Below are 72,089 nucleotides of genomic sequence, written 5' to 3'. Positions count from 1 at the left end.
CGAGGATGCAGATTGGCTTATAATTTGTATTAAGGCTCTATGCACACTATATGGCTTCTCAACTATACAAGCCAATGCTAACAAAATCATGTTTCCTGAGAAGACAGCCGCTACTAGAATTTTTGCTTATGGCCCTGGGTTTTCCGCCTCTAGAGCAGGATTTTTTTGACATACTCTGCGTATACTCTAGCTACAAATAAAAACGATGTAAACACACTAGGTGGCTACAATAGAAGGAAATTTCTACGCTCCAGGAGAGCACTGACAAAGGATGATGATGTGAAAACTTTAGAATAGATGTACATACTCTGGATTACAATAGATAACTTTTTGTACAAAGTTATGAATACAACAGTTCTCTTTTTTGACACTGTTATGTGTCCGAAATGTCATTTTTCTACATTCTTTGTAGTTGTCTTCTGAAAACCCAATTGAATAACTCTGCAAAAGCATTGCGTCTTGTAGCCCCTCCACCTAGTCTTGTGCTCCGAAAGAATGATGTGCATGCTTGGTAATGTGACTTTTCCATCCCTTGGTTATTGTATGTTGCTAGGGGTTCATGCTCCTCAACAAAATATGGCCCATGTACATGGAGGATGTGCTGCATAACAAAATAAAATAAAATTAGCATGTCATTCCACTAAGTGTATGTCATTCCACTGAGTGTATCATGAATACAAAGGAGTCTTACTAAATAGTATGTGATATCTTTTTCTCCCCATGCTTCTTTGATTATTTGAATGAGATTTGCAATAGAAATTTTGTACTCTTGCGCATATGTAGCTAGTGTCTTCTGTTGTCTAAGAACATTTAAAAAGATGTCAAGATGCTTCCAAACCTCCATTCTAAGATTTGCTGGCCGCGGTGTACTGGCAACACTTGTCATGATCTCACACAATTCTTTCCAACAATCCCACATAACATTCACTTGTTTTTTACTATGGTTTCCTCAAAATCTTTTGGCTTTTGCACCTCCCATGGAGACATCTGCCAAGGCATCTTCTGTTTTCCCTGAAACTGTTGGATCTTTCCTTAAATGAACATAACCCCCATGAAAGTCCATTTGGATAACAATGCTTCACATTTATCAATACATTGATCTGCCAATGATGTTGGTTTAATAGGATATGCATAATCAAGATGCAATCTCAGAAGCTTGTTTAATTATTCTTATCTCTGCATACAAAGTGCATGTGTGAACATTCTTAAGAGAGATAGGAAGAATGGGATCCCAAATGTTTTCTTTATTCTTGAACTTACTCAGATCTATAGAGTCTCTCATTGGGACTCTCCTTGCTGGTCGCAAATTGCTCCACTCTTTGATCACATACCTTCCATACAATAAATGCAAGGATACTTAGCATTAGCCCGTTGCATATTCCAAGCATACATTTGATAGTCTTTAAGTCAGCACCCAAATGCCATTCCACTTTGAAATTGCCAACTCCATCAACTATGAACATATTTCTAGTACTTTGGGATTGAATGATATTAGGGATACCTATGTGGGAGAACAACCATTTAAGGGTTTGATGATTTTTAGTTGGCATCAGCCCACCAAAGCTCCATCTCTGAGACTAGATTTTATGTTTCCCTATTCATAATAGATATGCTCACTCTTTCCATCTTTTTTCCTTTTTGGATCTGTGCCTCACCCTGCTTCAATATGAACTTTAGCACACCACCACATTCTTCTACAATAATTTTATACATATGCACCATTGCAATTTATACTTTTCTATGATCCACCCATATATTGTTGAATGCATTATAAACAAATGTACTCTTTTTCTTTTGCTTCTCATAAGGCATTATCCCTTCAATATGTATGTACTCTCTAAAAATACTCAAATTTTTTTTGATTCATCACAGTCCTAGCAGTAGAAACTGAAAGGGATCTTAGCAAACCAAAAGCTCTTATTCTCTTGCATCTAAGATTTTGGAACTATAATCCAGAAAGAGATTGGTTACCTTTGCGACTAATACCCACAGTGTCACAAGTCTCTACTATTTCATCTGGTTTCACAATGGTCCTTAAGTCTCTTACCAACTCTTTGAGAGTAAGATCTCTCAAATTTGTATTCTCTGGAGATTGAAGAATTCTGACCAAGTCTGCCTTGTTTATGGTTTCCATGAGACGCTTGATTCTCTCCTAATTTTGATGGATATTAATACCTGAAATGTGAGAGACACATTTCTTTGCAAGGTTGAGTCTCCTCTTTCTAGCCCCACTACTTTCAGACAACTCACTTATATTCTTTAAAGTTCTCTTCCTCTCTCTGAATCCTCCTCAGTGGGGTTTCTTGCAAGTTTACTAGTTTCTCTTTCAAGGAGTGGTTCTCTGGGGTCATTGGGGATGCCCATGACTTAGAGAAAACTGGACTTGAGTATGGGTCAGTAATCATGATTGCTATCGATGTTAGTAGCTGTGAGTTGCTAACATTGCGTGATGGTGGATAACTAGTATAGTTTGAGAAAGTGTGAGCATGTGTTGCTCACATTGTGTGATGGTTGATAACTGGTATAGTTTGAGAAAGTGTGAGCATGTGTTGCTCATTAGCCAGGATGAATATGGCATGAATATAATACAATGGATCGAGATGGTTGATATCTTAATAATGATATCAAGCTTTTGGTATAAAGGGTATGCTTCTTACTAACTATTATTGTTTTTGGAAAAAAAAATATATAAAAATTAACAACATGCATACCTTATTGTTGATGGTTTTGGTAAGACTTGCTAAACATATTTTATTGGTAATGTATGATCTAATGTACCATGTGCACAACCCTACTGGTTTGTTGGAATTTTCTTTTGTCAAATTTCTAGACCAGGTTTTGCAAGCTACACAACTGAGGACAGTTGCTTTCTTAACCAGGGAGAAGTATTGTTATGTGAGTGAATTGTCTTAAGAATTTAATTATATTTATTCAATAAAAATTATAGTTAGAGATGAGAGTATATGCATTTCTCTAAATAATTAAAAAAATATAAAGAAAATAAATTTGTGATAAAAATAACATCTTTATGATAGAGATCCCCAAAAGTAGGTTAGCTTTTGCATGCAACCAAATTTAGCAAAATGGCCCTCGTCGCTAAGTTGCAGACCAGACTTATTACCATAATTTTAAGTACCAACTCAACTACATTTAACAAAAAACCAAAGAGATACAATGATTGCAAGTTACAGGCTTGTACTTGTACACAGGGAGCTAGGACAAGCTGAGACAAACAAACATCTACAGGGAGTATTAGTTCTATTATTGTTTTTCTTATATAGTTTAATTATAATTTTCATGAGTGAGTGAGAGAGAGAGAGAGAGAGAGAGAGAGATTAAACATGGTTTGTAAGAATTGCAAGTTCCTTGGATGAAGCTCTCTTTTCTTTCCATCTTCTATTTTCTCCTTTGATGAGAAGATGTATTGATTGTATCAAATTACTTCATACCTTAATAAATCATTGAAATTCTCATATGTGAGATCACGAGTCTTGCATATTAGGGGGCAGATTGGACCTAATGCTTTTGTCTTGTGTTCATAAATATTTATTCATTAAATTTTTTCGTTCAATTCTTCTTCTAAGGTTGATGTATTAACTTGTAGTTAACTTGTTTAAAGTAATTTATAAAATTTATTGAAAGCTTGTACTTGGGGAAAAGGTCCTATAATAGTATTACCACTTGTCATACTTGAATTACATGGTGCATCATTTGCATAAATAATTTATTACACTTTGACTGTGTGTAATTGTCTAGCATAGTCCACTTGTTTCACTTTGACCACATATATCCATCAAGCGTGGCACTACTTGTCACATTGCAAGACATCATACACCCGTCAAGCATGGTTTGAAGCTATACCAATAGCACTAGATAACTAGTATTTAATGCGAGGTAACCCATGATGCCAATTCACTAGCATGGCACACTAGCATCCAGGCATCTTCGTTCAACTAAAGGGTGGACATTATATAACACCTAGAGTCTAAGCTCTAGCATCGATTTTGAGAATTGGACACGTGTCTTCTAAGGAGAATGTATGGGTTAAGGTCATGAATGGCATAAGGACTCGACATATGTGCCCTCTAAAGAGAATATGGGTCGACGTTATGAATGGTATACAAGGCACACATGCAAGGCAAATTGAAAGGAAAATTAATGTTTTTTCTAATGCTTTTATTTTTTAGAAATTGATGTGCTTTTTGTCAAAACTTTTAGCTCAAGTAAGTAGTCGAAGTGCCTTTTAATAGATTTTGATTGAATAGTACCTATGTTGAGAGTTTTCATGTAAAAAAACTTCTAACATAAAGAAATGTAATAGTACGCTCTGAATCACTAGCCCTGGAAAAAAAGAGATCTCATCCACATGCTCCATGCACACTTGTGCTATCCATGTGTTCATAAATTCCCAATTGCCTTGTGCACCCTTGCACCTTCGATGTGCCTATTTTTGACCATTGACTACATTTTTCATCCATTCTACTAACCTTAGCCTTCATCCATTCTAATTTCATGACATCCTAAACTACATCTACCTTACTCCCGCATACATGTATCTTATACGTGACATAACGGGACCAAATTTTTTAACACCCCCCCTTGATGCCCAAATGGGCATCATCCCCAAAAGGTAATGTGACAGTTTTCCCCCTGTAAACGGAGACACACATATACATCACTTAGCCTACATCATCGGTGGACTAGGGGTGATTAGATCAACATGACATGACATCATGCACATGAACATATATAGCATCACATCCATACACATATAGGCACATCTTGACCAAAGGTTTTCCATCCCCAAGGTTGACATAAAACATCATCACACCCACACAAAAGGTGTTCTTGTGGAGCATCCTCGTGAGTTTCTTCCACCATTAAGTTGCTTTGTTTCTTCTCCTTTGACCAACATATCTTCTCGGTGGCCTACAATACTACTCGATGCTTATGTTTTGAGCAAGTTGTGATGCCTCCGTGCCGTCGGAATTGAAAGTGGGTCTAAACTTTTGTCTATAATATCGTTGGAATATTGGTCTAAAATATTATCTATAATTTGGTCAGAATGATTGTTGGAAACTACATCAAAATTTTGTTTTTTCCCAATTGTTTCTCCACTGGCCTTTTTGTAGCTAAATGATTATATACATACATACATATATATATATATATATATATATATATACATACATATATATATATATATATATATATATATATATATATACATACATACATATATATATATATATATGATCGTTTTGCAGATGAGAGAGTTGATAATGATCAACTATGATTTTGTAAACATGCAAATATTCTCATGACGTGTCCAACTTTCCTCTTTTTGTTGGTTTCATATATGCTTATACATATAAGCATATATATATATATATATATAAGCATATATATATATCCAAGCATCTAATCCCACTGATCTCTCCTTGATTCACTCCACCTCTTTTGCTTGATTCTCTCCACCTCTTCCCAGAATATCTCCACACCTCCTAAATCTCCTCATGCTACCCTTTATTCTCTCCCAGTAGATACTTCTCACCTTTTCACAGCTTCTCTCACATTTACAAATTCTCTTTTACATCCTCTTGCTAAGGGCTTGTTCCCGCACACACCCTATTCACTTGTATATTTCAACAGAGAGCACATCCATTCATTTGATGATGACCAGTCCTAGGATGACTCACCCACCACATTTTGTTTCACCCATTCTTTATGTATTTATATGCGCTTTGTACATAACTTTTGGTTATATATGCTACCTTTTTTTGTATATTCTCAGCTTCAGATCATATTCCCGATTTGATTGGATTGTATCCCCACCTTGATCGGATTATACACTTACATTTGTATATATAAAAGAGGATTTACATTTCTTAAAATTGTGTACAAATACAAAGTGTTAAGTTAGTGTGCTTACCGGTCATATAATCCTCCATGCTTGAGTAATATGATGTATGCTTGAGTAATGAGATGTATATTTGTGTTTGATCGATCCACAAGACAGAGAGTACTAATTAATTGATTTATGTATGTGTGAGAGCGCTTTGTGTGTGTGAGAGAGAGAGGGAGAGAGAGAGTGCTTTGTGTGCGTGAGAGAGAGGGAGAGAGAATTTTGTACGTGCGTGTGTGTGTGTGAGAGAGAGAGAGAGAGAGTATCTTGTGTGTGTGTGCGTTAGAGAGAGAGAGTGTGTGTGTCTTATGTGTGTGTGTGTGATATATATTATAATCTGTTGGAAAAAAAAGTATTAGTGTGGCTTAAAAGCAATGCATCTCATCGCTTAAACAATGCTACCCAAAATAAAATATTATATGTTGCATGAGAAACGTTTTATCGTGTATGCGATAAAAAACAAAGTCATTTATATGATGTATTTGTATCGCTACATTTATCGTTTAAGCGACGTCCCCCAGTAGTGAGACGACATATGCGATGCTCAATTTCCCCTTATAGCCATGGAAAAATCCATCACTATAGGAGGGGGGTTTGTCTGGTAGTGTTTGCATGAAGCTTATGAAGCTCATTCAACTTTTCATGAAGCTCATGCATAAAACTCATGAATTAGCTCATGTAATAGATCTAACATACATGCATGCATATTGTTAACTACTCTAGTAGACATGCCCTTCACGTGGCTACTATGCCCTTTTATAACTCATCTTTTTGTAACCACACAATGTGCTAATTGTAAATGAGACATGGGATGACCAAGCTTACGACATGTGTAACGCCGGTCATGAGAATTCGATGTACATAGAGCTAGTAAAACTAGGAAGACTAGTTTTGGGCCCCCACTTGTAATTGGGTGGCCGGACATTGTAAATATGAGCTCATGTATATAAGACATTTTATGAAATATGAAAATGGAAAATCCCATTTGTCTTAATTGAGTTTGCCTTCTCTCTCTCTCTCTCTCTCTCATTTGAGCTTATGGTTGCTTGCTTGCTTGTGTAATTGCTTGCTTGCTTTGATTGTTGGTGTATGTGAGTTGGAATGGTAGTGTTATCCCTTCTCTTCTCTTCTACCTTCTCATTGGTATCTACCATGTTCCATTTGCATACGATTGGCATGAGGTAGAGGTTGAGCTCTCCATAGCTCCTTCCCTCTTGCTCACTACCTAGCATTGGATCTCTACTTGGGTGACACAAGGAGAGTGTGGAGCGAGCCCCTAGCAGCTTCACATCGAAGAGTTAACCCTCATAGGATTGGCTAAGTGCCATTCACCAGATTCGACCCTTGCATGTATCTTTGTCTTCTCTTTTCTCTTGTGTATGCAAGGTAGTATGTTATTCCTTAACATTTTTGGCGTCACTGCCAAGGAAGTCATTTAGCTTAGGGTCCTTCACTTGATTGATTAGCTAGAGTCTTTGATAGGAGTGAAAATCCACTGGTAGATTAATTAACCTTGTTTTGTTTTGTGTTTTGATGATGATTACCCTAAGCTTTGGTTGTTGATCGAGTATTGGAGCATTTGAGCCTTCACCGAGAGTGGGAGAAGCATGTGAGTGCCCTTATGTTGCCCTTAACATCCAAGCAAATCTTAATTTTTTATGTTTTTATTTATGTTTAAATATTCGCTTAATCATCTAATTAATTTCATTTTCTTAGATTAAATCATGTATTATAGGCACCAATGAGAGCTACAGACTAGCTCTAGCTCCTTGTTAAAACAAAAACACAAAAAAAAATCCTAGGAAGATACCTGAATTAGCAGGAGAAGGAAGAAAATCCGAGGCAAAACAACATTCTGCCAAGTTGCTCTCTGAGAAGCGCACGTCCGTTCACTTCTCAGGCCACGGCTATGGCAAATCTGCCACGTCTGTTCCTTCCCTCTGCAACCTAAATCTAGTAAGATTTGCTACCCAGAACTAGCAGAGGCATTAAAAATAGATTAAATGCATTTAATTGGGCATAAAGTGCATTGAACTGCAATTAATTGGTCATAAAGTGCATTCAATCTAGAGTGATATTGTACTGATGACAGAGAATATCTAGGGAGGCTGTCAGACTTGCAACCATTAAACCCCAATCACTCCACCTCATTTTGTTAATATCACTACATTTCTTACGTATGTAGGTGATGGAGCTAATGGTCTATTTGGCTATTGTAGGAGGCTTTCTTTTGTTGCAGCTCAGGAATCGCATTCAAGAGTGCATTTTCGAGGCTTATGGCATGAGTTGCAGCAGCAACACAAGAAGGACATTGATAGGCTTGAAGAATGGTGAACAACTTGAAAACTCAGAATCAGGAGCTCCAGAAGAACAACTTGTTGCTTAAGCAGACCTTTGATATTGAACGGGACAAGATGAATGCAGCCAAACAAGGATGCACGAAACAAGCAACGACACCTTGCAAGCCTGAAGAAGCTTCCAGTAGGCTTTCGACAACGGAAAAGAAAGCGTCAGTCCCTAGAAACCTTGGCAACCCTAAGTGGAGCAAGAAAACGACGTGTACGAGCAACAAGGTAACTTCTATTCTTGCCATTGTTTTGCAGGCCATTCTGTTTTGTGAAACATGCTGATGTTATTTTGTATTTATGTTCCATGTAGAGATATTGCTGGGGATATGATGGGATATGAAGGTGGTGCTGAGGAATGTAGAGCTGCTAGAAGATCCCACATGCAAAATATCTAAGCAAATCCGAAACAAAATTTCTGGAGAGTTGCAAAATATGGTAAGCCCCATACAGATTATGGATGCATGTGATAGTGCTAGTGTCAATAGGAAGGGATATGAAGCCATTTACAGGGTGTTTACACTAGGTCATCGTGCTAAAGGACTTCTTCGACCCATGCTACCATACAGTGTAACCATGGCAAGAAAAAGTGCAAACTCAGACATTGCGAACATGTTAGGTGGCTACCGTCATGTGGAGGATGCTCTGCCTGTATGTACTACAAAGGTATTTGAATACAACAAGTACAACAATGTCTTTATTGATTTAAGGACCCTTCAAAGAGCTATGATTTCGTATTATGGTCTAAGCATTGAGGAGTGCCAAGGTCAAGCTGTGTTTGTGTTAAAGCTTGATGAGTGTCAAATTGTAAAAGGACGAAAATTAGAAAGAGTCAGCCTGCCTAACAATTATGAACAGGGCTATCAAAGGAAATCTGGAACAGGATGATAATCTTCTTGACTGTAGTGCACAAGCCTCAAATTCCAACACGGGAAGGAAATCTCAGGGAAAAGATTACTATGGAGTGCAATCAGAAAAGAATATATGGTGGTTGTCAGCATTTGAGCTTCCACAGGAGACGAATGATACATTGCGATGGTACCTTACCCGAACAGGCATCCCAAATGTCATATCATTGCAATCAAAAGGAGAGACTTTGCATGTGGAAGATGTAGGAACATTTACAGTTGAGTGGCACATGGCAGGGGATTTAAAGACATTGAAGTGTATGCTAGGATGCAAGCTAGGAGCAAATACTTTTTTTCCATGTATTTATTGCTGGCATTCAAAATCAGAGTATATTGAACGCGGCAAAGCTTCAGGCAAGGTTGCAGCCACCAAGACAACCAAATCTCATGCAAAGGGCAAGAAAAATGTACAACCACCTTCAATGAATACAATGCACAAAGATCCAAAGAAACCTATGCAGTGGGTTAATGGCATTATGAATTGTAATACCAATTGTCCGCCTAATCGCGATCAAGAAGATATCTCATGGAGCCCTATATTAGAGATTCCACTTTCCCGTGTTCATATTTGCATGCTTCATGCCAGATTATGCATAATGGACAAATTACTAAAGTTACATATCAATTATGCATGGAATATGGAGCCTGAACATCTTCGCAAACAACAACGAATGCATCAGTAAGCTGGAAGATGTCCTTTCAAGTGTGGGGCTTCATGGTGGTGCTGTAAAGTTAACTACGGATACTAAAAAGTCAGGACTGGGTCAGGATAATCCAAACAAAATATGCATGGGTGGGTCCAAAGCAAGACACCTTCTCTCAAATTACGAGGGGTCCAATAGTCACACAAAATATGAGATATGGAAGGCCATTTGTGAATGCACCACTTATCGTGGGAATAATGCAGAGCTTGGTCTCAAGCGTGCAAGGCTGTGGGAGTCACTTGATAAAATGATTCGATTGCTAGAAAAGGCTCCACTTGTTGCTGAGGAGATTACAAACTTAAAGACTGCAATACATACATTTACTCAACAAATGGTTGATGCATGAGGAGAAACACATATCACCCACTATATGGTATTTACCTTTCTATCTATTTACTGATATTAATCGCCAAATAGTAAAATTCTGATATGATCTTTGTTGCAGCACATTATATTTGCCCACGCACAGTTTTTTCTCGACCAATATGGTCCAATGGCGATTTGGAGCACCCAAGGAATGGAGCGCTCTCATTATCAAGCTAAGGCAGCATACTTTCAGAACACGTGACATGGTGGAGGTGGTAAGGAAAAAAGCAATGCCTTGCATGAGATGTTTAATTGGTTTTATCGCAGTTTAGGAGGTCGACGCCAACAGAAACCAAAAGGGCAGGTGTCATTACTACGAAAGGTTGTAAAAAATGTCAATCTGCAACGAGCAATTGCATGGTGAGCATCAAGTGCCATGCATGGGATGCGTGAGTGGTTCGGTGCGCGTAGGCGTATCGATCGAAAATGGGTTCCATATTAAAAAATTATAGCCTTTTTTAAGTTAAAGCTTTTTTTTTAATTCCTAGAGAATTTTTTTATCAATAAGTTTTTTTAAAAACTATATAAACCTGTAAAAGTCAGTTTTAAAAGTACATTTTCACGTTCATTCACTCGTGTAAGTCAATGGATGGCTAGAACTAAGCACACTGCACGCAAAACTGAGAACCCAAACGTACCGTCTGGTGCACACAATTTGATACAGGCAGTCGCCGTGGCACAGGCATTTCAACAACAAGTGCAAAAACGCATCAAAAAGAAGCATACAAGCATGGACAGAGAGGTAGAGACTCGACAAGAAGATGTACAGCCAGATGTGCTTTCAGGACTAGACAATATTGAGGATGTCTCCAAGCAGCCCGGAGACACCGGCTCATTTAGAGCCACGCGTACACCATTCCCCCGACCTCTCTCAGAGGCTGAGCAGCAGGAGCGTGTGCTGGAAGAGCAACAATGCCAGATTGATGAGGAGGCGGATAGAAGAAGAGAGCAACAGCAAGCCCTACTCCCTCAGCAGCTAGAAGAGGAGCTAAGGGTCGCATTTGAGGAAGACCGGGAAGCACTTCTCTATACTGAGCAAGAGCAGTATCAATAGACTACTGACTTCTATGAAGCAGAGGAAATAAGCCGTTGTGAGGAGCAGGATAGGCTCTTAGCACAAACACTACATGAGAAACTTGAGAGGCATCAGCCCCAGCCTCCACCTAAAAAACAAAGAATAAAGATTTGTGTCAAGAGAAAGAAGGAACATGTAAACAGGCAGCAAGAGGTGGAGATGGAAGAGGAGAAACAACGACAAGAAGAGGAGCAAAGGGAGAGGGAAAGACACGAGCAGGAGGAGCAAAGGGGGAGGGAAAGAGGGGAGCAGGTGGAGCAACAAAGAATTCAAGAAGCACGCAAATTAAAACAAGAACAAGAAAAGAAGAAGGCAGAAGCAAGTAAAAGAAGACTAAATCTAGATCCAGCCGAGCAAGAAAGGCGAAAGAAATTTAGAAATGATAACAACCATGGGAAGAGAGGTCACATCCACCACCACCCCCTGTAGAGCCAACAAGAAGAGAAGATGGAAACCGGGGACCGTGGCTCTGTGAGAAATCAGAAAGTACCAAAAGAGCATAGACCCCATCATGGCAAAGGCCCCTTTTGCAAGATTTGTAAAAGAAGTCATCGACAAGTACAATGACAGGGTCACTCGGGTACAGAGTACGGCACTCCAGGCCCTCCAAGAGGCGTCAGAAACAATTTTGGTCTCTCTATTTCAAGATTCGGTGTTGTGCCATGCTCACGCCAAAAGGGTGACCCTAAAGCCTGTTGACATGGCACTTGCACTACGTCTGCGCCAAGATAAAGCGCTCCATAAGGAAGGCTTTATTGGATAGGTTTAAGCTTTTATGTGGCGGCCTTTGTGCCTTTTGTAATCTCCAACATTGTAATACATTTTTTTGAATCTATAAGATATTGTAAATGACTCGTTAACCAATGTATTTATTTGTTTCAACTGTGTTATAAAAGCAGACATTTCATTTCATGTACTATGGTTTGAATGGGTAAAACTGTTGATCATGTATGAAGAGCTTTGGTCAAACAGGAACAAAATGAGATATTGTAAATGACTCGTTAACCAATGTATTTATTTGTTTCAACTATGTTATAAAAGCAGACATTTCATTTCATGTACTATGGTTTGAATGGGTAAAACTGTTGATCATGTATGAAGAGCTTTGGTCAAACAGGAACAAAATTTGTATTATTGATAAGGTGATTGTGAAAATTTGTATTATTGATAAGGAGATATTGTAAATGACTCGTTAACCAATGTATTTATTTGTTTCAACTATGTTATAAAAGCAGACATTTTATTTCATGTACTATGGTTTGAATGGGTAAAACTGTTGATCATGTATGAAGAGCTTTGGTCAAACAGGAACAAAATTTGTATTATTGATAAGGTGATTGTGAAAACCAATATGAAATTTGATTATTATCTTGTTATACATGGTATTATTGAACAAAGGATCCTTACATAGTGCAGAAACAAAATTAAATTGAATTTATTTTAGGACCAAAAAAGGCTTAAAGCTCAATAAGGCCTCAGAAAAGCTCAGGGACAAAAAAAAAGTCATTTGGGGCTCAAAATCACCTGGTGAAGTCTGGCAATAGATAGAACATTTTTTAAAAAATCAGAAGTTTTTCTCCTTTTTTTTATGTTTCTAGGTAGATTAATCATCAAAAAAGTGTACACAATGCATTAAAGTGTAGAAAAATGAAAAAATGATGCATGTGCGCTACGGCGTGAATTTAAGCCCTTTCTCACCTTTGAAAAGCTTAAATTCACGCCGTAGCGCACAGGCCTATTTTTTTCATTTTTGTACTCATTCATGTATTATGTACACTTTTTTGATGATTAATCTGCTTACAAATATCAAAAAATATAAAACATTTGATTTTTTTTAAATTGTTCAGATTTTGTACTGCCAGATTTCAACTGGATGTTAATTGACAATATCTGAACAAATATTTGATCATTATCAATGAAATTTCCTACACATTCACATGGCTACCCAATAGTTTATAGGGCACAGTGCTGACACAACAAATAAACAAGAGAAATGGTTGAGAATTCTTAAAAACATTACAATTAAAAAAGTATACATTTTGTATTGAATTCGTAGAAAGAAAATTACAAGTTCCTGAGAAGATTTCTGAGAGCTTCTTTATCTTGGTCACTCTGCGTGGCTTTCTCACCTAGGCTATTAGCTATAATACTAGGATTGGTTACACCTTTGGAGATTGATGTAGCACAATGGCTTAGCACATGGCCGGCGTAGTTGCCTGCAAATGTATACATAGCTGCCTCCCTCCTAATAAGTATACATTTGTTTGCATTATTTGCTAGCCCATCTTCAGTGAGAACCCCACTTAGAGCTTTACACTTGATGAGCTCTGCTTGTGCCTCCTCAGAGTACTCTAAATGGATTACTCGAATAAATGATGGAGAGAGGCTAGGAAGGTAATGAATCAGGGAGGTGTCTCGTCCATCGGATTGCACACGAACTCCACCTCCACGTGCAGCAAACTTGTCAAAAATATAAGCTTTCTACAAGAGAAAAAGTTTAGGTGTTAGTAACAACTCACTTATAAATATGAAGGCACGACTTTGATTTAACCCCACCTCAATGTCATCATCACATTGGCTTGTGCATGGGTTGCATATGTCTATACTGCTTCCACGCTGCTCAACTGATGTATCTACATGCAAGCGCTTATGTGGTTGAAATGCTTCTTGAGGGACACTTTCATACTCTACTGCTACATTTTCTATAGCAACAAGAGCATTGGAAACAGTTTCCTCAATTGTACGTTCTGTATCATAACCTTGGAATGCTAGCGCTTTGGTAAGATCATGGTCATCAAAATCAATCTGTACACCTGCAGTCTGTTGCTCAGGTGTGTCTTCTTTGCAGAAACCAGACCCAATTGCTAATATGCTTAGGGCCTCATCCTCCCTTAACCCCAAGGATTTACAAATGTCATCAAGGAAAAGAAATTCCTTGTTATCCATGATGATGGGATTCAAAGTGGTTACATCCAACTCAGGGATCTCTTCCACAATTGCATCCCCCTCGAGGTCATGATGAGGCTCTTCATGCTCAGTTGACCCTTGTTGGAGAAGCACCAAGGCCATGGATGCTTCAGCTTCTTCTGAGAAAACCTCTTCCACCTCGCCTTTGGATTCCTTCACAAGAGCTACTTCTTTACCCATTGCCTTTCCCTTCTTTTTTTCTGCATCCCTGGCTTCTTGCAAAAACAGTGCTAACGTCATATCCCATGAAAGGAAGGTAGTGCTGCCTACATTACCAACCTACAATTCATAAACGGTGTCATCATCTTTGACCCTGTAATTGCTAGATGTAAGCCCTTTCAAAAATCGGTTGAGCCTGAATCGGAACGACTTGTCACCATGGTACAGATGCCTGATTAAGTCCACTGGAACCCATTTAGTGGTGGACTCAGGCAATATCACGACATATTGTGCCACTACATCATTCATGTACTGGACCTGCTCTTGAAAAGCCTCTGCGTGAAGATCTATAGTTCTCTGCATATCAATCACCCCCTCAAAAATGGCGATGTTCTGACTTGCACCTACTGAGAGCCCAATTTTCTCAAGCTTGCACGTAGCGAGCTAGAGCTTGAAGCCATGGGGCGGGATATTGAAGGGAAATAGAAACTGCAAGATCTTAAGAATGAAATGAGCTTTATAGAGCAAAACCTATTCTTATAAAGCATTCCATTAAAACATTTAATAAATTTATAAAACATACTTAAAAATTTTAAAATTAACAAAATTAAAATCCAAATTGCAGTGAAATACAGAGGACATTGGGGCTATGGTGCAATCAAAATTTTTGTATTTAAAAGTACACCACTACAAATTATCGCCAAAAATTACTCAAAATGTTACCTAAGTCTGCAACTTAATAGTCTTTCAAGCTAAGGACCCTAGGGGGTTCCAATGACACACAGAGTGTATGTTTCTCTGACATGTGATGCATAGGTCGATTAGAAACAACAAACTTGAATTGGTTCCTTACATTAAAGGACATGACAATACGATCTCTCAACTGAGCAAAATTCCAATCATCATTAACTACCACTGTATGCTCCTCTCCTGGGTGAACTTCAATATGAAAGTCTACCTCCTCCCTAGCATAGAGATCAGAGTCCAAAGCTTCCCATTCATGATGCGAGCATTTCCACCTTCTAATTGGGTACACCATAGTTAGATTTTGCTTGCCTATCTGATACCTGCATCTTACCACCATTGACATTATCGCTGAGCACTTTATTGCATCCCCCTGATGTTCTGCCACCTTGGTGGTCCAATCGCCTTTTAGAAATGTATCTAGAGCTTCAAAGGCCCCATCTTTGCTTATCCACATTGTTGGGGTGCGATGGAACTTGCCTACTTTGAAAATAGCAATAAACACATGTAAAGGCATGAAAAGAGGTACACTTATCCTATGGGATCCATATGCAGCCTTTAGGCTTGACTGAATGTCATGGAAAATCTTGCGCTGAAAGCTCTCCATTGTGGTGGGGTCTGGAATGGGCCATTCCGAGCTATTTAGTGCAGGAGGAGAAATTGGCTCAAGTGCTCCAAACCTTCCCCTTTGTGGCACAACATATGTTGCAGCAATGAAAAATACTCCTCTATTTGCAAGTTCGGAACTTGTTTCCCCAGCATACATAAGCCTACCTAGATCAACATGACATGCTTCGAAGGTCCCTGTAAAACATTCTAGAGGCTGCCATTCCACACATGTTGAAGGGAAAACATCTGCATACAATAGAATACATTGGAGTTCTTGATATTCACATAGTCTTCATGCAAGAATTTCTCTAAAGCAAAGAAACTATAAATAAGTTCTGAAACTTACAGTTAGTTGGGAACCGTGGTGAGTTCTCATCTTCAAGATGTATTTGACTTGAGGTGTAAACATGTTGCACCTTTGCAAGTCGCTTTCCATCCTTGTTGCAAACTTTGAATTCTAAGATCCTTCCTTTCTAGTGATGGCTTGTGGAAGCCATATGCCTTCGAGGAACCTTGTGTGCACCCCTCAAACTGGGTTGCATTGTTATCCACATGAACTGCTTAAAAACGATAGGAATCCAATAACCTTCATCATCCTATACTTTGGAAATAGCCATGGACTCGATAGTGGATGATGGCCTGCGTACACACTGAAGAGCATAGATAGCCCAAATGAAAAGAAAGTGAATGTTAAGAATATGGCAAAAAAGAAAATACCTGCTCAGAGAGAGAGAGAGAGAGAGAGAGAGCTAGCTAAAGCTTCAAAGAAGATCGCTGCAAATCCATACACACACACACACACACACACACACACACACACATGCACATGCACGCACACACAGAAAGCTAAAGCTTCAAAAGAAAGCAAATGAGAGATTGCATTAGGTGCTTGCTTGTAGAGAGAGAGAGAGAGAGAGAGAGAGAGAGAGAGAGTCTGATAACAGAGCTTCCTTTAGAGAGAGAGAAGGGCTGATAACAGAGCTTCCTCTGAGTAGCTGGTAGCAAAGAGCTTTCCTCAAAAGAAAGCTAATGAGAGATTGCATTAGGTGCCTGCTTGCACACACACACACACACACACACACACACACACACACACACACAGAGTCTGATAACAAAGCTTCCTCTAGAGAGAGAGAGAGAGGCTGATAACAGAGCTTTCTCTGAGTAGCTAGTAGCAAAGAGCTTCCCTCAAGTTGGAGATGAAGATAGGGCTGCAAGTGAGGGTGTAGAGAGGGGTAGATGGGTAAAGTGTGTTAGTCTAAAAGGGAGGAGAGAGAAACACGCCCCTACTTTTGGAGGGAAGAGGGAAGTTAGGGGGGTAACTTTTTGAAACTTTTCCTTTATAAAAATATAAAAAGAAAAGATATTGAAGATTTTCTTTGCTGGCAGATCTCAAAAAGGTAAGATTCTACCTTTGACCACAAGATTTAGGTTCTTAATCAACCCAACATTTTTGTACACATGTATTTCTCCTATTGGCCTTCACACTAATCATCTCCTTAATCTCATGGCAGCTTAAAGGGCCCCCATAGACCTCAACCTTCCCCTAATGAAACACCAGTTCCATCCTCCAACTTTGAAGCGAACATCCGTTCCTTCTCTTCCTGAGAAGCGAACACCTGTTCCCATAGCATTCTAGAAGCGTATGCTCGTTGGCTCACAAGCGTATGACCGTTCCTTTAAAAAAACAACATTTTTCTCACAGGGTTTTGCACAACACTTCTATATTTTCATGCACCTACACTCGGGTAGGTTGGTGTGAATAACCCTCTCTTCGATGAAGTAAGCTCTCAAGAAGCCCCTTCGCAAAGTAAGATCGGACCCATTAGTAAATACTGCGTGGAGTCAAATGGTGCTCGTCTTTCACAATACTAGTGAGAGTGAAGACCTCCCCACCAGTAGTGGACAAGGGACCCCAGACCTTGAGGCAAGAGAGCCTCAACCACAATGTATGGATAGACCATTTGTCCAAGAACCAACTCTGATCTCTCCAACACATTCTCAACAAAGCCTTGCGTCAAGGCTTCACAATTTTATCATGGGAAACACACAGTCCAGAGATCTGCAACCCAGGATGAGAGATATGGATCAACTCCCAGACCTAGTGACCAATTTGGGGAGCCATACTTGCCTAGAAACCTTACCGGACCAACAACCAGGTCCATCTTTCCAAAGGGATGAGACATCATACCAAAGTAGGTGGGTATACCCAAGCCCATCGCAATGACCAATCCCACCCATCTATCAGTTGTACCCACCTCAAGGGGCACACCCAGTATATCAAACGGGACTACATGGGCCACAACCCAATCCTCCCAAAGGAGGGAAAAGACCTTTGATAGTCTATTATCCACCCGGACCCACTCCACAACCCATTCCCCAACCAGCACCACTAATATTGCAATGATAGCATTGACACCTGAAATGTTTAGACTAGCCATGGAAATAGGGAGGGGCATAGCTGCAGGTATCACTCCCCCTGTACCGACTCAACCCAGATCGGAATGAACCAAACCAACAAACATCTCTAAGTTGATCACAAAGTTGATGATACAGGTGACCCCATTACTCACCTAGAGATGTTTAATTAGATTTGCGAAGCATTTGGCCACATAGATTACCAGACTAAGATAAGTGCTTTTGGCTTCACCTTGGATAGCAAAGGTGGCCAATGGTTCATATCTTTGAAGATGAAAGATAAAGCTTCCTTCTTCGAAGCTTTAAAAGAAGTTTTCAAAGTGGGGCATTCTTGTCAAGGAACCCGATGCATTAGGACTTGTTTGGGGTCTTCTTGGGCCCTTTAATTTGCCCCAAGCCTAATGACAGTCATTAAGGAATGGTGCAATGGGAGAAGGCCATGTGGAGAAAAATGTTGGGTTTCCTTGCCCCTAATATGTAGGGGTCAAACTTGAATCATACGTTTTTTTTTAAAAGAAATTGGGCTGAAAATGCAAAATCTTTCAATAAAATCAGATTTCCCACCTTTTTTTAATAAAGACAGCTCAAACTGGCATAAATGACCCCACCTCAAAAAGTGGGCTAGGGCCAGAAACGCCCCCCCATCATTATCCCTCATTTAAAGCTACTTTTCCCTCTCCCCACTCCCTCTTCCTCTCTCTAAAACTAGCAATTCGGTTTTGAGTCTCTCTCTAACTAAAAGAATCTTTTTTGGCCTCCTCCCTCCCCATTCTGCCTTCCCCTTCCCTCCTAAAGTTAGATCTATCTTTCTGTGCCTTCTTGGCTATGGAAAGCTTGGAAAACAGTCCACTTTTTCCCCCATCAAGTCCATCCTCTCTTGCATGCACACATTCTTGCTAGCTTATACACATTCTTGACTCCTCTTGCCAGCTTATATGCTCTGCTAGCATTAGGTTGCAGAGATCTTCTTGGCTATGGAAAGCTTGGAAAATAGTCCTTTTTTCCCCATCAAGTCCATCCTCTCTTGCTTGCACACATTCTTCACTCTCCTCTTGCTAGCTTATACACATTCTTGACTCCTCTTGCCAGCTTATATGCTCTGCTAGCATTAGGTTGCAGAGATCTTCTCACACACCTACAACTTCATAACATTTAGCTTAGTCGGTTAGCCAAGCACAATGAGTCGTCGACCTCGTTCAAGGGTGGAGTCCTTTAGCAGCAGCAACGAACAAGACGACACTGGCTTGTGGGTTACAAGCACCTTTGCAAAAGGAATGTGGGTGACGATGCGTCTAAGCACAAGGGGAGCCCACAAAGTCTCTCGCAGATACATAGGGTTAAAGTCACACCATTGGAAGGGTCGCATAGTGGATCTCAAGCAGGGGGCTGACGGAAGCAAGTAGGTGATGATCCAACACGTCTACAAGGCATCGCAACTCCGTGTTGACAATGCCAATCACAAACGCTTTCCTGCAAATTGTAAGTTTTATTTGTGCTTCTTGTTTTATGGCTGCACTGAGACATGCTAATATCATTTCATGTTACGGAAGCTTGATTTTTTCAAGTGTGTTCTTGTAATGTTCTGTGCAGACATCTTTCCGTCGACATTTGTGGAATGGGAGCCTTTAGAGGCCCTTTCTGGAACCTTTGAGGTGCACCACTTTGAAATCGGCAAGCTACTATATACTGGTTGTTCAACATCAGAGCTTTTAGAACGCTCAGTTTTCTTCTTTCATGTAGAGTATATTGTACCCACGTCAAGAGATGGTTCTGGGACTCTACGGAGGCTCCCCACACCAAGTCTCACGGACCATGATTGGCCAAAGCCCGACAATACTTTGGTTGCACTAACCAGACGTCGGATTGAGATTGATGTGTTCAATGCAATGAAGTGCACCTATGGGTCACATCGTGCGACTCTCACGTTCTTCATGCCTTTACATTTGTTTGTGTTTTTGTTCAAGGAGGCTGATGTTCACCGGACTCCTACAATGTGGATTGCAAAGGGAGGCACAGTAATGAGTGCCTTTTTGCCACCTTCGTGGGATTTGAAGGTTATTCAACATCAGGGTGACAAGATAAAGTGCATGGTGGTGTCGGAGAAGATGGTCGTTCGGTACCAGCTTGGAAAGCAACAACTCTCTATTATCTTTCCTTACATGGAGGCGAATGGCAAGCACTCGATTCGGACATCAACGATGCAGAACAGCTTGATGTACATGTTAGCACGCAAGCTGATGTGTGGGATATCGTAGTAAATGCTGATTGGAATATGGCGAACCTAAGGGAGTACTTAGGCCTTAGGTTTGCACTGAAAGGTGACTTTTCATTTGTGATTGATAACACACCTCTACGTAAGAGGAAAGAGGCATCTTACTTTTGTAAAAGCATTCCCTTCCCCAGATGTATCCATATCAAGCAAGCTATGTAACAGATTTTGAGAGATTAAATCAAAACAATTTTGGCTACTCGCAATTTGCATTCAATTTTGTGCACTTTTAAGTTTTGTCGCGTGTTTTTATTTTTTTGGAGGTTTTAAGTGAGTTTTTAAACATAAAAAAAGTTTTAAAGACCTCTTTATAAGTCACTTTTGGCCACTTTGAGTTCATCTCCTCACTCTCGGCATCTTTGCGGTCCCCTCGCCTTCTTCGCTACTCAAGCATGGCCACCCCCGCCCAAGCTCTCCTATCTCAATTGCACAAGCTTGACCTCGGTCACTTGATCGAGAAGCTTGCACCCATCTTTCAGACATCTATTGACATGGAAGGCACCGCCGAACTCCATAATGACGTGTTTGGGGCGTTCACTAGCTACATGGACACATACATGGCTGAATATTGTGTCAACTTTGAAGACGAGGAGGGAACTTGGGTGCCTGTGGATCTTATCAAGCATACCTACAAAGCGGACAAAAATTTCAGGTTCAGGCTTGCAAGATTCCTCAAAGGCCTTAGTAGCGCATATCTAAGGGAGGAGGAAGAAGATAACCTGGTAGGTCTTGGAATGGGCAACATTGGCACAAGTTTTTTGAGGTGGGACATGACTCTTGCCCTCCTGATCTTGGAGGGAACAGAGAAAAGCAAGGGAAAGAGGAAGGCCACTCCTCCAAAGAAAGCCACACCTTATCTCTTGATCAAGGAAGCTGACCCAAAGGAGGAGATTGTCACCCCAGTGCAAGAAGCATCTCTTGCACTTGTGACTCTGGCGGAAGAGCCGCAAGCTGAGGCTGTGAAACGGGACATCGAAGGGGACGATGTCATGGATGAAGTTCCAGAGCTCGAAGTGCGAACTCTACACCCCATCATAGTAGAAGGTGTAGAGTTCTTATTTTTGGATGACATCGCCCATGTCCTTGGGCTGCACCAGGATGAAACTCTCTCAGTCATTGCTATGTACGCGGGCATGCGAGACACACAACAGCCGTCCAAAGATGATGACATCCACATTGACTTTAGTTCCGCAGATGTCACAAAGGTGCTTGCGCTCCCGGAAAATCATGCCTCAATAGAGTCCCTTGTGGCAGAGACTCTTGTACAAATATCCCAGTGCAAGGATTTCTACGAGAGTGTGCCAGAAACTAGCTTTGCCCCTCACAAGCCGCTTGCCATTTCGGATTCCGTCAGCCTCGGGAGCATCAATATTAGTGATGCAGACCTTGCGGATCATGATGATGCCACTGAGGTAGTACACCCAATTTCTTCCCTTCTTAATTTGTAATTTTTTGAAGTCAACTCATTCTTCTATCTACTTTGTAGACCGCAAGAGAAATGGACTGGTTCGCAAGCCGAAAGGGTGGAGCACGAAAGGAGGTGGAGGGGAAAGATGCTGCGCTATGGCACTACATCCCGAGCTTCAATGCCGAGATGCTTCGCGTAATCCACAACGACTTTTCAAATGATGCGCAAGCTGAATTTTTGAAGTGCAGAGCCCTAAGCGCCATCCTGTCTGAAGCCCCTATAGCCCAAAATGCCCATAAATGTATTCTTGTAAATAGGGAAGCAGCTATCTATAGCTTTGGTGATAAAGGTGCAGGGTCTTTCCTAGGATTTTGTGGCCTTAGCCTTGGACAAGGCATCACTGATGCCAAAGAGATAGCCGAACGCATTGGTGACAAACCATCAGTAAAGACCCTCACCCACGAGGCTTTCACCAAGCTCATCAAGCGAGTTGGCTAGATCCAATGTACTCATTTGCCTTCTGTGAAAATCAAACAATTAATGACATCAAGATGTTTTTCGAGCTGATTTTAAGTTTTATCTTCTTGATGTGTTTATATGTTGTTGTCGTGTCCTGTCATGATGTTTCAATCAATTTTTGTGAACGCTCGTCTGCCACCGCCCGTCCGACTTTGGCTCGACTCGACGGGCCGATTTCTCCCGCGTATGGCCCCAAAAGGGTATATCAGCTGTGCGGGGTGCGCCGGGGCCGAGGGGGGGGGCCGGTGGTCGCTCCGTGGAGCCTGTGTGCCACGGAGCGACTTTTGGCTGTTTGACCAGCCGGGGCCGGGGGGGGGGGGGGGGGGGCGGTGGTCGCTCCGTGGAGCCTGTGTGCCACGGAGTGACTTTTGGCTGTTTGACCAGGTCAAACAGCCAAAAGTCGCTCCGTGGCACACAGGCTCCACGGAGCGACCACCGGCCCCCCCCTCGGCCCCGGCGCACCCCGCACAGCTGATATACCCTTCTGGGGCCATACGCGGGAGAAATCGGCCCGTCGAGTCGAGCCAAAGTCGGACGGGCAGTGGCAGACGAGCGTTCACATGAGGTCGAATGTACATAGCGACAACAATTACATGCAAAAGACTACAATTACCTTGACAAGACAACAATCACTTGCAATAGAAAATAACTTTTTTGAAAATAGACATGGTTTTTCATTAATCAAATTGAGATTACAAAACACGGTTTGTTGCATTACAAAGGCTTCCCCTATCTAGTGAAAGAGAGCTTCCTCTCCACGGATACGCCTAGCTAGATGAAGATCAGATGGCTTCAAAGTGACACGTTTGCATGCACCATGCACAAAACCGCGTCTTGGAAAAGCGAAACCAAAATATCCTCGGCACCTTGTTGTTGCAGAGCGCCTAGTGCCGCCGCTTGCACACGATTGACATCCCGGCGCTGGTCGTGGATAATCTCTTTGATGAGACGCCCAAAAGGTGCCTTTGGAATAATTGGTGTGCAGGTCTTTTGATATTTGCGAATTTCTCTAAGGGCAACTGTCCCTGGTCTCCACCTTTGCTTCTTCTGCGTTGTTGGGGGCGGTGGTGCTTGCGTGTGGCGAGTCCAAGCTGGCGTGTCATTTTTAAACTTCTGTCGCTGCTCTTGGAAGTTATCGGAAGGGGGTTCTGTGCGTTTAGGAATGGTTTTCCCCTTCTTAGCCTTTGCAGGTGTTGGAGTTTTCTTTGCCTTTGCAGATGGAGTCTTCGGAGCTGCTCTCTGCTCTGCCTCCTTCCTTACTCGCTCCTCTTCATCTTTCCTGTCTTTTTCCTCACGAAGCCTCCGTGTGTTTGCTGCCCTGGCTTCTCGTTCAAGCTTCTGTCTCTTATTTTCTACTTCCTCAGCTGAGAGTTTTCTCTTTCCTTTACCAAGTGCACGAGCCAAGACTCTGTCTAGCATTGCATTGACAATCCTATTGCTCGGCAGGTGCTCCCTTTCTACTGTGTCTTCATTTCTCCTTTTTGTATATTCTGCTCGAAGACTTTGTATAGCCGCTTCCAAAATTGTGTCATCTTCGTATCCGGCCATTCGCAGGTCAGCAACAAATCCGTGAGCTTTTCTGTTAAGCCAATCCTCCTCCGCAGCAAAGAATGCTAATCTTCTCTTGTTGCTTGCGGCGGCCTGAGCTTCTTCTACAGCCTTCTTATCTGCCTCCGCCTTCCTAACTGCCTCGTCTTCTTCCTCCTTCTTGGCAGCCTCATCCTCCTGTGCTTTCTTTGCTGCCTCGTCCTCTTGAGTTCTGACGGTCTCTTCGGCTTCTTTTCTTGCTCTCTCAGCTACCTCCATGTCCTCTGCTTCTTTGTGTAATCTCTTCGCTTCTTGGCATTCTTGGGCTTCTTGGGCCTCGCACTCAAGCCTCACACGCTCAGCTTCCAGATCCACTTGGGCTTGTGGGTAAATGTTTGGGATTGCAGTTCTATGTGCCACCGGTAAGGGCCCAAGGTCTTTGAAAATGTCATCCTGCGTATTGGAGGGAGGATCATTTGGGGGCTCCATGTGCGTGAGATATTAGTGCACGAGCGAGAGAGAGAGAGAGAGAGAGAGAGAGAGAGAGAGAGAGAGAGAGAGAGAGAGAGAGAGAGAGAGCGCGCGAGAGAGTCAAGGGGAGAGGAAGAGAGAGAGCTCACAAGTCAAGACTTTTAAAAATGACTATAAAACTCACTGATATTTATAGGGGGCCAAAATTACAAAAAAGTCAATTTACAAAATGAACGCGCCAAAAAGTGGCGAACAAGAATTATTGGGTGGGTAACCACACACGGCCATTTCTTAGTCGACCACTGTGCCATTGCCTCGCTCTTTCACGTGCCATTGACGCATTGCACCCTTCTCTTTCGCCTTGCACCTAACACCTTCATGATTTTGCGCCTCAAAGACAAATTTCTGGCTCGCTTTTGGGCCTTTCTCCCAGTAAGTGCACGGTAAAACCAATTGAACATTTCTTGAAACGCATTGCTGCGAACCTTGCCATCGCCATGACCCGTGTTCTTAAAATAGGCCACCTTGGCTTGGTAATGTGATCGTTCCATGCCTTGGTTGCTCCAAAGTGCAAGAGACCCATATTCATCTAGAAAGAAGGAACTGTGCGCATAGAGAATATGCATGTAGTGTGTTCTATGAGTTTCCCCCCAAGCATTGATCATTTCTTCTGTGAATCTGTCAATCGAAGTCTTGAATGTAGCTATCTCTGCTTCATCAAGATACGGGCGCTCAAGAAGCCTCATCATCTCATCACAAGCTTCCCGCACATGTGCACGCTTCAATCCTAGTGTCGCCTCATTGCCTCGATAGGTTGTTACATCACAAATCTGCTTCCATAATTCAAAATGTGTATGGCTTTGAGCCTCACCATAGTTTGAGAGCAGGTGTCTTGCTTTTGCACCACCCATACATATCTTATTAGGGTTATCTTGGGTACTTGATGGGTTTTTGCAATCCTTAGAGAGGGTGACAGCACCTGCGTGAAGCCCCACGGATGATAAAACAACTTCAAGCTCTTGGATGCCCTGTTCTCGCCGTGACTCTGGCTCCATGTTCCAAGCATAATTGATGTGGAGCATCAACAATTTGTCCAGAATTCTAAGTCTTGCGTGCAAGGTACACACATGTACTCGCGACAGTGGAATTGAAAGAATAGGGTTCCAAGTAGCATCCTCCTCTGCGCGAGATGGTGCCTTGCTTTGATTGCAGCTCATAATTCCATTGAGCCAGATGTGCATACCCTTCCCTTTTTGTAATTTATTTGAGCCCTTTGCACTTGCCTGCTTACGACCTTTCACCTTGGTTGCTTGTTTGGCCTTCCCCACTGCGACACTTGGCATCCTTGGATGACAACAAAAGATGCATGGAAACAAAGTGTTAGCACCGCTTTTAGTTCCCAACATGCATCTGAGGGTCTTGAGATCACCACCAAGGTGCCACTCTATTTCAAAGTGACCAGTGCCAGGCACATGCAAGACTTCACCATTTGATTGCCTGTGTATCACTCCTTGAATACCTGTACGGGTGAAGTACCACCTCAGACTGTCATGGTCCTCGTGCGGAAGGGTCCATGCCGCCTGCCACCATATGTTCTTCTCAGACTGCACTCCAAAGTAATCTTGCTTGCGTCGCTTCGTGTGCAAGTTATTCTCCGCATCACCTGTTTCATCTTCGCCGTCTAAGCTCTTTCGCTTCAATGCCCTGCTCATGAGTGTCAGACTTGTACGTTCCACCCTTTGGCCCTTTACAACCTGACATTCATCCAATTTGAGGACAAATATAGCCTTTCCATCCGTCTCCTCTAATGTCATATCATAAAACTGAATCATAGCTCGTTGAAGCGCCTCCACCTCGACGTAAACATTGTTAAACTTGTTGTAAGCAAAATCTTTTGAATTTGACATTGGCATGCTACCATCCACCCATCTGTAGCCGCCTAGCAAGTCGGCAATATTGTTGTTTGCTGACTTCCTTGCCATAACTATACTGTATGGTGTTGGAAGTATAGATCGTGTCATTCCTTTGCCTCGTAGACGTGCTGTGATGCAAGTATACAAAGCCCTGTATCCCTTATCACTGATACCTGCTGTGTCGCACACAGTGAGCATGTCAATGGGACTGACAATCTGCTCGAATTCCTTGAGAAAATACTTTTGAATCCTGTCACGCAACGCACCATTTACTGGATTGGTTATCATATTGATTACTTTCTGCTCTGGAATAATGTGCTCAAGGATAGACTCCTCAGTATTGGAACAACCTAATATTGCTTTAGCACATTCCCTGGACATCACATAGTTCAGAGTCAATGACATAACTATATGAAAAAGGAATGTAATGCTAGTTTTGAAGCTGTGATTACCTTGTTTGACGCACACGTCGCTTGCGAGCCCTCCCATCTTTGGAAAGAAGACTCAGAGGCTTGCGCTTTCGCTGCCTTGCATTATATCCCACGGGGAGGTGAGTGAAATGATCGACACGTCGGCGAAGGTTCCAAGTTGAGTTTCGAAGACGGAGATAGTTCTCTATAGCTCGATCCCTCCTTTCCACACCTTTATCAAGCTTCATCTTCTGCTCTGCATCCTCCTTCTCTAGATCCTTGACTCGAGCCAGCATATGTTCCTTTGTGGCCATGAAAGTTGACGCACATTCTTCCTTTTCTGCCTTGCATAATTTTAGAAGCTTCCTGAGGTGATTTTGATTTGAGAGTTCCTGCAAGTACAAAGAATAGAGCCTCTGACAGTACCCTAAGAAACCATTATAACCATCACCCAAGAAGCGTACGACCTGCGTGATATTACGAAAAGGGGAGGTGCACCAGTCTGTGGATCAAGGGGATAAATGCTTCCATCAGTCCAAAGATCAATGGCTTTTGCACCTTGAAGTCGTAGCACCTCAGCAGGAATACATCCCTTCGTTCGATTACTTCGCATTGTGGCATACTCCTCGTCTAAGTCCACGTGCAAGCGAAACTTTGATTGCTTGTTGGTGATGTCCCGTAGAGCCATTGTACCTAGCAAATGGAGATGGAGATGTAGATGGATACAGAGATGGAAATGTGGATGGTGATGGAGATGGAGATGTAGATGGATACAGAGATGGAAATGTGGATGGTGATGGAGATGATGGAGATGGAGGATGGAGGTGGAGGATGGAAATGTGGATGGTGATGGAGGAGATGAAGATGGAGATGGTGATGGAGATGGAGGTGGAGGAGATGCAGATGGATATAGAGAAATGGAGGCCTTGAGAAGATAGATATGGAGAGCTTGCTAGTGATGGAGATGGAGAGCTTCAGCTTGCAAGGATGTGTAGATCTGTACCTTCACAGGAGGGGATGGTGAGCTCTTCCATGAGAGCTGGTGGAGAGGATGATAGATATGGAGAGCTTGCTAGTGATGGAGATGGAGAGCTTCAGCTTGCAAGGATGTGTAGATCTGTACCTTCACAAGAGGGGATGGTGAGCTCTTCCATGAGAGCTGGTGGAGAGGATGATGGAGTAGGAGGTCCAGATCTGCAGGCCATGGCTCCTAGAGAGAGAAAAAGAAGCCCTTACCCAAGTAAAACACCCTAAACGCGTTGTCGTGCCACAGCACGTCTATGGTGTGAAACCATGCATGTGAGGCTATTAAATGCAAATCCAGATGCATGGGATTAAGTGCCTGTGTACATATGGGATGTATGGCGTGTGGAGGGTTTTGCTTTTGAGGGCGTTGCCAGGTGTACAGGGTAGATGGCTTTTATTTTGAACTTGTTACAAGCCTGTCCGGTGAGAGGTCAGCTGGGGATGGTTTCAGCTGCTCCGTCGTCTGAATTTGTGGGCGCGTCCAAATACAATGGGCACTCGTGAGTCAGTATTTGAAGGCATGAGGCATGGGCAATTAAAGATGATGAGGCTAATATGCCTTGACATGGTGTGAAAAGGAGAATAAGGTGGCCATCTTAGGCAAAATAAAATATATATATATATATATATAATATTAAGTGGCAAGGGGGACGTGGAGGTTCTGGAGGCGGCCAGCACAGACATCTCGAAGGGTGAAGGCCTCCAGAAGGTTGGCATGGGGATGCGCAGCAAAAGGGGCAACGGGAGAAGAAAGGCGTGGTCAGGCACAGCAAGAAGGAGGGCCTGGGTAAGAGGAAGAGCCTGTGGGGTGCAGAAAGGAGAGGCAGCGAGGGTGCACCGAATAGCGAGGGGACTCTCTGAGCAGCTACAAGAAAAAGCCAGGGGAAAGCTCTGGGCGTGGCAGCCTGAGGCGCAGGTGCTATACGTAGCAGTGGAGAGGACGTCACTGAACTGCTGCGCAGGGGACAAGCAGAGAACGAGGAGACTCTCTGGGGGCCGGGGAAGCATGCAGGCGTGGCTGCTGGTATGGCTACCGTGTAGAGATCTGCAGGTGAAGTGCAGCTAGACGCAGCCGGGAGAGCACGAAGAGGTGGGGGGCTGTGTGTCTGCGTGGCTAACTGCAGCCACAGGAGCAGAGAAGCCAAGCGAGGGAAGGAGGCCGTTTTGTTTGAGTGGGGGAGAGACGCTGCAGGTAACCAGAGAAAAGGAGGCAGCAGCTGCTGCAGAAAATGTACAGAAGATAGCAGTGGGTGTGCAGCAGCAGATATACACAGAAGGGATTCACTTCTTCTGGGAACCCAGGCGAGGCGCAGCAAAAAGGGGAAGCCAAGGGAAATTCTGCGGACGGGGGGAAAAAGAGGCGGCCTTGGACGTGAGTAGTGAGAGGGGGCCAGTGATCTGCAGATATGGGGAAAGGATGAAAAACAGATGCCGGGAGTCTGAGCTACTGGGCAACAAAAAATCACTCTTCTGTTTTGTGCTTCGGCTGTGATGAAAGGGACTGACGAGGCACTGCAGACGTAAAGAGTCGACACAACTGACAGGCTGTTGAATGGCGGCTGGAGCAGCCGCAAGGTGAAGAGCAAGGTGGCGCTTCTGTGAAAAGCTGGCGGGCTGGTAATGGGGGGGGTTGATGAGCAGAGGGCGGAGGCGCTAGAGAGAAAGAGAGACTGGTGATCTCAGCGCTGGAAGCTTAAGCTTGTGGAGGTGGCAAACTCCTTGATGATTCTTGTTACTGGAGTTGATGGTGATAGCCTTACAGTGCAGCTTTGTTGACAGTGTGGGCATGCTGCTGGTATGTCTGAGGTATTATCATTATATGATCGTGTTGTTGTTGAGATTTTGGTGTCTTATTGCTCTTGAAGCTATGTGTAATGGGTGCTGACGGTGTTTGGGCCATGTTCTTGCTTTAATTGAAGACTTGATGATCATGATGGTTTGGTGTTTAACCAAGAGAGATACCTTTTCCCCCTTGTACATGCGTCTCTGAGAGAGGAGTGAGGAGGTTTGGCGGGATTTATTTTCTCTGAATAATCAAATCAAGTGAATGCAAATCAACGTAACTCTCACAGCCAGACACCCAGTGTGTTCCCGGCTAGACCGCACACGTCACGACAGCTTTGGTGAACCCGACGTGAAACCGCTGGGGTGAGAGTACGTAGAGATGGCTAGCAAAATGGAGCATTTATATGCAGAGATGAAAGAGCTTGAAGAGCGGTTCAGGAAGATTGAAGAAGAAAAGCGAAATCAAGAAGCGGTGGAAATTGCGATGCAATTGGTATATGACAGGGTCAATATATTTGATGGTTATGATCCAGAAAGCTATCTAAGGTGTTACGAGACAGAGATGAAGAATCAAGGGGTTCCAGAAAACATGATGATTGCATCTTTTGCATACCTTGTAAGTCCTGATTTAAAAGATGAAGTGCTGGAACTAGCAGAGTATCACTCCAAACGATGGAGTGATTTTGCAGATGCACTTATTTATGCGAGTTCCAGGTATAATGTGAGCTGTGATAGTGTTCCAGCAACAATCCGAGCCAATTTAGAAGCGGTTGTCGATGCATGTCTTATGGAGGATAATCAATTGCTATTCAAGGCTGATACAGAGATTGTGGAGGCTGTTTATGCTAAATTGGGACTGCAAAAAGCCATTAGTGAGCAACAAGGCCTTCACAGTGCAAAAAGGGATGCTTTGTTACAGCCTCATAAAGATGCAATGGGTGAACTCTGCAAGTATAATCTGTCTTCCTTGTTTGAGGGTGCAGACATACAGGGTCCTATGATCATACCAAATGATGCGTGTATGCCTATGCTTGAGGAGACACTTGATTCAGAGAGCTTCAGGACAGGTGCTCAAGACCCAATACACGAGGAAGAGGACATCGCTAATAGTTTTCTCTTGGGCTGTGAAGCATGTAAGCTGTGCAAACTTGAGGATTCTCATGACGAAAGTTCTCATTTGAAGGGTATTCCTCAGGTGTCGTATCATATGTGTGAAGAATAGCAGGAACCAATGCTTCTTGCTGAAAGCATGATTGCAGAGTTTGAAGATCTAAGACAAGAAGAAGATGCTATCATTACTGCATTCTTATCTGGTTATGATGCTTATAAGCAGGATGATGTACATGAATATGCAGACGGGCCACAAGTATGTGTGATTGATTTAGAGGGAGTAAGTGATATGGGTGATTCCAACAGTGATGTTGCTTCTAAAGCTGGTTGCCAAGGTTCTTTGGATTTGGGTTATTCTGGAATGCTAACAGGGTGTTCCAACAATAAACAGGGTGATGCTATGTCATCAGTGTCAGGGTTACCTTGCAACCACATTTGTGAGCAACAATCTCGAGCTTGGAAGCCTGTTTATGATGATGATTTGGAGAGGGAAATTGAATCTGTCTTTTTGAATCATACAGGGTTCAATGACATACAGATTCAAGGGTACTTGGGTGAGGGACCTATAATTCTAAGCCCATCTGCAGACAGGTATCAAGAAATACTGGGAGATAACATGCAGGATATGCAAAGTGTGGTCACAGAGCCTCAAGAGGCTGCCTATGAGCAACCAAATGGATATAGCTATGGGGGTATGAATGTTCATGATAATCAACATGTGGGATTGCAAGATGATAATGGTTTCAATGCGATTGATCCTGGATTGGATGCTATCTTAGATGATGCATTGGATGATTTTATGGAATATAATAGATCCCCATCAGCTTTGGGCTCTTCTATGCTTGATGCTAGTCAACTGTTGGTTGCAAGTGAGGATGTGCAGGTGTTATGTAAGCCAAATGATTGTGATGAGATTGATTCAGATCTGGAGGCTATTCTCGATGATGCCTTGTTGGACTTTGTATGTGACCATGCTTTTCCGTCTTTGGATGAGAAGAATGAATGTTTATCAGTGGGTGAGCTGGATCCGGGCACAGTAGATTTGGATGGGATGTTACCAAGTGTGTGTTCCATGCTGTTAATGCAGTTGTTACTTGGTGTGGCCATACAATATGTGGTGCAAAGGCTTCAAACATGGCCTGAGGAAAATTTTGAAGCAAATCATTTTGAAGAGCATCCCACTTTGAATGATGAGGGTAATTATGCATATGCAGGGAATCTAAGTGAGGATAGGGCTTCATATGAGCAAAGGATATGGCACATATGCCAAAAGCGATTGGTATTTGATCCAGGTGGGAAAGCAGAACCATTCAGATGTGATTGCTAAGATACAGGACCTGTGTGGCACATACCAGAGGATGTGCAGGTTTAGAGGGGGTGGATGTCGTGCCACAGCATGTCTATGGTGTGAAACCATGCATGTGAGGCTATTAAATGCAAATCCAGATGCATGGGATTAAGTGCCTGTGTACATATGGGATGTATGGCGTGTGGAGGGTTTTGCTTTTGAGGGCGTTGCCAGGTGTACAGGGTAGATGGCTTTTATTTTGAACTTGTTACAAGCCTGTCCGGTGAGAGGTCAGCTGGGGATGGTTTCAGCTGCTCCGTCGTCTGAATTTGTGGGCGCGTCCAAATACAATGGGCACTCGTGAGTCAGTATTTGAAGGCATGAGGCATGGGCAATTAAAGATGATGAGGCTAATATGCCTTGACATGGTGTGAAAAGGAGAATAAGGTGGCCATCTTAGGCAAAATAAAATGTTTAACTGGTAGCTAGTCTTTTCCCTATCAGTAATGTTAGTTGTATACAGTTATCATTCCACAACCGGTATCATATTGGTTTGGGAGCGGTGTGATACTGGTGAAAAGCCTTAGGAATGCTTGTTTTTGCTATAGCCTAAGTGTATAAAGGTTGTTTTCAAATCAGGTATCTTACTAGCTTAACACCAATCTCTTACCGATTTTCTTGGTTTTGTTTATTGCTGTCCCAAGTTGAAAACCATTTTGAACCATGTCCTGCCTTGTGAGGGAGGATGGTTTCTTTTTATTTGCTAGATTTTCCAGTACTTCACTTCCCCAAGTAGTCCAAGATCTATAGGTTGACTGACTGGAAATTTGACAGTCAAACATAATACACATAGACACCAGTGAGATAAAAGAAGGAAACAACACACATACAAGGATGATAGTATTATAGAAGAGTAGAGAATTTGGCATTTGTTTGTATACCAGTTGGAAAGATCTAATCTCATATCTGAATCTATACTGAAGGAATATGCAATGTATAAAAGCACACCAAATCAGCACAGGTGTTGGGAGCATGGGTTGTTATTGTTACCTCAGATTAATCGAGAAGGTGTGTCGGATGCTTAACATAAGATTTTCTGCCAAGGCACTTGCGACATACATCCTTTTTTTTTGTGAAACACGAGTATGGCTTAACCAAAAATTGAAAACAAGATCTTTCACCTCATCATTGGTTATGCCTACTACACGGGCTTGCCAATGGCATGAAGATAATGGCAAAATACCACTAATAGAGGTTTGCAAACGCTCTCTAGCTACATAGAAATTACATTTGCATATGTTCAATTATCTTGAAGCATCTACAATGTTAAGAGAGGATGTATTTGTGATGGTGCCATTCATAAGAATCATTGGAATAGACCTTTTAAAAAATAGCTCCTCAGAGTTTACAGGCACTTTGACTGCTTCAAGTGTATTTCGTATGCCATCTATTAGACTTGCCTGGTTCCATAGTGGAAAACTACTAGAAATTTCCTTCATGGAGCGATGTTAGAGAACTTGAGCTAATATATCAAACCTGGTCTTCTCATCTAGACCCTTGGTCCACTGATTAAAGTACTGAACAACGTCCTTGCATATTTTTTGACGCTTCTGCTCATTTGTACCATGACTTGCATTGTGCTCTTGTTCTTCTTGTACTTCATTCTTGCACATTGTTCTTGCTTCCTCTGTGCATGATAATCCTTGATTGCATTGGCAGAAAAATTTGTGCATGACTCGCAACCCTCTACACAGGCTGAACTTCTACATCTGCCTCTAAATGCTTGGGAATCTATGATGGGTGAAAGGTCCATGCGTATGTGTGTGTCGATGAAACAACAGTAAGGGGCCTGCAATAGCAAAGAGAGAGAGAGAGAGAGAGAGAGAGAGAGAGATGGGAGAGGTGGCGAAATGAGTGCACCACGAGCTACTTGTAACCATTTTTTATTTTCAGGCTTCTCAAACGTACAAAATGTGGGAGAAAATGACTTTTTCAAATGTCTAAAAGCCAATTTAAAATCCATGACCAAGACATAGGTTTCAAGTCCACCTTACCATGCATCCACCCAGTATAAAACAAGAAGATGACATACTATAAGCTTAGGCATGTTATAAAAATTATTACGCTTGAAATAAAGGGGGTGTGTCATCTTGCCAGGCCATTAATATATAGCATTGGAATTTTGAATTTTTAAAAGATATCACACTTAACGCACGCCAGTTGTTAACTTGTTATTTACTATATCATAGTTTAATGTTTCATATAATCTATTTTTTTTGTATTTTAGGTTCAAACTCATCATCCGGTACACCGCCACCTCCATTCCGCCTATGAGCTCGTATGGGCAGGATGAGGTGTGCCCTCTGCTTTTGAACCTCATTCTACGCCCGCTGGATCCATGGCCGATGATTAATATGAGGAGAGGATTCCATGTTGGTGTGTTGATTGTCAAGGCTTGCATCGACAAGAGCGACATGTTTGCCATTCTCATGAGCTTAGGGTTGGTAGGTGTCAAGATGCACCTGCTTTATAAGGACAAGAGCAACCTAGGGTATGTGATACAATTTTTTTAAAGAATTTAAGATTTATGTCATTCAAAAGATAGTATGTTGATAGGCAAGTACGTCCATGTAGTTATCACAGGTTCCACTTATTGAGGACGATGATGACACCTATGGGATCGATCCATCTGCACATCGTCGCCACATGACATAGCCATACCATTTTACAACTAGAAATGGAGGCACATTCAAATTAGTTATTGCATGGTCCAAGCCTAGAGACAGTTGGCGATCTTGCCTTGCCTACTCGCCACCATCATCTTGTGCGCATACTTATGATTGCAGATGTTATGGAGGCTAGTTGGGAGAATCTCTTCCAAATGATGGAGAGCCTAGAGCTCTGCCAACAACTGCAAGGAGGGTGTATAAGATGACCATTCCAAAAGCAATTAAACTCAAGGATTACAGTAACTTTTACCATTGGGGTGTGCCCATGATTTTCTAGAAGAAGAAGAATAAACCTCTTGATTATCAGAGATTGAATTAGTTAACCATCAAGAAGAAGTACCCAATTCCTAGGATACATGAGGATTTAGATCGATTTCATGGTGCCATATTTACTAAGTTAACTTGAAGTCAGGGTACTAATAAATTAGGGTTAAGGAGTAGGATTTTCCAAGATTGTCTTTAATACCTGATTAGACATTATGCATTTATAGTGATGCCATTCGAATTGACATTATAAATTTATAGCGATGTCATTGTATTGACAAATATCCTCACTTAGAACTTTAATTGGTTCATGCAAGAGATCTTTAGAGAACACCAAGATGATTTTCTTTTGGTCTTGACTAATGGCATCTTGGTCTATTCTAAAAATGCTGTTGACCTTGAGAAGCATATGCATAAGGTTTTAGAGACCTCACGAAGCACAAAATTTTCATGAAGAAGAGTAAGTGTACCTTCTTTATTGATCATATTAAATATTTAGGGTCTATAGTGTCAAAGGATAGATTTTCAGTTTACGGCAACAGCAACCGAGGTCCCGGTCGACACTCGAGGCAAGGCTAGATATACAACTGACCATGTTTTGTATATTCTCCACTTGTCACATTATTTGTATATTCCCTTGAGAGACAACATATATTTCCTGTAGGATTTTGTAGTCTTATATATACACATACATACATTTTGTATATTGATATATATATAGATATACACATACATTTCATTTCACCTATTGTCTCATCTCTTGTTAAAGCTCAAACTTTATATGTCAATTTATGTTTTTGAATTTAAATTTTGATGGTGATCATCATGACTTGCGTAATGAATAATTTGCCATTTGTAACGAGCTTAATACTATTCCATGTTGCGACATTGAGATGTATTTGTACGTCATGTCCCGGTTCGAATCATCACAAGTATCAATGTAAAGCAATGATGTATGAGGAAAGACAATGTGTGAGATATCGATAGAGAGAAAGTGTGTGTATGTATGAGAGAGAGAGAGAGAGAGAGAGAGAGAGAGAGAGTGTGTGTGTGTGTGTGTGTGTGTGTGTGTGTGTATGAGGGAGAGAGAGAGAGAGAGAGAGAGAGAGAGAGAGAGAGAGAGAGAGAGTGTGTTTGACTGAGAGAATTAATAGAGTGTATGTATGAGGAGGAGAGAGAGAGTGTGTGTATGAAAGAGAGAGAGAGAGAGAGTATGAATGGGAGAGAGAGTGTGTGTGTGTGTGAGAGAGAGAGAGTGTATGTATGAGAGAGAGAGAGATCAGAGAGAGAATATTTTGGCCTTATCTCTCTAATATAATAACAATATCATGTGTTTCCCATTGTGTACGGGCAAAAAAAAACTCCCGTTGAGCGTCACATTGTTGAAATATACAAGTGAATAGGGTGTGTGTAGGAACAAGCCCTTAGCAAGAGGCTGTAAAAGAGAATCTGTAAATCTGAGAGAACCTATGAAACGGTGAGAAGTATCTACTGGGAGAGAATAAAGGGTAGCATGAGGAGATTTAGGAGGTGTGGAGATATTCTGGGAGAGGTGGAGAGAATCAAGCAAAAGAGGTGGAGTGAATCAAGGAGAAATCAATGGGATTGGATGCTTGGATGTAAACTCTATAAATTGAGGCATTGGCCTAATGAGAATTTGCTAGTTTTTTATTATCCATGCCTACATTAAGCTATCAGTTAATTGCTCTCACTAATCACGTCTTAATTATCATCTAATCTCTTTTTTGTTAATGATATTGATTCTAGCATTTGATCCACCATAGCTCATCACATTGCTGCAAATTTAACATGGTATCAGAGCCTAGCCTAGAATCCATCAATTTGTGAGCCCATTATCTTGCTAATCACCTAGCTAATTAGAATTAGTAGATAATTAAGATTTTTACCTCTTTTTAACTAGCTCTCTACACCCCCAGCCAGTGGGAGGGGCTTGATCTCCCTCCATGAGAAACATTAGGGCAAACGCTCTTAGCCATACATAGCCACCTCCCTTGTGCTTCAACCCATCAAGAAAAAACGTCAAACCACCTATTGGAGCTGCCGTTTTTAGCTAATTTACATGCGCCATTTTTTTGAGGAAAAAATGATATCTCTTCTTCTCCAGTTTGCAATGGGTTTGATTCCTCTTGGCCCTAGGGGTTTTCAAGGGTGCTCTACAAGTTGGTGGACAAATTTGGATTTGATCAAGTCTATAGTGAGATCCAAGCTCTTCATCAAATCTGCAGGTGACTTTGGTAAAACAGAGATTAAGAATTCAATGTTTGGTCAAATCTTGTGTTTCTTGGCTTAATCCTCTACTAGAGTAATTGCTATTGATGGCCTTGAAAGGATTTGAGCTCATTTGAACTCTAAGGCCTCAAATCTGGACTCCCTGCTTGCATACTCTATTTTTTGCACACAAAATAGAGGATTAATTTGCTAATCAGTGATTAATCAATACTAATCACTATATTTTGGTACAATTGAGGGTTCAAATTAACCATTAGGTATCTGATACAGATCCCTATAACTTTAGATTGCAATTCAGAGATGGTTTGATACTCCAACCATTCCGTACAGATTTGTTACCCCTTATTTAATGTAATTTTTGGTAAAATTATGCTGATAAATCTATTGTAATCATCACCTAAACACCAGATTGAGTTGTAAAAGGGTAGACACTACCCTTGAATCTTGAAATTGGATCAAGAGGTAAGACCCCCTTCACATTATCATGAGTACGGCACAAGAGATAGCCAAATTTAATGGGGAGCAATTTTACACATGGCAAACAAAAACCATGTATCTGCTTATGAGGAAAAATCTGTGGGGGCTGGTTGAGGGAAGAGATGAATGCCCAGAGATGAGAGGGAAAAATGAGTGAAAGAGCAAGAATGAAAAAGCATTGGGACTTATCGCACTCAGTTTAAATGATAAATCATTCATCACATCACAGGGATACAGTGGGCAAAAGATACATGGGATGAACTCAATAAATTATTTGGCACACAAGCTAAAAATTCAAAGATAAATATGTGTAAGAGATTGCTACAGCAAACCCAGTGGAGAAGGAACGACATTGGCAAACTTCATGGAGGCTCCTAAGGAAGTGGAGTCGGATCATCTTTTCTGAGAGGAGAGAGAGAGAGAGAGAGAGAGAGAGAGAGAGAGAGAGAGAGAGAGAAACCCCACAACCCAATGTAACCTGTCCCAACAGAGTAAAACCACCTCTGAGCCACCGATGATGTAGGCCATGTGGTAGATGTATGTGTGAGCACTTTAGTCAAGGTCACGGGCACTTGTAGTAGCCTTGGACACATAGAGAGAGAGTGTGTGTGAAGAACTATGAGTTTAGGGACTTGAGGCACTGGTCGCGGACTATCAAGTAAGAGAGAAACTTGGTATAGGGTCCAGGTGTGCTAGGAGTATGCACTTGAGGGGAGGTGTTGAAATATACAAGTGAATAGGGTGTGTGCGGGAACAAGCCCTTAGCAAGAGGCTATAAAAAAGAGAATCTGTAAATGTGAGAGAACCTATGAAAAGGTGAGAAGTATCTACTGGGAGAGAATAAAGGGTAGCATGAGGAGATTTAGGAGGTGTGGAGATATTCTGGGAGAGGTGGAGAGAGAATCAAGCAAAAGAGGTGGAGTGAATCAAGGAGAAATCAGTGGGATTGGATGCTTGGATGTAAACTCTATAAATTGAGGCATTGGCCTAATGAGAATTTGCTGGTTTTTGATTATCCATGCCTACATTAAGCTATCAGTTAATTGCTCATTAATCTTAATTATCGTCTAATCTCTTTGTTAATGATATTGATTCTAGCATTTGATCCACCATAGCTCATCACATTGCTGCAAATTTAACACACATAAGCAATGACGGGCGTCGTTTATGTGACACTATAAACGCTTATACAATGGATTTTGCATCATTAAATACGTCCCTTGAGCAACACCCCACAGTTATGTGGATAGCAACGCAGAAAGCGTCACATAAGCGACATTTTCTTGCGTCGCTACCAGCCTGATGTATTGTAGTGCAAGCACATTGGTGACATTTTATTATTCAAATGCACATTAGACAAGCTAAGTGTTGCCATTATTTCAACAGTTTTCATTTCTTATACATTTAAAATCTGCACCTTTTATCTGTGCACATCTCTTTTTCACCACCATGAATTCTCTGTCTCTAATCATTGCAAGAGCAAAATATTCAGTCACTCCAAAACTAGATTCTAGTTGAGAAGGAGTTGTGAATGGCTAGAAGATAGGTTATCTGGAAAGAAGAGGCATAGACATGCTAGTGATGCATCTTCAAACTCTGATGGTGACCAAATTTAGAGAACCGTACAAGCTACTCTTAGAGATCAGGAGTCTAGGAAAGAAAAGAAGATTAGCCATGAAGCTTTTAATTTTTAAAATTTTGATGATGGCAAGAAAGATGCTCGTATAATACTTACTTGCTTAGTCAACTTGATGATTATTTTTTAGAAAAGAAATTCTCTCAGAAGGACAAAATCAAGTGTGCTACCAATCATTTGGTCGACAATGCAGCATTATTGGAACGTGATTAGAACTAGCAACAACAAGAACAAACCAAAATCTTGGAAGAGATTTCAGAAACATATGAACAAAGATTTCTTACTCTCACAATACAAAGCTAGGCCTAGATAACGCTGGTGTATCTTCAGACAACTTGAGAAAGAGAATATATCTGCTTATGTGCATAGATTTTAGCAAACATTGTTACAAATACAGATAATTCAGAAAGTTATAGCCAAGGATCAAAGAAGGAAGTTTATAGCAGATTCAAAACACATCATTCGATCAGAAGTGAACATGTTTCTCTAAGCTCAGCTATTTTCTTACCCTTGAATTGTGAAAAGAAAAATGTCTCTCCCAAGGAAGTTATGACACACGGAACCTCGACACTAAAGTTCTTGAAGCCTAAAACCTTTCGAAAATCATTTGATAACCCTTCTATGGCAATATCACAAGTATTGATAGCAAGGTTGATGATTCTCAATTTCAAGATACTAAAGATGATTAAAAGAAGTGTTATAAGTGCAATGATATTGGACATATCACATCGAATTGTCCATGAAAGCCAAAGTATGTTACACTTGTAATAAACATGATCCATGATGATGATGAAGATTACCCTTATTAAGATGAGTATTCCAACTCCTACGGTAACATATTTATTTTATTTGATTATTTTTATGATAAATTTTATTTAAGACATTTTGTAAATTTCAAGGAGAGTTTTTATGCATCAAAAGTAGAAATTCTTGGAGGCGGTGGCCCTTCCATCTTGAACTATATTTTATGAATTTTTAACTACTTATTAGTCTTGTGGAATGGGATACAAAGATTCATCTTCAGTGAAGGATTTAGATGCATACTTATCTTATCTCTAGATTTATGTGTGAGAATTTATGGTGGTATGGGACACTAGAATTTATTACAGAATAGAATTTATTACATATAGAATGGTCCATCTGATTTTATGCGAATTCGTATTCTTGGATGAAAGAAGAACGAAAAAGTATTGGGCTAGGGGGGAGTCAGCTGGAGTTCACGAGGCGGCAGTTAGTCCTGATCTGGCCATTGCTGCCAGTGAGGGGGCTGATGTTACCCATCTTCACCATGGAACTGGCGAAGTTGGAGAAGAAGGCCTTCTGGTTGCCGGCGAAGGTATTGACATAAGAAATGGTGCTCGCTCCGGGAGTGGAGAGGAGCTCCTGGTCGGACGAGAAGAGGCCCTTGCTTGCTTGCAGGTCCTTGTAATATTTGTTATCGAACTGGTCCTTGGTGATGGGGTCCAACGCCACAACAACGCTGGAGTTACCGCCCACTGGGCAGGCAGTCTCGAGTGTCTTGAGGTAGGCGGGCTGAATGGTGGGGTCGGGCTGGCCTGTGCCGCTAAAATTGTAGAGGCGGGGGCTCACGGCGGCGCACCTCCCGCGCCCGATGGTGTGGGCACCTGGTGTTGCCAACAAGCACAAGCTGAATTATAATTAGTACTCTGGAATTAGTCCAAATAGCGATTAGTAGATCTAGGAGCCAGATTGGTTATATATACACAATGTGAGATCAGTGGAGTCGTGCCATAACTAATACAAATCGTGATTACTAGATTGACTGGGAGCCATGCTATATTGATTATATAGATATATATATATACAACCTGAGAGCGTAGCCACGTCCAGCTCGTTCAGGCCAACCGCGTTGAACTTGGCCACGATTCGATCCAGTAGATCTGTGGGCGCTGGAAGTGCGATGTCAGGTTCTGTAGCGTTGGCGGTTGTGCTGTCCCTCCTACCCAAGAGTACGGTCCAAAAGGGACCCTCAGCCTGCAAATTATATAAGCCCACATAATTAATTAATAATATGAAACGTTCGGCATGCTCGTAATTAGCCTCGATCGTAGGCTTAGAAAATGGTGAATTACAGCGAGCAACATGCGGAGGTAGCGAACTAGATCCGGCAATTATATAAGCCCACATAATTAATTAATAATATGAAACGTTCGGCATGCTCGTAATTAGCCTCGATCGTAGGCTCAGAAAACGGTGAATTACAGCGAGCAACATGCGGAGGTAGCGAACTAGATCCAGCATCGTAAATGACGAGATTCATAATGAATTAGAGGGCAACAGATAAAAATATACCAGCCACACCGCGTCTCTAGCTGCTATAGCAAGAATGTCCGCGCAGGACACCACCCCCGGGCATGCCTCCTCTAGTGCGCTCTTCACATCGTCCACCACATCAAACCCCCGCAGCGAGTTGGCATTCGGTACTGCGCCCTTCTCCCCTGTGAATGACGCCGTGTCGTCCAGCAGTACCGACCCGTCGCAACCCTGCATTAAACACGCACGCGTGAACGACCCTAATTAGGCGTCACTATCTCGCTCCTCTAATATGATTCTTATTCGTTGTTTAGAAAGATATTTTCTTCACTTACGTTCACAAAGCAATCGTGGAAATGCAGGCGCAGCAACGAAGCCGCCATTCGGCGCTCCTTCTGCACCGCCTTCTTCACCACGCTCCGCACGATGGACAAAGCCGAGGGGCATGACGTACTGTAGAAATCGCTGAGAAGCTCGGCATCATTTGTACTAGTGCGAGCCCTACATGTCGAAGTACCGGAGCTCATCATCAGTACCAGTACCACTAGGAGGCCAGCTGCTAGCTGGCCGAATGTCATAGAGCTCATAAGGCTCGTCGTCGACGAAGGTGCAGCCATAATTAAGGGCCTTTAACGATGTTTCTGTCTTTGCAGTAATTGGATCAGAGAGCTTGCTCAATGATCAGAGATCTCACTTGTTGCAATGTAATTAATCAGTCGCTGCTTGTTGTCGACGCGTGCTAGATGGATACACAGTGCTGCGCACCTGTGCTCCTATACATATAAGACGCCTACATAGACGCAGACGCAGGTTGCAGAGATCAGACCTGGTCAAAACGGACCATGCACAATTTAGGGACCCCACTGACTCTCCCGGCCTACTAGTATCAAAGCCTTGAGGTTTGAGACGTTCCTACCAAAAGTGTATATTTTGCCCACACACCACACTACGTGGCTATCGAAAAAAGCCTGTCGGAACTAACTGATCAATGACAGGGATGGCCCTTGCTTGACCTAGCCTGATGGCTTTTACTTCTAGTTTGCAATGAGCCTGGCTTTTGTCGACGGCTCCAGTTTCATAAGCGTTTGAGACGTTCCTTTGATTATGCCCAGCTGAACTGCCAAACTTCTGATCCATCCTAAGTTTGAGGCCGCGTTCCTTCAATTATGACCAGCCGTGAAGTGATGTGAGACTTTGCAACAACAAAGTTATAATATTACTGCATGTCACTGTACGCAATTGATCACCCCTTCTAGCACCTGCATGTCCCAGCACGCAATTGATCACCCCTTCTAGCACCTACTTGCACATTGTCAACATCTCACATCTTGTAGTATAAGATGCTCAAACGTTTGGCACTCCTCCTGATTTAACGACTCACGTCTCTGACAGCTTCACCCAAATAATCGTTACGGCATGCACCTATTTGTGCCCTTTGAAGTGCAAAAGGTGGACGCATTTATCATGTGTTGTAATGGGTGATGTGATGTACTTGACATTGGAACAAATGACCCTCGGTTAAGAAAATGTAACCTCAAAGCACTAGGGTAAAGCCTAGAGACGTATGAATTTGGGGTTTTGACCTTTTAGATGTGCCATTATCTTCTAACTTTGAATAGCATTTTTGAATATCTCAACCCTTTAAGCTTGACTTATAATCAATCCTTTGAAGCTTGACTTATAATCAATCATGAACTTCCTCTTTATTAAATATAAAGATATTTAATATTTACTTCTAAGAAAGAAACGATCTCCATATTCACTCATTGTAGAAGGCAACATCAAGACCTTGTAAATGTGCCCTTGTATTGTAACTTAAAAATAGCATCTTCGAGTGCTAGTTAATTTACATGCTTAGTTAATGTGGTGCCTAATCACTAATCGCAAAGCAATACAAAACATGAGGAAATTTTAATGAAGTTGTACATATAGAGGAAAATAAGCTTCACATGAATTTATGGGAAAAAAACTTTACGTCGCTATAAACTCGGAGAGGGGTGTGCGGCTATAGCCGTGCATATAGACACGAACTATCTACAAAAAAAAAACGAGGATAGAAAGGGAGAAAGATGTGTTTCCACATGTCTTCCCCATTCCGTCCCCATTTTTTTAATCACATTATTTAAATATTAATTAATCACATTCTTTTAAAACACTTAATCAAATCACCTAAAACATACATTACATACAAATTCACAAAAAAATAATTACAATACAATGTCATACCTCATGATCTAAACACCACTTTTTCCTCAGAAAGTTCTAAGACATTTTCCACTATCTATGCATGTGAAATACATATTTCAAAACGTAGAGTTAGCAAAGCTTATGGATTGGGCACCAACCAATAAGAGCACAAATTAATTTCTACGAGTCTCATCTGATTGTGAAGCTTTCAAACACATTGATAGAACCTTGCCAGAGTTTAGAGAAGAACCTCATCACTTAAAGCTCGGTGTTGTACTTGATGGAATCAATCTCTTCTCAAATCAATCCACAAGATGTTCAACTTCGCCAGTAGTTCTTATCAACTATAACCTACCACCATTCTTATCCATAAAAAAAAGCACTAGATATTAAGCTTTATAATTCCAGGTACAGCTATTCTAAAGTGGTATGAATTTGGGGAGGTTTTGATTTGATGTGCCACTATCTTCTAAATTTGAATAATATTTTTTAATATCAACCCTTTAAGCTTGACTTATAATCAATCCTAAACTTTCTCTTTATTAAATAAATACATTTAACATTTACTTCTAAGAAACAGTCTACATATTCCCTCATTGTATAAGGTAATATCAAGACCTTGTAAATGTGCCTTGTATTGTAACATAAAAATAGCATCTACTAGCCTTAGATAAGTTATATGTTTAGTGAATGTGGTGTCTAATCGCAAAGCAATATCAAAACATGAGGAACATTTGGTGAAGTTGTACAAATAGAGGTTATAAATATTTTTACTTGATTATAGCAATTGTTAGAACTGGATAATGCTTGACAAGACCTTAAAGATTAAATAAAGAGGACAAGGTTGTTGCAAGATCAAAGTGTCCAGTTTTATCCAGTTTATACTGGATTGGGACAATTCTTGGAGAGAAACTTTGGGGGCCAAAGTACTTTGGAGAAAAACTTTGGGGGCCAAAGTACTTCAAATGAGATCAACAAGCAACGAATAGAAAATACACATGCACTCAAATTAACCCAATATAACTTAAATTAATATAAAGTAGTCTAATTAATCAAAATTAATTAGAAATTTGATAAAATGATTTGAAAATGATATTTCCATACTTAGAGTGATCCAAAAAAAAATTTCCATAGATGCACCATTACAAGTAAACTAGTCCCTATAGGTTTTAGATGATTTACATCAAAAATGTAATTTTACTAATTAGATTATTAATATTTGCAGGCCTTTTGATAGCCTGGAAGAATTTTGGAAAAGAGAGATCATTAAAAATCCAACCATTGGATTTGCAATTTTGACTAACCCCCACATTCTACTAATTTCATGATATCTACCACTCTTTTTATCTACAAGATTGAGCATTTTAAGTGGTAGTTATTGTGGGTACAAAAAGTGATAGATATTATAACACTTTAAAGACCTTGAGATATTTAAAGAAAATAGACAAATAGCTTTAAATTTTCTCAAAAATCAAGTTAATCTCTATATTATGTGAAGATCTAAGGTAAAAAGTGAGAATCTCATATGATTTTATATGTAAAAGATATTAGCATTTTATAGAATTAGTCCAAATTTGGGACAGGATGTATACATTGACTTTGTACCTAGGGAAATGAGGACTTTCTACTATCTAATGCTTAATCATATTCTGCAACTATATTCCCAACTTTGCATATGATGTTCCAACAAAAGAACCTAAGAGGAAATTTATTCATTATCTAGGAGAGATTAGCCAACTAAAGGTAAATAAATGCCTATTTTTTTACTGTTTACAAGGTGCATGAGTGGACAAAACTGGGCACCCTAATCCTGCAACCACACCTGACAGTGCAATGGCATGTATAATTTATCTTTACATGTATAATATAAGTGTAAAAGCATGACCATATGTTCAAATTTCACCATTGATTGAAGCCAACTATATGCATGATAATGAAATAACAAAAGCTCAGCTTTTTTCAAGGATGCTTTTCGTGTTGTGATTTCATTATATAACCCATATAATTCAATCGTTACACATATATGTGCATGGGTAGCTCTACTTACGTACATATTATTTCAATTGTTGCACGTACATCCATATAACCTATATATTTCAACCATTGCATCTCCGTTGTTGCATGTATGTGCAGGGATAGCTCCACTTATTGTAAATAGTAAACTTGTAACAATAAGGAAGAGGGGTGACTATTAAAAGAGAATCTTGTTTAAAAAATAATTCATCCAGGTAAGGAAGATTCTCTAATTACATCCCATGTTTTTGCAAAAGCATAAACCACCAATAAAAGAATGGCCAAACCTTGCATGCCACAACTGGCCATCTTTTGTTTCATTAGAAGTGCTTCCAAATAAGAAACATCACACTTGTTATACATGTCCAATTTGTACAAACCACTGGCAGTTAAAGATCTAGTCACAATGAGCATCAAGGTCAAGAAGATTATCTAATATCATATGTTTTGGAGAAAGCATAAACCATTATATACTAATGTGGCCAAACCTTGCATGCCACAATTGGGCATGTTTCATTTCATTAGAAGTGTTGCCACACAGACAAGCAGCATCACACTTGTCATACATGTCCAATTTGTACAAACCACTGGTGGTTAAAGATCCAATCAAAATAATATGTTTGTCCTAATCTCTATCGGGATAATGCATTTATCATTTGCAAATTCAACATTAAGTCCCTCCCTTGCTAGTGTGGGCACACAAAAGCACATTCTTGAAACAAAGAGTGCATTTTGAAGACAAATATCCTCACCACTAAAACAATAGTGAGAACGATCTCACGAATACCAAATAAAGATCCCAAATAAGACTATCAACAATCACATTGCTTCTCCTCAACTTAAAAGACCAATTTTCTTAGAGAAATGCATCCGTTTCAACATTATTAATGTAAGTACGATACACATAGATGTTCAATAATACTTTTCTTGTAATTTGTTTGCCAAATGTAATTATTGCATCTATTGGTCATGTTACTTTCAAGTAAGATTCTACCACTCGATAACAAGATCCCAAAAACATATACCAAATCGAGAAACATGATGACCAATCTTGGCCTTGACTATGAAACAATCCATGCATGCATCTATGATTGTACTTTATTTCGGGGAGAGCATAAGGATGCAATTGTTTGTCCTAAATGTCATACCTCATGATTTAAAGAGGTGACAACACTTGTTCCTCAAAATGTTCTAAGACATTTTCCATTATCTATGCATGTGAAATACATATTTCAAAGTGTAGAGTTAGTAAAGCTTATGGATTGGGTATCAACCAATAAGAGCAGAGATGGATTCCTACGAGTCCCATCTGATTGTGAAGCTTTCAAACACATTGATAGAACCTTGCCAGAGTTTAGAGAAGAACCTCGTCACTTAAAGCTTGATGTTCTACTTGATGGAATTAATCCCTTCTCAAATCAGTCCACAAGATGGTCAACTTGGCCAGTAGTTCTTATCGACTTTTTAACCTACCACCATTCTTATCCATCAAAAAGAGCACTTGATATTAAGCTTTATAATTCTAGGTATATGTGTTATTTAGTGTTTTTTTATTTCACTCTTTATGTATATTTCCTAGCTTAATAAAGTACGCGTATAAATTCAAGAAAATGAGAAGTAAAAGATATCAATGTATACTTGGCTCCGCTCATGATGATATGCAAGAGCTATAGAAAGGAATAAATGTGCTTGACATGTCTAAGCCCAAAGGCGAACACAAATTTATAGTACAAGGCATTATTACATGAACAATTCATGATTCTCCTACTTTTGGATATTGTTCAGGTATATCATAACAACCACCACATCTCATTTCTTCATACATTTAATAATAAAAAGAGTTGATTGAATAAAGCCTTCATAACCACTATGTTCACTCGCAGGTCTATCAACAAAGGTATATAAGGCATGTCCACCTTGTGGTGATGAGTTACGATTGAAGTATAGCAAGAACTTGAAGAAGAACATATATCTTCTGCATAGAAGATTTCTACCTGAGGGACACATATTGAGATCGTTGCAACAAGCAAGATGTTTTAATGGGAAGGTTGAGACAAGGATGGGCCCGCTAATGGATGACTCCTGTATATTGGTATGGAAAATGGATGTTTGGTCCTATTATAGATCCCAATTCAGAGTTGACAAGTGATGAAGACGACGACGAATCTCACAAAGATAGAGAGAAAAGATCAATGGCACCAAATATTTCTATTTGGTATAACCTAGAGTATTGGAAGGACTTAAAAATTATGCATCTTCTTGATCCGATGCAAAATATTACACTCACTATGGAAACATCTCATGGGACTTAAAGATACGATACTTATCCATCTCATTGAAGAGGTAGAGATTGTGGGTGTTGTTAGCACACGATGGATGTTTTGGGTAGAAAGGTTTATGAGTGTCTTAAAAGGATTTGTGCATCAAAGAGCAAGGCCCGAAGGCTCTATGGCATAGGGATGGATACAAAACGAATGCATTTATTATCTCTTGACTTCCCCAGATTGGACAATTTTTCTCACTATTACCTGCCTTCAAATTTGGATAGCTTACTCCAATCCAAAACTGATCCTCCGATATTCTCTATGACTCTCCAATGTCTATAGACCTTATAGCTCCACTCCCTTAACTTCCTCATGGTCCTGCTGACCCTCCTTTGACCACCTTCTGACTGTCAATACCTCATAGTTTACTTCCAAATTCTGCCACAAAGCTATTATGCCTCCGAAATGAACAGCAATTCTGATACTTCTCAAAATGTCCTTTGACGGCTAAAAACTCTCATATGAATCTCAAATGTCCTCTGACACCACACTTCTTGATGAAGATGTACACAAAACCAAGTCCCAAAGAACACAATAGAGATTAATGGGCTAGCTTTTGCACATGATGTTGTTAGTGTTCAATTTGACATCCTAGATGATGTGTCAAGTTTAATGTTGTAGATCAGGTGCAAGAATCTTGGATAAATATAACATGTAACGTGTGGAATATATGGCAACCATCATGCCCGCGCTAGTATGAGACACACCTTAGCATGTGAAATCCCCTTTAATGGGAGATCATGGAATGGCCTTGGCATTTGAACAAATGACCTTCATTTAAGAAATTGTAACCTCAAACCACTAGGGTAAAACCTAGAAGACGAAACTACAAAATTCTTTTTGTATAGCTATTCTAAAGTGGTATGAATTTGGGGAGGTTTTGATTTTGCACTTTTAGATGTGCCACTATTGTCTACATTTGAGTAATAATTTTTAATATCAACCCTTGAAGCTTAACTTATAATCAACCCTGAACTTTCTCTTTATTAAATAAATACATTTAACATTTACTTCGAAGAAACAGTCTACATATTCCCTCATTGTATAAGGTAATATCAAGACCTTGTAAATGTGCCTTGTATTGTAACTTAAAAAATAGAATCTTCTAGTTTTAGATAAGTTATATGTTTAGTGAATGAGGTGTCTAATCACAAAGAAATATCAGAACATGAGGAACATTTGGTGAAGTTGTACAAATAGAGGTTATTAATATTTTTAATTGATTATAGCAACTGTTTGAACTGGATAATGCTTGACAAGACCTTAAAGATTAAATAAAGATGGCAGTGCAATGTCATATGTAATTTATCTATACATGTATAATATAAATGTAAAATCGTGACCATACGTTCAATTTTCACAATTGATTGAAGCCAACTATACGCATGATAATGAAATCACAAATCTTCATTGAGTACTTAGAGAATCAAGTTGTGATAGTTAAGACTTCTATGTTTTTGGTTCAATTCTATATTGTATGGAAGGAGTTATTTTGGTGATAAGGCTACAGGTGAGAGCTAACTCTAGTTCAGTTGGGCTTGGGACAATTAGCCTGTATAAGGGTTGTTTTTTACTCATCCCAGATATTAGCATAATCAGGGATGTTGTTCTAATTAGTATTAGTTGAGGGGAAGTGATTTTGTACATCAGTTTGACAGTTCTGGAGTGATCTAAGGACAACTGTCAAAAAGCTTATTGTTCTATAGTGTTTCTGAGGCACTAACTGACACTGGTGGTGGTCAGCTAATTGCTTTTGAGGCTTCGAGCTAGTGTTGTTTAAATGTTTTGAGGTCCCTATGGTGTCAGATAACTCAATGGACAGAGTTTATGTGATACCTGAGTCAGGTTGGCTAGTTGGATAGAAATTGCCCATTTGGAGGTAGTTGTGGGCTTATAGTAGTCATCTAAAAGCTTGTGAGGTTACCTCTTAACCAGTTGAGAGTCATATGAGAGTTTGTAACTGTTAATGGACATTTTAAGAAGTATCAAAATTGATGTTGATTTTGTCAATACAAAAAAATCTCAAAAATCAGAGAGAGAATCACCAACAAAAAAATATAGCCAATAGGGCATCTCAAAAATCAGAGAGAGAATCACCAACAAAAAAATATAGCCAATAGGGCCTTTCTCCGATGCCCGTCCACCCAACCACCACTCTGGACGTCGTGGCTATCTCGGGTATGCCTCTAATAAATCTCATCCACTCTAGGTTCTTCCAAATGGCCCCCAAAGGGCATAAATCACAATCTCTGTCTGACGTTCCCTGTCTAAGGACGGCCAGCCCGAATCTCAAAATCTCTCTCTGTCTCTATCCTGCACAGAAAATCCTCAAGGCTCTGAAAAGAAGCCCAAAAAAATAGTCCACAAGAATTAGTAGACTATCATGCATGAAATCATCAAAGATAGAAAATCTCTTCTAAAAACATGCATTCGAACCAAATTAGAGAAGATACGGTTTTTTTTTTACACTGGAAAGTGGTGTCGAATTGTTTCGCAATACCGACCACCCCATGTGAAATCTCCCAATTATCTAAACATGGACTTTGTTTGTCTTGTGATGAACTAACTTTCTGTAATTCATCTTTCTAACATATAAAGTTATCTACACCCTCATGCGAGGCCGTTACTAAAAATTAAGGGTCAATTTGGTGTCTGGGCCCCATTTTTCGAGTACTCGATGCGGCTATATTTATTATGTAAAACCCCATATGAGTTTCCTTTAGGCTAAACCACTCACTATGACCCTCTTATACATTATCTAACATGATTAAGTAAAGAATAGAAATCGTGTACAAATGACACCACAAAACATGCATAAAAAGTCCCAAAAATCGACATATCTAAATTACTAAATTTGTGACCAAACTTAATCTTTTATGTCCTCTAAGTATTTCCTACTTTTCAACATTAAATATAGATACTCAAAATCATCAAATCAAATGGACCCAAAAAATACGTACATATGAGTACGCTACATTCTCCCCGGGTAAAAAAAAGAACGTTGTCCTCAGCGCATGAACTGAGGATAGTGAGTCCTTATATGATCCTCGGACAACCAAGTGGCATCTTCAACTGGATATATCTTCCATTTTATTAAGAGATGGACTATGTCCCGATATCTAAGCTTCTTAACCTAGTGATCCAAAATTGTCACTGGTTCTATCTCAAAATTGTCACTGGTTCTATCTCAAAATTGCCCACTTCTTCCACCCTTGTACTGTCACCTAATATGTGATTTGGATCAGCCACATACTTGTTCAATAAGCTAATGAGAAATACATTATGTGCTTTAACTCCTTTTGGAAGTTGTAGGCGATAAGCTTGTGTTCCAATCCTCTTAAATATCTTGAAAGGTCTTGCATATCTAGGTGTTAATTTCTTAAACTTCCCGAGTCTTAAAGAACTCTTCTTGGGTTTCAGCTTTAAGAATGCCATTTCACCTTCATTGAATTTTCTTGACTTTTTTTTCTTGTCTACATAACTTTTTTGACGACTTTGAGCAACTCTTATGCATTCCCTTATGTCTCTTGTCTACATCTCGATTTCATCAAGCATCTGTTTACTTATCTCAACCTTCCCAACAGGATCATACCATAACACAGGTGACATGCAATCTTGCCCATATAATGCTTTGAATGGAGACATTCCAATAGTAGACTGTGGACTACTATTCTATGCATATTCCACCATATGTAAGTATTCATCCCACTTTCTAGGTTTATCCATGCAATACATTCTTAACATATCCTCCAAGATTTGATTCACTATTTCTGTTTGCCCATCACTTTGAGGATGATATGTAGTACTCATATCAAGTGATGTCCCAACACCTTTAAATAATGCCTGCCAAAATTTGAAGTGAATTGAGAATCTCGATCCGATACTATACTTTTAGGCATACCATATAACTTGAAGATCTGGTGATGCTAGGATGCTATGATCCAGGATCTAGCAATGTGATGCTAGGATCTAGGATCTAGTAATAATGAACCTAATCTCAATGCCTTGATTGAGCCAACATGGGTTAAAAGGGTCAATGGTCAACTAAGGAAGTAATCAATGGTGATGACAAGGATGCTAGGATTTAGCAATGTGTGTGGAAGTCAAAGCTTTACTAAAAAGATTGAGTGGCTTCTAACTTGTGGTGGATGAGCACCCAAGACGAATCTATGTGGTGTGAAAAGTAATATATCAAAGGTCAAATATGTTGATTAAAGGTCTACATTGACAAAAGAGACGGGTTCCCAACACCCAATTTCGAGAACCCAAGAGCATGACAAAAAGCCATTTTCATCTTGGAGCTTCATCATCATAATAATAGATGCTTGTGATGGCACACTAGGATGTGCCCAGGCCTTATTTTTTGAATTCAGGGCTTAGAGAACAAGGAGTTAGAGACTTGACTAGTGAATAAGTGAATTATGGCCCCAGTAAACAAGTGTGAATACTCATAACTCAAGTTATATATAAGTCAAAATCTCTACATTCATCAATACACTTTTACATGTTCGTTTTAACTTTGGAGACTCTCTTTGCCCTCTTGTACTCTCCTCTGGTACTTCTCTTTCATTAGTTCTTGTTCCAAGTGCTCTAGCTATCATATGAGCTCTTGCCATGTTGGTTTTTCCATGAGTTTGTGGATTTTCTTGAGGTTTGAGGTTATGTGAGTGTGGAAAGCTTGCATAAGGTTCTCTTCAGGTGGGTTGGGAAATGCTTGAGATGACATGTTGGATCTACTCAATCCTTCCTCTCTCTAGTTGTCACCTCACACCATCAAGACATGCCTCAAGATGTTTACAAAAATCTACAAGGATAGAGGTGATCAAGAGACCTCATATGAGCTTATGAGAGCACTTGTAAAGTCCTTTAAGATTTTATAGCCTAAAAAACTCTTTAGACATCATATGAGTTCATAAGAGTTTTTGGAGACCTTATGATCTCAATATAAACTATAAAGAGCTCATATAAGCATAAACAACCTCATCTAAACTCTTTATAGCTCTCATGATAAAACTTAAAAGAGATTATTTTTAAAAACCTGTAATGAATTCTAAAGAGCTCATATGAGCTCAACAGACCTCTTGTGGTGGACTCAAAGAGGTCATAAAGAATTTACACAAATAGCTCATAAAATAACATATAAGCTCAAAATATGTTAGTCATATTTTCTCCAAAAATCTTATATGAGGTTATGTGAGCTAATCTCACATGAGCTAATATAAGCTTAGAAAAGGCTATAAAGAACTCATATGAGCTCATACGAGGTCTTCTGAGCAAAAACATAATTCTTATGAGGTCATTTGATAATCTTTTATGAGTTCCTTTTTATGAGATCTATAGAGCACACTAGTAGCCTTAAATGATCTCTTATGAGCACATGAGAGCTAAGAAGGGCTCATACAAGGTATTTTGAGCAATAATATAATTCTTATGAGTTCCTTTTCATGAGTACTTTGGAGCATTTTATAGCCTTAAAAGATATCTTATGAGCATATAAGAGCACTTTATAGCCTTAAAAGATATCTTATGAGCATATAAGAGCTAAGAAGGGCTTATATTTGTTCAAAATAGATCATACACGAGATCTTATAATCATGTAAGAGCTAAGAAGGTCTTACATTTGTTCAAAGTAGCTCATAAGAGCTCATATGAGATAATAAGATCTCATATGAGCTTATTTAAGCTTAAAAGCAATAATAAAGAGGTCAAATGAGCTTATAAGTGGTCTTGTAGGCTCATATGAGGTCTTTTAAGCTCTAAATATCTCTTATGAGGTCTTTTAAGCTCTAAATATCTCTTATGAGGTCTTTTAAGCTCTAAATATCTCTTATGAGGTGTTTTGAAATTGTATCAAGTATTTAGAGATTTTATGACTTAAAAATCTCTTTTAAACTCAAAGATACCTCTTATTAGATCTTTTGAGCTTGTTATAGATAATGATGAGCTCAAAATTTGCTCTTATGAGGTCTTTTATAGCTTGTGGAAAACAACAATCAAGGAAATATTTATTTTGGATTATAAGGAAACATATTATTTTTTACACTGTAGCCATTTATATGGTGGTGATGTGTGGATGTAGGCTTATAATGGGCCAGAGAAATTTTTTCCTCTTTAGGAGGTTTTTTTCCCTGAGCATATGTACACACTCTTATGAGTGTGTGTAAGTGACCTTATTATGTCACTTCACTTGTACTTCACCCATTCTCATCAATATCCTTTAAGTGTTGTGCTTCTATCTATCTCTCCTTGCTTGTTGTATCCATGTGTGTGTTGTTACTTTGATCTCTACTCCAATAATTGGTATCAGAGTAGGTTCTCTTAGCCCTCACCCCTTTGTCATCTTCTTCTCGAGCTACTCTTTTGAGTGTCTCAAGCTAAGCTATCCTCTTAGGTGGAGAAGTTATACCCTATAATGCGGGGTCAACTATGTTAACAAAGTTTCTGGAGTGTTTTTGGTGCATTTCGAGGCTCGTTCACATGTTGCAAGGTTTATAGACATCTCGTGGGAATGTCAGTTCAAACTGCTTTTGTTCAATTTTGGGTTTTCTGCATTGTGGTAACACAAATTTGGTGTGCAGGTAGGGTCGTCATCATCTTTGACAATGATCATCTTTGAGCTTATCTTCAATAGCTTCAACACAAATTTGGTGTGTAGGCAGGGCCATCATCTTCGACAATGCATCTTTGAGCTCATCTTCAATAGCTTCAACACAAATTTAGTGTCTAGGCAGGGCCATCATCTTTGACAATGCATCTTTGAGCTCATCTTCAATAGCTTCAATGACATCGCCAACATTATCATTGATTTCTACATTCTTGCTATATACGACATATCACCTTGGTGAGGCCGATGGTACTTTGACTTGTTGAGACCGACATATGGCCCACCTTGTTTCCTTGTGGTTTAAGTACCAATTGTTGGTTCTTTGCAAGAGTGAGGGTGGGTCAACATATACACTTACAAAGTTTGTTCATCATCAGAGGAAATTTGGTAACCAACTCATCAAACGTAAGGGAATTAGGGTTACCCTTCAACCAAAGTGTGGATGTAAAACCCTAGTATAAATATGGTAAAGCTATGAGAATAGTAAACACCAATGAATTATTTAGATGAGCCTCATCAATAATATGCAAGCTACTCCTTGAGATCTAAATTAATCCTTGTGAGGAACCATTAAATATCCCTGATTCATATACTCAGACTCTAACTGCTTGTGCTAGTAGGCCACTCGTGCCTCATTACACCACCTCTAGTAAAGCATGCATCCCAAACATGCTTGTGCTGGTAGGCCACTCGTGCCTCATTACACCACCTGGTAAAGCACATCAAAAGCACGCATGGCACATTGACGTCATCATATGGTACCTTTTCCAAAACTTTGATGCTATATTAAGATTAAACCCTTTGCTAGTGGTATTTTGCTGTAGAATTTGCTATTTTTGACATCACCATTATGTCCAGAATGGGCAAGAGCCCCAAGAACAACTTTTGAATCACTTAAATCAAACACCTAGAGAGGAAAAAATAGGCAAAAAAAGGTCAAGATGGTGTCATTGCCGTTTGGCGCAAATAGAGGCTTTCAATAACATTGAAAGCCTCTATTCATGCCAAATGGCAATGAGTCTCTTCTAGACCTATTTTGGTCAGTTCTGCCTCTCCGAGTGTTCGATTTAAGTGATTCAAAAGTCATTATGGGAGTTTTTGGCCCCAAACGCAATGGTGATGTCAAAAACACCAAATTATACTCCCAAAATACTATCAAAAGAAATGTATGGACTCAAGTGACTACAAAGTTTAGCTCCAAAGTGCTTCTCCGTATCCAGTGATGACGTCAGCCATATTGAATAAAGTAACTCTATCTCATTTGAACTCTCATTCATGTGCACTTGACTATTTTTTGATTTTTTTTGCTATTTGTCTACGTTACGTTGGCTTCTTCCTAATTGGTTGCGCTCTATTTTCTCTCCCCTCTAAAAGGCCCTCCAAAAGACCTTCAAAATGTCCTAATGCATGTGATGGCAAGGTAGGGTGTGCCTCAATGCCAATGACAACATTTCAAAGCCCTTTGGCAAACCAATACATGATGCATCCCGTTAAGCTTATCCTCCATGCAAGGCTTCCTTAATACATCATTATGTGCCATTTCAACCTGAACATAACTAATCTCTAAAACAAAATGCAACTATCCCAACTACCTACACGTATTGCCAATGCCCACTAAGTGCAATTGAGATGATGCCAGTAGATCACTTATGACAAAGGAAACTTGTAAAGTTTATGAAAAATTACAGAGTGCTCTTGTAAGAAGAGCAATCTCAATAAAACCAAACTAGTGTACGTGTAGGAGATCAAGCATTCATTGGCAAGTAAAAAAGAAAAAGGCAAAGTCTTTTCTTAGGGTGGCTATAAGCCAAAGGTAGAATCAACCTAGTCTTTTGGAAAGGATGCCAAGAAGGGGGGTGATAAGCTTAAGAAGAAAAGTAAATGCAACTACTATCGGAAGCTAAGCCATTATATCAATGAATTTAGAAAAAGGATGGAGAAGAAGAAGAAGAAAAGCTACACATGGCTGTGGCTAATGCATTAGCACCAAGTGCTAAAAAGAAGGAGCTAGCAAACTATACACACAATGATGCATCCAATCCAATGTAGTTATGATCCTTATATCCATGATATTTGCATGCCACTAATATATCAGCGTGTCTGGTACTTGATAGTGGTAGTGGTGCTAGCAAGTACATTTCTTGTTAGCATGATTTATTTTCCCCCCTTGTGTCTACTCTTAAAGGAGGAATTGTCACATGTACAAACAACTCCTCATATCTAGATAGTAAAAGGAGTTAGTAGGTTTGTTCACTATGCAACTAGTGGGGTAGTTACTCTCCTAGAAGTCTTCTTTGTTTTCCAGACATTAAAAGAACTTGTTGTCAATCTCTTTTATTTATAGGGTAGGCTTAGTGGTCAAATTTGTTGATGTCACAGGTGTACAGCTCATGACCAGAGTGATGGAGACATCACTATATAGTATTATCCGATAGCCATGGGCTTTATAGGTTAGACATACATGATAGATTAGTACATAATGCTTGTTCAATTACTTCCATAGATGCTATGAGTGATGCAGAGCTATGGCATGCCTACTTTGATCCCCTGAATTTTAGTAGTTTGTTACACCTTAAAAGGCAAGAGATGGTCTCATATTTGCCATAGCTTCAGGGCCCAACCAAACTTGTGTGTGAGAGGTGCATTTTGGGTAAGATGCAAATGGGAATCATTCTTGAAAGGTAGATTAGTTAGGGTTGTCCAAAAATTATATCTTATACATAGTGATGTATGTGGTCCTATATGAGGACACCATCGATCGGGGGATATCTCCACTTTGTGACTTTTATTGACAACTACTTCACGCACACCTAGGTGTATCTGTTAAAAGCAAAGTAATAGATTTCTACATGCTTCTAACACAAAAATATGTCTATATATAAAATTGGCACTCTTTGTATAGATCAAGGGGGTGTGTATGTCAAAGGAGTTTCATGTATATATCGCTAAAAGAGGCATAAAACATTTTGTGGATATTTGAGAGGGGCTATATTATGTTGATTAATTAACAATTTAATTAATAAAGCATAATCAAGTGCTACTTAAAAGGTCGAGGTTACCATCGCTTTTATAGAGAGTGGAGATAAGTTCATTTCATTGTTGAATCATTGTTATTTATTATTGAATGGTTCAACATATATATAATAAGGTGTGTGACATTTCATGCATACATCACTTGGATGTTGGCCATTCACACCAAGCAGACATGATGCATTACAAGAAGTTCCAACACTCCCCCTTAATGTGAAATGTCCGCATAAGGGTAAGTGAGGAGAAGCTATGTTAATACATGCCAACGCTAGATACTTTTTACATCTATGAATAAGAAAAAATAATGAATGCATTGGGATTATGCCCAAATCTAATGTCTTCTCAAGATTGTGTGTGCGGATGCCAATGTCGATGATGGTACGAGTGCTTTAGTAACCATAACACATATGTTTACGAGATGATGTAGAAACACCGTCATTCTTCTTCTGGATCTTGAACCTCCAAATTTATCCCCTTCAAGAGAGAGAAGAGGAACTCCATGGTTGATTAATGGTTACATGCCAAACAAAACCAAAAATTCTGAGTACTTGTGGGATGATGATTATCAACTAAAAAGTGATGTTATTTACAAATGTGTATGTACAATTAAGTTTTAATGTCATCGCTCAAAGGTTGATTTGTTTCAACTTGTTGAAGATAATTGATTTTTTTAATAAATTTATGGGTTATGTTCCACTTTGATTTGGTTATGATTATTATGTTCTTAACTCTCTTTTTTTGCATGGTCATTGTTTTCACCTAGGTGGTTAATGTTTTCATGTTTGTATGTGTTTGTGTTTTCTGAGTGGGCAATGTTATCACCCTATGTTTGTTGGCCTCGTGGGTGCTGCAGACACTCCAACACACTCAATATGCTTCTTTTTGGTATGTTTATTTTCCTCTTGGGGCTGACCTCTATGGGCCTTTTTATTTGGTTTTCCCTTTGGGGTGGAGCCATTATAAGCCTTTTGTGGGTCTTTTTTTTTTATGTGTGCTTTCATGAGTGTTGTGCAAATTTCTGTGTGTGCGAGTGGGTGAGACATAAATAGCTTGAAAGAGCAGGCATGTTTGCACTCCCAAATAGCTACTAGCTGATTGTTTAGGCATGTGAGTGAATTATTGAATAAAATAATTTTTGATTGATTACAAATAAAATATTGGTTTCTAAGTATTGTGCATGTGTGTGTGTGTGTGTGTGTGTGTGTGTGTGTGTGTGTGTGTGTGTGAAAAAGTTTTTAGGGTGTGAAAAAAGAGGCTACTTGATAGAAAAAAGGTTGGCACTTTTTCAAAAAGAGGATGGTTGATAGTGCTGCTCAAAAAAAGAAACCTTGTGTGGCCTTAATAGGCCTTATAACAAAGGGGTTTCAACGTAGTATGAGGGCGGGTCGTGTGGGCATAGGAATGATTGGGTTTCTTTATTTCAATTTTTTGCCAGCGCTTCTCGAAAATGAAGAAGAGGATTCTCTTTCGGAGAAGCCGCTAATCCTCTCCGTATCTTCTGATTAACCTCCGCTAATCCTCTGTGTATCCTCAACCATCAGTCACTTCAAGCGCTCTGTCGGGGCCGTGTCAGTCTGCATGGCCACCGCGTCAGGCTTTCCTCAGCCTAACGCGTGGCAGTTGCATGCGCCCTCGTTACTTCAGTTCAATGCGCCGTCTCATTTGGTCGACCTCATCGGAGCTGCTCCTTCTCCTTCGTGCTTCCCATCTCCTCGTCAGGCAGTTCACGAAGCCTTCCATGGCCTGCCCATGGAAGCCGCTCTCAAGTCACATGGTGTTGTCTTTGGCCCAGCCCTGAATCTCCCTCCACTATGGCGGATGCCCACGATCCTTCGTCATCTGATCGTCTCTGTAACGGGGGCATTGGTGCTACTGGAGTAGGCACAAGGGACGCACATATTGGAGGTAAGCCCTCAGTCACTCTTCCTTCTTCTCAAATCCGAAGAATACAGCATGATCTGGAGAATAGGGCTCTTATCGGTTCGCTAGCGGGTCCTAGACCCCCAGCAGAGTCTATCAAAAGCTGGATTCGACTCCAGTGGGGTGCGATTGGTACTGAAGTGGAGACCATCCAGGCCATTCCTAAAAACCACTATCTGTTTGTTTTCAAGCTCCCGCATATGGCGTTTGATGTCCTCAGCAGAGGCCAGTGGCTCATCCGTAATTCCCCCTCAACCTTTTTCACTGGAACAAAGATTTCAATCGTGAAGCGTCTGCCTTGGTTAACTACCCTATCTGGGTAGAGTTTCCTAATCTGCCCCTCCACTACCACAATCACCTAGGAGTCATTGGTTCGAAGCTGGGGAAAGTTCTGGGAGGAAAACCCCGCTCGAACTATGTGCCTTCTTGTTGGCACCCTCAAGTTCTCATAGAAATGGACATTTCGCTGGATCTCCCTGCAGCTATTGATATCTTCACCGACGATGGTGAATACTTTGAGAAAGCCATAGTTTACAAATACCTCCCATCCGCCTGTTTTCACTGTGGTGCCACTGGGCACTTCGTCAGAAACTGTCCTCGACTTACCTCGATCAACGCCCCTTCCCCAGCTTCTCCAGATGCCACCCCTCTTCAGCAAGCCCCTAAAGCAGCTAGAGTCACCTCCCCTAAGAGGGCGAACAAAGAAACCTGGCAGGATGCTTCTAAGACTAGGGCTAAATCTGTTAACAAGTTTGCCCTCCTAGCTTCTTTGCCAGAGTGGGTTGACTCTGAGGTTGAAGAGTCTCTACTCTCGGGCTCTGATGAAGAAGCAGAGGTGGGCAAATCGCTGGAAGATCAGGTTAAGGAAAATGATCAATCTGCAATGCGAGAACTGAATGTTAATGTTCTGGCGGGAGACACCTCTGCTTATAAAGGCAAGGAAGTACAAGTGGAGGGGGCTGGGCTTTCCACTCCTATGGAGATCCACAAAGACCACAAAAGACCTATGCAAGCTACTTCACAAGCTTCGCCCATCAGAGTTCAGTCCAAGAAATCCAACAAGAGGCCAGGAAGCTAAAACAGTGGTTCCGCTCTAACAAATCGGAGATAATAGCTCTGCAGGAGGTCAAAACAAATGGCAACAATCTTTTTAGCCGTCTTAAGGAGGTCTCTAAGGATCATAGATGGTTCTCTTCGTCTCATTCTAGAGGCTCTAGAGGTGCTGTCCTGGGAGTGCCTGTTAATTGGGATGTCTCCCCTAACTCGGTTGTTGGGGGCTTCAACTGGATTTCAGCCAAGATAGTTAAACCAGTCAAGATTCAGATTTGCTCCGTCTATGCAAGGGGTGTTGTTGTTGACAGAGCCAATTTGTGGAGTGAGCTCAAGGCGATGGATGGCCCAGTAGTCATTGTAGGAGATTTCAACATGGTGGAGTCCTTAGCGGATAGATACAAAGGCCTGGGCCAGGTAATCAAAGGATTAGAGAAAGAGAGCTGGGTCCAAGTCAAAGAGCTCTTTTCTTTGTGGGATGTAGGAGAGAGGAAGCTGAGTTCACTTGGCAGAACTACTCCTCTGGTGATAACGCCAGGAAAGCTAGATTAGACAGATGTTACATTTCTTCGGAATTAGCCAATATCTACTCCAGGGTCAATTCAAAACCTAAATACTCCTCTTGCTTGTCGGATCATTATCCTCTGGTAGTCACCTTGGATGACAAAGCCACCAAGGTTAGAAACTCTTGGTTTCACACTGACACTTCCCTCTTTCAACTTAAGGTGGTGCAAAAAGAACTCAAGAAGATCTGGGTGAATGCATTCAGTAAAGTGCACTCCCCTGCCGCGGCCTGGTCTCAAGCTCTGAGGGAGTCCCAAAAAGCTCTCTCTGGTTTTAGGAAAGAGGTTACTATCATAAGAAGGAAAAGGAGAGAAGCTATCTATCTCTGGCTTATGGAACTTGAAGCCAAGAACAATGCTGTAGATCTAAAGGAAATTGAAAAATTATGTAGGAACTTCCTTTGGTCAGGAGACCCTTTCAGGAGAGGAGCTGCCAAAGTTAAATGGGAATTCTGCTGCCTTCCCAGGGACAAAGGGGGATTGGGGGTAGTAGATATTCTCGCTTGGGCTGCCGTCTTGCTGTTAAATCCATTATTAGAGCTGTCTCTCACCCTGAGGAATGCTCTTCCCTTCTGCTATTAAGAAACTTTGACCAATTCTCCTTGGAAAATTTCTCAAGTTGGAAGGATCTGCCCTGGATTACTATCTTGCTAGGACATGAAACTGTCAAAACTAAAGGGTCTGAGCTTCTTTTCTCTTTATGGAAAGCTTGGAACAAATATCAAGACAAGGTAGGGGTTGTCATTAGGACCTCAATGGAAGGCTTCTTGGGCCCTTTTATTTGGCAGTTGAAGGAGTCAAACCTTTTCTCTTAAGAAGAAACGTTTTCTAATTAGAAGCTTCAAAACGGCTACTTTATTCGAATTTGAATTTTGGGGAAAAAATGGAATTTAAAATCTAGCGGACAAAACCATATCATGTAACATATCTATGGAAAGCTCTTGATGCGTAGATCACGGATCTATAATCTCCGCTCAAATCGAAGCTTGTATGTAGAAGTTATGGAGGTCCGAAAATTGTAAAATTGCCTCCCCCCTTTTTGGGGAAAAAAGTGCACCCTTTGACCACTCTTACACCTCTCTTACAAACCCAACATTTCAGTCCACATGGCAACCCCCCATTTGGCTATTCCTTAATCACCTTGATTAGGCTTGGGCAAATTAAAGGGCCCAAGAAGACCCCATTCACTTCCTAATGTGTGGGAAAGCAGACACAGCTACTCTATCAGAGCTTCGGACTCTCTGTGGTTTCCTCTTAGACCAGTTCCTCCGGTGCCCAGTATTTCAATACGTACTGCCCTACGTATTCACAAGAAGGGCATCAGAGTATGGGCAGATGTGTGGCAATTTCCCTCCCATAGGTGGATGACCAATGATGAACTGCTGATAAAATTCTCGCTCCTTTCTTGGGAAGTGAAGCTGGTGCGGGATCGTATCAGAATCTTTCCTGAAAATGAGGCATGGCAAATATCAGTCTCCGAGCCCGTTTCCCTCAAAGGCTTTTGCTAGAGAGGAGGCACAGCTTTCTATCACCTCCCTCGTGTACAAGCAGTACCGTCTACCCCTGTTCATGTGGCTCTCAACAAGAGATGGTCAGTCCTTTATGACAGGTGCCAATGGAATTTCAAATTTTGCTCAATTTGGTCTAAAGAGATTCAGCCTAAGAAATCTGTTTTATTGTGGTTGATTATGCATAAAGCCATTTGGACAGGTGAGCAAAAGCTTTCCAAAGAAGCAATAACAAAAATAGCTTAAAATTTCCTATAACCCTTAATCTCTCCTCTCTCTCTCTCTCTCTCTCTCTCTCTCTCTCTCTCTCTCTCCACACACACACACACACACACACACACATGCCAATGGGTGGTATAATCACCTAAATTGTTTCATTCATTAATAACCAAATAATATTCTTGCTATGACATGGAGAAAAATAAGGTAAAAGCTTAAACAAACTCACCAACAACATGCATATTCATACTTATCATATACAACAAACCATCTCTCTCTCTCTCTCTGTCTCTCTCTCTATTAAGCTTAAATAGAGTTTATAATCTAATTTTATTGTGAACATAATAGAAATGCATAATATATAACAAACCATCTCTCTCTCTCTCTCTCTCTCTCTCTCTCTCTCTCACACACACACACACACACACACACACATGCCAATGGGTGGTATAATCACCTAAATTGTTTCATTCATTACCAAATAATATTCCTACTATGACATAGAGAAAACTATTAAACAAACTCACCAACAACATGCATATTCATATTTAACCATTGTGACCATTACTTTTTTAGCTCAAGGCAATGATGACTTTTATGATATAGTTTGCTCCATTGTTCCTCTGTATAATATATAACAAACCATCTCTCTCTCTCTCTCTCTATTAAGCTTAAATAGAGTTTATAATCTAATTTTACTATGAACATAATAGAAATGCATAATATATAACAAACCATCTCTCTCTCTCTCTCTCTCTCTCTCTCTCTCTCTATTAAGCTTAAATAGAGTTTATAATCTAATTTTACTATGAACATAATAGAAATGCATAATATATAACAAACCATCTCTCTCTCTCTCTCTCTCTCTCTCTCACACACACACACACACACACACACACACACAGACAGAGTGGAATCAAGAGGTCAAATACTTGATATAGATTGGAACACACACACTTGCACATGTGCATGCACACACATTTTTTGGGGTGCACTTAGACCTAGATAATGCTTGAACATCCACAACATACAAAGACATGGTTTGCACATTGCACACGCGTGTGCACTCTCTCTCTCTCTCTCTCTCTCTCTCTCTCTCTCTCTCTCTCTCTCTCTCTCTCTCTCTCTCTCACACACACACACACACACACACACACACACACACACACTCAAAGATTTAAAATCGTGTATTTAATAAGCACTCATGCTTGATGAAGGTCTTTGATGAAGTTGCACATGCATTTGAGAACAATGTACTCATTCTTAATTTAGATCTTTGATAAAGTTGCACATTTGTTTAAGAGCAATGAGATTTAGATCTTTAATAAAGTTGTATATGAATTTGAGAACAATGCACTTATGCATGATTTAGATCTTTGATAAAGTTGCACATGCATAAAATTAGAATATATGTACTATGTTTAAGCTTAATATTTTAAACTTGAGTAGCTTCTTTTTGGGACACATCTTAACCCAACAATGAGGGAAAGGGGGACTCCAAGATGGAGCATTTGTGATGTGACAATAGTAAAGATTTGAACCCTTGCCTGAGAGAGAGAGAGAGAGAGAGAGAGAGAGAGAGAGAGAGAGAGAGAGAGAGAGAGAGAGAGAGAGAGAGAGAGAGAGATGGTTTTGTTATCATAATAATTTACATTTCTCATGGCAAATTAATAAATAAAATATCTCTAATTTGTGTTGGCTTCTGGGCTGAAAATAAATTCAACAAAATCAGCCCTCATTGTATGCACGGAATTTGATCTTGAGGCATTAGGGTGGCAAGGCCGTGTGGTGCATACAGGAGACATTGTTCGTCATTTTGGGTATCCGGTGGGAGTGGATGTGGACCCCCAAGCACTTCTTGCTTGGATTTCTGCTCGGATCTCGGATAAATTTGTGTATTGGAAAGCTCAAGGGTGGCCTATGCACGTGAGGGTTAAGGTAGCTCAGGTTATTATGCTTAGCATGATTTCTTATTTTTTGCCTTTGCTACCTTGGACGCACAAATCTCTTCTCAGTTTGGTTTCTCCCATTCGGTTTATGCTGTCGAAGAGGCAAGGAAATATTATGGGTCAAGCATTGATAGCTTGGAATCACATTACGACGCCCAACAGAATGGGTGGGGCTGCTTTATTGGATGTCCGCTTGCATATGGTGGCGCGTAGGTGGGTGCTTTTTCAGGATATGTGTTTGCAGGAGCAGCCTTGGGTATTCATGGCTCGTGACTTGATTGAGTTGGAGGGATTGTCACATGGATGGACCGTGTGCAGGCTTCATGGTGGGACATTGTGAATGCGGCTCATCCTGTCCGTATTCGCTCATCTCACATTTTATCGCATATTCTGCTTTCTTGGCATGAAGTTCTACTATTGGCTCGGTGGGATCCTGGTCATGAAAGACTACTTTTGAACTCTTTGCAGTTCGAAACATTTGTGGAGTCGCATGTCATTGTTTGGCCAGACAGAGATGCTTCACGCATATGACTCAATCGCATGGTCAGGTTAGGCTTGGTTAGAATCCGAGATGCTATGATACCTGGTCGTGACAGGCCATATTCGTTTCGTCGTATTCAGCAGCACTTTAGGGTTCCTCGGACATTTCAGCCCCACTATGGGTTGACATCATGCATGTAGTTGAGCCTTTTACTCCATTGCCTCGGCCATCTGCAGATCAGCCTTGGCTTGATTGGGCACTATGTAAGTCTGGTGACTTGATATCACTTTCAGCTAACCAGGTCTATCATAAGCTCGTATCAGAGAAAGATTGGGTTTCAGCCAAGGCCAATAAGGTGTGGGGATTGCACAAGTCTAAATCATGGTGGCAGAAAACTCTTATGCGTGGTTGGCAGTCTAAACTCCCTTACCAAGGTAAGGTTTTCATTTGGAGGATGTTGGTGGGAGGGTTACCTACACAGGATCAACTCAGCCGTCGTAAAATTACATTGGCCTCTTGCTTCTTCTGCACGACATACACTGAAACAGCTATGCATCTGTTCATGAGTTGTCCAGTGGCTCGTCAGATTTGGTCTTTTGTCTCTCGCGTTTGGGAGGCAGTAGAGAGGTCTACTATTTCGGCTCATCAGTGGATATTTGGGATTTGTCCTCAAGTCATTACTTCGGACAGTCACCTTGTGATATTCCATTTCCTTAGATGGACAGGACTTTGGCATATTTGGACTACACGGAATGGGTTCATCTTTGATTCCTTGTCTGGAATACAGGGGCACATTCTACGTATCCGCGGTTTGCTGCTTTGGCAGTTTTCTTCTCTTCTCTCAGCTCAGCTCTACTGGATGCAAAAGTTATTTTGTTATGGTCTGCGGGGGCTCAACTGGCTCATCTTTGATGCTTTTATCTAGGATGCCTATTTAGGTAGGAGGCTTTCTTATTAGTGTACAGGTTTGCATGGTCATGATCCTTTAGAGGATCTTTTGTGGGGGTTTTTTTTGGGGCCATAGGTTCTGTGTGAGCCATGTGGCTGATGTACATTTTTACATATAATATAAAACACCATTTCACAAAGAAGAGAGAGAGAGAGAGAGAGAGAGATTTGTTATCATAATTTACATTTCTCATGGTCAAATGCCTGAGATGACGATGAGATTTGTTAGCTTTATAGAAGTTTAGGGCGGTCTTTCCCATAAGAGCTGATAAACTTCTAAGTTTCCTTCTTGCTGCGTGAAGCTTTTCATGTCCAAAGAAACCTCAACAAAGCCCCATCCTTCTCGAGGGATTGGTTTTGCTTTAGTCTTCTTGTCCTCTCACTTGCCACCAAGTACATAGAAGAGATGCTTTTACAACCTTAACTTAGTACACACACCAACATTTCATAATGCCCAAAGCCAAATGACCATTGGCAACCAAACAAATCCACTCTCAACTTAACTCTATGGTATTTGCGCAAGTAAAAACACTAAAAATATTAAATATATTCTAAACAATAAAATTGATACAACATATGCAGTGATATTTTAATGTTTAAACTTAATCTAATTTCCAATGACCGTATTATAAACACTAACTATATATATATTTACTAGTTTAATGGCTTGTGACTAAGCTAGGAGCTTGAAGTTTCTTGGCAAATGCGAGGATATGAATGGATATAGTTTATCTTCCATGCAAACAATAGAAATATTGGGCCATTTGACGATATATTGAAATTCTAAGCAATTCCTTCTTTACTATAAGCTAGGATGTCTAGAATATATAATATCTTAACCACTTAACCTTACTCATATATATCTATTTCTATTAAGCATAACTAGAAGCTATAGATCACCACTTTAACTATAGATCACCACCTTAACCACTTAACATAAGCTTAAATCTAACATGACCGTAAGCATCTAACCATCTAACCTTAGCTTGTACAAAGTCTTCTTGCATTTGAATGAGTTCTCACCGCTCCCTTACATTGCATATGTTTTCCATCACTTCAATTCTTTTAGGTCAAAGAAGGCTCCCAAGGATAGGGGAAGTATCATTTACCATAGCCAACTCTCTCTCCCTCTCTCTCTCTCTCTCTCTCTCTCTCTCTCTCTCTCTCTCTCTCTCCGAGTGTGTGTGCGTGCACACACACATATAAATATAAAATGCTTTTGTGCTTCTATGTTTACCTCCATGAGTAAAATCTAATTTAAGTAAAAAGTATTAATTGTTCTTTTTGAAATCTTTTATATTCTAAATCTTATGAGCTTAGTTTCAATATATGTTATTTTTTATTTGTATTGAATAGTTGAATATGTTATAATGAGAAACTCCCACTTTATATATTCAATACCTATATTACCCATGCACAATTCTTAGCATTTTCTTATTTACTCTGTGTACACCATTGGTTACAAAACTCTTGGCCATTATTATTCATGGATATGTGGCTTTAGATCAAATGATTTGGATATATAATTTATGATTATTTTAAATTATCCTTTTATGTGGAGCACTAATACTATGCCAATAATGTCTTTCTATGTCCGATCTAGTTCTTCCTCTTTAGTACCCAGCGGAAGGCCTAAAGTTGCTACATAAATTGTTTTATGCTGATTTTTTAATCGTATTTTGCTAGCAAAATTTAAAATCAAAGGGGCCGGAAAAAGCTTCACAAAGAACCATAGAAACAACATATAGTGCGACCTCCAATACTTTAAAAAAGAAGAAGAGAGCACCACGTTTTGTCCACTTGCACATTACTCCAAAAGATTGTGTTTCGGTAATTTGTGGCGCTCTATTTTGGTGTACTTTCTCAGTATTGGCGCATGCATGCTATTTAAGGTGAATATTTACAAAAAGGAAAATAAGGAAAATTTGGATGAGAGAGAAGATGCTCTACACACTCACACAGACACATACAAACATAGAATGTCAAAGAAGCTCAGAGAGCGAGAGAGATGAAGATCGATGGTGGTAAGTACTCGATGATAATGATAAGAAATTAGTCAAATACAAGAGTACTAATAGAAGCCCTAGCCCTAGGACTGGTGTGGCACATAAGAGTGTATTTACACGGGGAAAAACCCTACATAACAGGGTAAAAAGTGCCTGTGTGTAGGTCTGTTCACACCAGGGACTTCTAGGCTAACTAGGCTAACTAGGCTAACAAACCCCCCTCAAGTGAATGGTGTGAACATGTACATGGTGTGGCATACTACCCTAGAAAGAGTTTTGGTAGGCTACATTGGCTTGTGTAGGCACATAGGTCAAGGTAATCTCTCCTGCATAGAGCCTTTCTTGACATAACAATAATGCACCTCAATGTGTTGTGTCTGCGTGATTGTATATACAGTCTGACCGTCATTTAAAAAAATGGTGGTAGAAGACAAATGTCTAATACCAAGATCTACCGATAGGTAGATGGTGGAGCCATACACATTCCGCAATAGTTATCAATGCTACGCTATACTCAGCTTCACAACTTGAGTGGCTACTGTCGGAAATAGTTACCACTATTGGACACCTTAGTGTCAGAACATCATGCCCAATAGCTATTAGTGGAGGTACCAAGCATAAAGAAAATGCAATTTTGCTTCACTACGTGCCAATGCTAAAGCTGGGACAATGTTGAAATCTGCTCAATTGTGACACTACATACTGAATTCGGGTATTGTATATGTAATAAGGCATCCGACAGTTCGCTAATCAGGGGCAGCATCAAAAGCTTCATTGGAGGTAGCAGGATGCCCCCCTCGATCGCTATGAACTGGATACTTAAATTATGCAAAAGCCCAATGTTTGAACACGAGCAAATCGTCAAGGACAATTTTTGTTAAATCTGTTGAATGTCAGCAAGAGCAAAAGGCTAAATGCATGACTATAACCCAATGATTTTCTTCCAATGCATCAAGAAGAGAAGGTGGCTCCTCATGTAATGCGAAAGCAACAAGGGTGAAATCAGTAAAATAAGATACATGACCAAAGGTAGCGTGTGCCTGCAGCGGGAGATCACAACGACATCCTCTTCAAGTAATGCATCACCTATGGCATTAGAGCATTAATATGGGAAAGCGTGTCTGATTGAATGTCAACAGTAGGTAGAGGACTGATTCAAAGCCAAAACAGGCTTAACTTTGTTAATGGACAACCTGACAAGGTGGAATTAGCAATGGAGTGGGCTGATATATTGAATCTGACAAGTGGGGGCAACAAGGCATGCATCCAACCAGACCACGAGAGTATAAGGCAACCTTTTAGCATGGCAATGTAAAAAGGATGCTTAATTCCACATAGATTGATGTAAGGAAACCCTGAATTGTGCATAATGACAAGGCAACCAAACTGAATAATGTAATAGCCTGACTCCATTAGCATCCATGTCAATGAGCTCCAAAGGTGAGGCAACTCAAACAAGGAGCTGGTTTAGCATAAGTAATACATCCTGCAAGTAAAACATCACTGCATATAGGTATGTCTTAAGACAGAGCATAACTGAGAGGTCAAGGGCATAAGTGACCACAGACATCACCAAACAGCAATACACATCAGCAAAAGCCAGAGAGACAATTCTGCTAAAACGATTGCTATAAAGCATAATAAGCCGAGGATGGATCATCACCAGGATCAATGTTAAGCATAGCACTAACTAACAATCTTGATTTAGAGTACGGATCATCTCCAGGATCAATGCCAGGCATAGTAGCATCATGTAATTTTGCATCAGATGAACCAACAACTGACAATCCTGCATGTGACAAGTATTCTCCCCTTTAATCGGTCTACAATGTTAGGAGTTTATGTGGGAGCTGCATAGGTGGTAAGTCCTGAACAATAAGCTAACGCTGACCGTATAAGAGAGGTGGAGTTAGGGTGACCAAGACAAGCGATGCATAACCAAATCGATAATTTGCAAGTTAAAATCTACAGGGAGAATCGACACTCGTTTGCAAAATCTTTAGGTTGGAATCTGTTGACATGAAGTCAACATGTCAGAAGTTAACGTGGCACTAGAAGGCTAGCAGGTCGGAAGCAGACGTAGCATCAGCAGGTCAGCAAGTTGGAGCTCACACGGCATAAGCATGTCAGAAGCTTTTGTGGAATAAGCAGGTCAGAAGCTGTCGTGGAATAAGCAGGTCGGAAGCTGTCATGGAATAAGCTGGTCGGAAGCTGAAGGCAGAGTCGTCACGTCAGAATCAACTGACTAAGAGATAAGGAACCAGATAACAAACATGTGCTGAACCAGCTAACGTATGATATTTGAATGGATTGATGGACGGATGCTGAATTGACTAACTGAATCAAGTAAGAAGTTGAAAGCCAAATGTCGAAGGCAGAAGTCCAAAATCTGGATGCCGAAAGCAAAGTGCCAAAGCGGAAAGGCGACTACTAATGGTGGGTAAACCTGGCCAAGGAAGTAAACCTAGCCAAGGAAGTAAATGTGGCTAAGAGACTAAACCCGGCTAACTATGCTGAATGCACACAATTGAAAGACTCAATGCCAAGGAAGTAAATGTGGCTAAGAGACTAAACCCGGCTGACTATGCTGAATGCACACAATTGAAAGATTGAAAGCTGGCTGACGTGGAAGCTACAATCAAATGTTGAATGCTAATGGTTGAATGCTGAATGCTAAATGTCAAGCAACTGAAAGCTGATTGCTAAGCTACTGAATGCCAAACATTAATGGTGGGAAAGTAGAAGCCAAGAGCTGAATGTAGAAGCCAAGAGCTCAAAGCTGATTGCAAAAAGCCTGGCTGAATGCTAAAAGTGGAAAGCTGAGCATGCCAAATGCTGAAGGCTAAAACCGAATGGTCGATTGTGGAGACCGAAGAGCTGAACGCTGAATGTCATAAGCCAAGCATAAACTGCTCAAAGTTGAAGCTGAAACAGCTAAATGCTGCAGTCGAATGCTTTAATGCGGAATGCCTGAAGCAAAATGGCTGAATGAGGAAAGACAAATACTGAACGATTGACCGGGCAAAGCCGACTAAAACAACTGATGGACAAGAAAGTTTGATGCCGAAAGCTGGAAGCCCTTCAGCTTCAATTGGCTGACGGGGCAAAACCGACGGAAGTAGGTAAATGGCTGATCAATCATCAAGTACAACTGAAGCTAAAGTTGAATGCTAGATGTGCAAGTGCTAACTAAGGAAAGCTGAAGGTTGATCTACTGACCAGGCCAAGCTGACGGACGCAACTTAATGGCTGACTAGGCCAAATCGATGAATACAGAAGTCCAATGCCGAAAGGAGTGCCAAATGGCTGACCAAGCAAAATCGATGGACTCAGAAGTCCTTTGTTGAAAGCTGAATGCCAGTATTCAGACAGGCAGCAACAACAACAGAAATAGCAAAACTTGGCCAGGGACTTCCAAGCTAACTAGGCTAGTGTGTGGGGTTGGCCAGAATGTTCGGCAACTATTCACACGAGGGACTTCTAGGCTAACCAAGCTAACACTTATTCATCGACCACATTGCGCTTTTATGTAATTTTTTGAAATTAAGTTTGTGAGTGTGATCTTTGCTATATTTTGATATTCTTATGACAAGAAAATATATTAAACCTCTAAAGAGGTGCGAGTTCGATTTTGGACTCTAATGAGTGAAAAATGGAAATCATTAATCTGATTTAGAGTGGATGACCATAGTGAAACAATTTGCAAAGGCTGTAAAACCTTTGTTTTACCA

At 40.6% G+C, this 72,089-nt stretch overlaps 1 protein-coding gene across 1 annotated transcript; it reads right to left on the bottom strand.

Moving 5' to 3' along the window:
* Window positions 1-40,324: 40,324 nt before the first annotated feature.
* LOC147641047 (peroxidase A2-like) lies at window positions 40,325-42,287 on the bottom strand. Its single transcript, XM_086809621.1, has 4 exons — window positions 41,892-42,287; window positions 41,596-41,787; window positions 41,112-41,277; window positions 40,325-40,907 (listed from the first exon to the last, which is right to left on the bottom strand). The coding sequence occupies exons 1-4, from the start codon at window positions 42,171-42,173 to the stop codon at window positions 40,489-40,491; spliced, it is 1,059 nt and encodes a 352-aa protein (XP_086665747.1). The 5' UTR covers window positions 42,174-42,287; the 3' UTR covers window positions 40,325-40,488.
* Between the last annotated feature and the right edge of the window lie 29,802 nt (window positions 42,288-72,089).

Source organism: Cibotium barometz, chromosome 2 (genome assembly GCF_041138505.1).
Source record: "Cibotium barometz isolate CiBa-2024 chromosome 2, ASM4113850v1, whole genome shotgun sequence".
NCBI lineage: Eukaryota > Viridiplantae > Streptophyta > Polypodiopsida > Cyatheales > Cibotiaceae > Cibotium > Cibotium barometz.
This window is presented reverse-complemented; position numbering and strand designations above follow the sequence as displayed.

Bases quoted from the DNA above. Each gene is read 5' to 3' on its own strand.
- LOC147641047 (XM_086809621.1), bottom strand. From the start codon at position 42,173: ATGGCTGCACCTTCGTCGACGACGAGCCTTATGAGCTCTATGACATTC. The intron at 41,278-41,595 runs GTATATTTTTAT...TATAATTTGCAG, and splicing joins CTAGAGACGCGGTGTGGCTG to GCTGAGGGTCCCTTTTGGAC. The intron at 40,908-41,111 runs GTTGTATATATA...TGGCAACACCAG, and splicing joins GGACGTGGCTACGCTCTCAG to GTGCCCACACCATCGGGCGC.